The 72,089-nt window shown below is 36.7% G+C and overlaps 4 protein-coding genes, 1 non-coding gene and 1 pseudogene across 10 annotated transcripts in view; 3 read left to right on the top strand and 3 right to left on the bottom strand.

Annotated features, from left to right (window-relative positions):
• The first annotated feature begins 12,595 nt into the window (after positions 1–12,595).
• LOC148575090 (small nucleolar RNA R71) lies at positions 12,596–12,703 on the top strand. Its single transcript, XR_015906165.1, has one exon. It is a non-coding gene; the product is annotated as a small nucleolar RNA R71 (small nucleolar RNA).
• A 23,383-nt stretch (positions 12,704–36,086) lies between these two features.
• On the bottom strand, positions 36,087–38,247 carry LOC107625636 (putative glutathione S-transferase). Its single transcript, XM_016328328.3, has 2 exons — positions 37,804–38,247; positions 36,087–36,948 (listed from the first exon to the last, which is right to left on the bottom strand). Exons 1-2 carry the CDS (start codon positions 38,125–38,127, stop codon positions 36,586–36,588), a joined length of 687 nt encoding a protein of 228 aa, XP_016183814.1. The 5' UTR covers positions 38,128–38,247; the 3' UTR covers positions 36,087–36,585.
• Positions 38,248–43,199: 4,952 nt separating this feature from the next.
• LOC148575089 (uncharacterized) lies at positions 43,200–44,093 on the top strand (annotated as a pseudogene).
• Positions 44,094–60,101: 16,008 nt separating this feature from the next.
• On the bottom strand, positions 60,102–63,286 carry LOC107625637 (putative glutathione S-transferase). Its single transcript, XM_016328329.3, has 2 exons — positions 62,883–63,286; positions 60,102–60,710 (listed from the first exon to the last, which is right to left on the bottom strand). Exons 1-2 carry the CDS (start codon positions 63,204–63,206, stop codon positions 60,357–60,359), a joined length of 678 nt encoding a protein of 225 aa, XP_016183815.1. The 5' UTR covers positions 63,207–63,286; the 3' UTR covers positions 60,102–60,356.
• Positions 63,287–65,279: 1,993 nt separating this feature from the next.
• Positions 65,280–67,105, top strand: LOC107627564 (F-box/kelch-repeat protein At3g06240-like). Its single transcript, XM_016330401.3, has 2 exons — positions 65,280–65,585; positions 66,230–67,105. The coding sequence occupies exons 1-2, from the start codon at positions 65,280–65,282 to the stop codon at positions 67,103–67,105; spliced, it is 1,182 nt and encodes a 393-aa protein (XP_016185887.1).
• Positions 67,106–69,617: 2,512 nt separating this feature from the next.
• The window catches only part of LOC107625635 (putative disease resistance protein At3g14460), a 5,204-nt gene continuing 2,732 nt past the window's right edge, over positions 69,618–72,089 (bottom strand). For 2 of the 6 annotated variants that reach the window (XR_015904815.1, XR_015904817.1), the window contains 4 exons: positions 71,079–72,089; positions 70,495–70,692; positions 70,257–70,388; positions 69,618–70,010 (listed from right to left, as the gene is read on the bottom strand). The exon at positions 71,079–72,089 is cut by the window's right edge. Coding sequence is in view for 2 of the 6 variants with exons in the window: in XM_088503662.1 (XP_088359788.1) it covers positions 70,655–70,692; positions 71,079–72,089 (1,049 nt within the window). In the remaining 4 variants the exon portion in view is untranslated. Of the gene's footprint in view, positions 70,011–70,228; positions 70,693–71,078 lie in introns of those variants that run through there. The other 4 variants (XR_015904816.1, XR_015904818.1, XM_088503662.1 and 1 more) reach the window with 2 other exon arrangements.

Here is a 72,089-nt window from a genome sequence, read left to right as displayed (position 1 = left end):
CATCCTAGGAAGACCTTTCCTGGCCACAGCAAGAGCTGTGATTGATGTTGATAGAGGTGAAATATTCCTTCAATAGAATGAGAACTCCCTTGTGTTTAAAACTCAAGGATCTCCCTCTGCAACCATGGGGAGGAAGCAGAAAAAGTTTCTCTCCAAGCAGAGTCAACCAGAGCCCCCACAGTCAAACTCTAAGTTTGGTGTTGGGAGGCCACAACCAAACTCTAAGTTTGGTGTTGAACTCCCATATCCAAACTCTAAGTTTGGTGTTGGAGAGTCTCAACAAAGCTCTGCACATCTGTGAGGCTCCATGAGAGCCCACTATCAAGCTATTGACATTAAAGAAGCGCTTGTTGGGAGGCAACCCAATGTTTATCTAATTCTTATTTTTATTGTTTTTCATGTTTTCTTAGGTTCATGATCATGTGGAGTCACAAAATAAACAAAAAAATTCAAAAACGGAATCAAAAACAGCAGAAGAAAAATCACACCCTGGAGGAGCATCTGTCTGGCGTTCAAACGCCAGAACAGAGCATAGTTCTGGCGCTGAACGCCCAGAATGGGAGCATCCTGGCGCTGAACGCCCAGAACAAGCATGGTTCTGGCGTTCAACGCCAGAAATGGCAGCAAATGGGCGTTGAACGCCCAAAATGGGCACCAACCTGGCGCTGAACGCCCAGAGTTGTGTGCAAGGGCATTTTGCATGCCTAAATTGGTGCAGGGATGTAAATGCCTTGACACCTCAAGATCTGTGGACCTCATAGGATCACCTCAGGATCTGTGGACCCCATAGGATCCCCACCTACCTCCACTCACTCTCCTCTCTCTTCTCAATCATCCTCTATTCCCAATAAACACTCTTCCCTATTAACTCTTTACCACTCACATCCAAACACCCACTTTCCTTCAAAATTCAACATCTCTTTCCCACCCAATCCCACCCATATGGCCGAATACACATCTCCCTCCATCTCCTCCATATCTTCTTCTTATTCTTCTATTCTTTCTTCTTTTGCTCGAGGGCGAGCAACATTCTAAGTTTGGTGTGGTAAAAAGCATAGCTTTTTTGTTTTTTCCATAACCATTGATGGCACCTAAGGCCAGAGAAGCCTCTAGAAAGAGGAAAGGGAAGACAAAAGCTTCCATCAAGGGTCTATAGCTCAGTGGTAGAACATTTGACTGCAAATCAAGAGATCCCTGAGATACCTCAGGGGATACATTTTCTTCCACACAATTATTGGAAGCAACTAAGGGTGGAACATCAAGAGCACTCCATCATCCTTCATGAAATCAGAGAAGATCTAAAAGCAATGAAGAAGGAGCAGCAAAGACAAGGAAGAGACATAGAAGAGCTCAAGGACATCACTAAGGTGGACTCATTCCTTGTTCTTACTTTCTCTGTTTTTCGTTTTTATATGTTATGTGCTTATATATGTTTGTGTCTTCATTACATGATCATTAGTAGTTAGTAACTATGTCTTAAAGATATGAATGTCCTATGAATCCATCACCTCTCTTAAATAAAAACTGTTTTAATTTAAAAGAACAAGAAGTACATGAGTTTCGAATTTATCCTTGAACTTAGTTTAATTATATTGATGTGGTGACAGTGCTTCTTATTTTCTGAATGTATGATTGAACAGTGCATATGTCTTTTGAAGTTGTTGTTTAAGAATGTTAAATATGTTGGCTCTTGAAAGAATGATGACTAGGAGACATGTTATTTGATAATCTGAAAAATCATAAAAATGATCCTTGAAGCAAGAAAAAGCAGCAAAGAACAAAGCTTGCAGAAAAAAAATAGAAAAAAAAAATAGGCGAAAAAAAAAATAGAAAGAAAAAGAAAAAGCAAGCAGAAAAAGCCAATAACCCTTAAAACCAAAAGGCAAGGGCAATTAAAAAGGATCCCAAGGCTTTGAGCATCAGTGGATAGGAGGGCCTAAAGGAATAAAATCCTGGTCTAAGCGGCTAAACCAAGCTGTCCCTAACCATGTGCTTGTGGCGTGTAGGTGTCAAGTGAAAACTTGAGACTGAGCGGTTAAAGTCAAGGTCCAAAGCAAAAGAAGAGTGTGCTTAAGAACCCTGGACACCTCTAATTGGGGACTTTAGCAAAGCTGAGTCACAATCTGAAAAGGTTCACCCAATTATGTGTCTGTGGCATTTATGTATCCGGTGGTAATACTGGAAAACAAAGTGCTTAGGGCCACGGCCAAGACTCATAAAATAGCTGTGTTCAAGAATCATCATACTGAACTAGGAGAATCAAATAACACTATATGAACTCTGAGTTCCTATAGATGCCAATCATTCTGAACCTCAATGGATAAAGTGAGATGCCAAAACTATTCAAGAGGCAAAAAGCTATAAGTCCCGCTCATTTGATTGGAGCTATGTTTCATTGATAGTTTGGAATTTATAGTATATTCTATTCTTTTTATCCTATGTTGATTTTCAGTTGCTTGGGGACAAGCAACAATTTAAGTTTGGTGTTGTGATGAGCGGATAATTTATACGCTTTTTGACATTGTTTTTAGTATGTTTTTAGTAGAATCTAGTTACTTTTAGGGATGTTTTTAATAGATTTTGTGTTAAATTCACATTTCTGGACTTTACTATGAGTTTGTGTGTTTTTCTGTGATTTCAGGTATTTTCTGGCTGAAATTGAGGGACTTGAGCAGAAATCAGATTCAGAGGTTGAAAAAGGACTGCTGATGCTGTTGGATTCTGCCCTCCCTGCACTCAAAGTGGATTTTCTGGAGCTACAGAACTCGAAATGGCGCGCTTCCAATTGCGTTGGAAAGTAGACATCCAGGGCTTTCCAGAAATATATAATAGTCCATACTTTGGCCAAGAATTGACGACGTAAACTGGCGTTCAACGCCAGCTTTCTACCCAAATTTGGCGTCCAGCGCCAGAAAAGGATCCAAAACCAGAGTTGAACGCCCAAACTGGCACAAAAATTGGCGTTCAACTCCACAAATGGCCTCTGCACGTGCAACACTTAAGCTCAGCCCAAACACACACCAAGTGGGCCCCGGAAGTGGATTTATACATCAAATACTTACTCATGTAAACCCTAGTAGCTAGTTTATTATAAATAGGACCTCTTACTATTGTATTAGGCATCTTTGGACGCCTGGTTCTTAGATCAGAGGAGCTGGCCTCTCGGCCATGCCTGGACCTTTCACTTATGTATTTTTAACGATAGATTTTCTACACTCCATAGATTAAGGTGTGGAGCTCTGCTGTTCCTCAAAGATTAATGCAAGTACTACTGTTTTCTATTCAATTCATCTTATTTCGCTTCTAAGATATCCATTCGCACCCAACAACGTGATGAAGGTGATGATTATGTGTGACGTTCATCACCATCTCCCCTATGAACACGTGCCTGACAAACACTTCCGTTCTACATGAAATAAGCTAGAATGAATATCTCTTAGATCTCTTAACCAGAATCTTCGTGGCGTAAGCTAGAATGATGGCGGCATTCAAGAGAATCCAGAAGGTCTAAACCTTGTCTGTGGTATTCCGAGTAGGATTCAATGATTGAATGACTGTGACGAGCTTCAAACTCGCGAGTGCTGGGCGTTAGTGACAGACGCAAAAGGAGGGTGAATCCTATTCCAGCATGATCGAGAACCGACAGATGAATAGCCGTGCCGTGACAGGGTGCATGAGCATATTATTCACTGAGAGGAGGGGATGTAGCCACTGACAACGGTGATGCCCTTGCATAAAGCCAGCCATGGAAAGGAGTAAGACTGATTGGATGAAGATAGCAGGAAAGCAGAGGTTCAGAGGAACGAAAAGCATCTCCATTCGCTTATCTGAAATTCCTACCAATGATTTACATAAGTATCTCTATCCCTATTTTATTATATAATATTCGAAAACACCATTATCACTTTATATCTGCCTGACTGAGATTTACAAGGTGACCATAGCTTGCTTCATACCAACAATCTCCGTGGGATTCGACCCTTACTCACGTAAGGTATTACTTGGACGACCCAGTGCACTTGCTGGTTAGTTGTATCGAAGTTGTGACAATTATGAATTAAGATCAGAGCACCAAGCTTTGGAGCCATTACCAGGATTTGTTCGAGCCTGGAGATCACAATTTCGTGCACCAACTGCCAACAAGATGACCCTGGAGCTCGGAGTAATCAGCTCGGGCGTTCTCCAACTCCGCCTTCAGACGCATTCCCTCCCAATAGGATGTAACATAGCTGTCTTTATGTCTCAGTGCCATGTCCTCGGCCAGCCTTACAGAAGCCGCCAGAGAAAGTGAACTCGCCTTCTTGTTCTCTAGATCCTTCTCCAACTTGGCTACCTTTACTTCAAGCTCCTCCTTCAGGCCCTTCATCCGATCAAACTCCTGTTTAGCCTCCTCCATAAAGGCTTTGGTGGCGTGGAGAGGAAGATTTTGAGCAGTCCGGTATAGGGCAGCCCCCATATACGCCATTTTAACACTACTTCGAGTTATAAAGTCCTGATGGCGAAGGAGCGACACATCGTCCATAGGAAGGGCACCGTAGGGACCGATTTGTTGATCCACAAATTCAATTGCATTAAAGTCAGGAGCATCAAGGTTGAAAGGCTCAGCTGTTTTTTGTTTCTTGTTGGGAGGAGCACCAGAACTAGAAGCAGAAGTCGGTGGAGGGTCAGCCAGACGAACCCGAGGAGTAGGGATCACCTTCCTCGGTCCAGGAGAACTCGGCACAGGTGGCTTCACTTGCACTTGGAAATATCCCTCCTCGGCCGCCTTGGCCGAGATGTTCTAAGCAGCAGTCGCCTTCTTTGCCCTTTTGAAGGCCTTCATGGATTCATTGTTTTTTGACATCTCTGCAAACATAAAATCAGCCACAGTAAAGGGTCACAATCACAAGATGAGGAAGCCAAAACTAAGAAACAAGTATAGAAATAAGTCAGGCAAATACCCAAAACAGCCCAGACCAGGGATGGGTCATTCAAAAACCTTTTTGTATCAAGATGGGGTGGTGCTCCCCATAAATCCTCAAGAACAACAACAAAGGCACGCTCAACATCGTCAAGCATATCCCAGGAATAGCAAGACACTCTCACATCCTTCTGCCACTCTAGAGGGAAAGAAGGCTCATTATTTTCATCAAGAAAAAAGGGGCGGGCCCCCTCGACAGCACAAACTTTAAAGAAGTAATTTTTGAAATCCTTAAAGGACTCATCATACATAGCAAACACTTTATGGCCCTGGGCAGACCTGAACGAAACCCAGGAAGCTTTCTTTTTCGAAGAGCCACCAGGCTTGGCGGAAACAAACAGATAAAGGAAGAGAGCCTGAGAAGGTGTTACACCTAACTCTTGGCAAAGTAGCTGAAAAATTTTGATAAAACCCCAGGAGTTCGGGAGAAGATGGGATGGGGCAATATTACACGACCACAACAGGTCGGTCTCAAAAGCAGTAAAAGGAAAAGTAACGTCCAGTTGATTGAAGAAATATTCATAGGCATAGAAGAAGGGACGCTCCCCCTCGATGGAGGTCGGAAAACAAACCCTCTCATCAGAATCAGGAGCAATAAGCTCATAATCCTTCTCCCAGGCACTGTTACCACAAATCCTATGACGCTTCCTCAGTTCTATGCAAAATTCAGCATCCACAACAGAAACACACATCAAAACAAGGGAGTCCAGCCAATCGGACATCCCCTCGGGAACTCTGGAAGACATCTCTACAATGTTATGGCGAGAAGACATGAGGCCAACTAATCCTACAATAAGAAAAGAAGAGTGGATTACTAAAAACATCTCGGACAAGGGATAAAACAACCCGATCAATACGATACAGGCGAACAAACAGAAAAGGAAAACCCCAAGACTCAAACCAAAGTCCTCGGGCATCCTTTGGAGGCAGTAACAAAGCAGGGTTTTTAGGAAAAATCTACAGCTCGCACCCCAGCATCTCTCAAACAAGAAAAGAAGACTTCAAACAGCAAGCATTTTTTCATCAAAGTAAAACAAAACAAAAAAAAGTCATCAAAATCACGGCCTTACAGTCTACCAAGCAAAAAGCATTCCCAAACATCAAGCGCGCCAAGTAGAAACCATCAAAGGCACAACCTTTTTTCAGAATCAGACAAAAAGCAATCTTCAAATAAAGCAAGGAAAGATGCAGATTTTCTGGGTATCGGTATCAGACAGAAACAACAGAACATGCAAAGCCCTAAAAATATCAAGCAACAGGAAAGGCAAAAAAGGTCATGCAGAAGATGAAAAAACTCCCAGAATACACATTTCAACAACAATTAGACGCGACAAAAACAGAAAGATCCAAACTTTCTCTAAAGTAAAATCAAAACTTCATCACAAAGCCAAAGCAACGAAAGAAAAAGAAAATGCGAATGGAACTAACCTGAAGAAGAAAGAAGCTTCGAGGGAAAATGAAGACGTAAAAATGGAAACTGCCTAGAAAATTGCCAAACGACGCCGCAACGCAAGAAAAGCAAAATGTAGACAAAGGACAGAGAGCGAGAAAACGAAAGAAGTTACAAAGAGGAGCGAAGAAGGGAAACTGTTTTCTGATCGCAAATTCAAAATAAAAGGCCACAAGGAAAAACGGGGCAATTAATACCAATTAATGAAGGTATTAAACCCTCGCACGTTCCCAAAGCGCCGATATAAAAGCGCGCGCTTTTAGAGGAAAACGTTTTACATTCAAAAGCTGCTACAAAAGAATCGACAAAATGCTTGAGTTTGGCTTCACTAGAGAAGGACCGAAGTCAAGGACTCGACCTCAAAAAAGAAGGATGAGCTCAAGCAGGGGCACTTTTCATACCCTGGGTTGAGTTATCCGACCTGGGATGATTGGTGACAAAGCGACCGACCTCTTCAGGTCAGGCTACCTGGTGCGCAGAAATTGTGATTACACTTTGATTATGTAAAATTCATCGCTCTTTCTTTCCCTGGTAATGGCGCCAAACACATGATGCCAATACCATGGTTCACAACTTCGCACAACTAACCAGCAAGTGCACTGGGTTGTCCAAGTAATACCTTACGTGAGTAAGGGTCGAATCCCACGGAGATTGTTGGTATGAAGCAAGCTATGGTCACCTTGTAAATCTCAGTCAGGCGGATATCAAATGGTTATGGAGTTTTCGAAAATAATATAATAAAATAGGGATAGAAATACTTATGTAAATCATTGGTGAGAATTTCAGATAAGTGAATAGAGATGCTTTCGTTCCTCTGAACCCCTGCTTTCCTGCTATCTTCATCCAATCAGTCTTACTCCTTTCCATGGCTGGCTTTATGTGATACATCACCATTGTCAATGGCTACTTTCGGTCTTCTCTCGGGAAAATGATCCAAATGCCCTGTCACGGCACGGCTAATCGTCTGGAGGCATCACCCTTGTCAATGGTTTCATCTTATCCTCTCAGTGAAAATGGTCAATGCACCCTGTCACGGCACGGCTATTCATCTGTCGGTTCTCGATCATGCTGGAATAGGATTTACTATCCTTTTGCGTCTGTCACTACGCCCAGCAATCGCGAGTTTGGAGCTCGTCACAGTCATTCATTCATTGAATCCTACTCGGAATACCACAGACAAGGTTTAGACCTTCCGAATTCTCTTGAATGCCGCCATCATTCTAGCTTACACCACGAAGATTCTGATTAAGAGATCTAAGAGATACTCATTCAATCTAATGTAGAACGGAAGTGGTTGTCAGGCACGCGTTCATAGGGAATGATGATGATTGTCACGTTCATCACCTTCAGGTTGAAGTGCGAATGAATATCTTAGAAGTGAAATAAGATGAATTGAATAGAAAACAGTAGTACTTTGCATTAATCTTTGAGGAACAGCAGAGCTCTACACCTTAATCTATGGAGTGTAGAAACTCTACCGTTAAAATTACATAAGTGAAAGGTCCAGGCATGGCCGAGATGGCCAGCCCCCAAAATGTGATCAATAGATCAAAATATAATCCAAAGATGTCTAATACAATAGTAAGAGGTCCTATTTATAATAAACTAGCTACTAGGGTTTACAGAAGTAAGTAATTGATGCATAAATCCACTTCCGGGGCCCACTTGGTGTGTGCTTGGGCTGAGCTTTAACTTTCCACGTGCAGAGGCCATTTGTGGAGTTGAACACCAGGTTTTGATCCATTTCTGGCGTTCAACTCTGGTTTTTGATCCCTTTCTGGTGATGAACTCCAGAATTGGGCAGAGAGTTGGCGTTGAACGCCAGTTTGCATCATCTAAACTTGGGAAAAGTATGGACTATTATACATTGCTGGAAAGCCCTGGATGGCTACTTTCCAACGCAATTAAAAGCGCGCCATTTTGAGTTTTGTAGCTCCAGAAAATCCACTTTGAGTGCAGGGAGGTCAGAATCCAACAGCATCAACAGTCTTCTTCAACCTCTGAATCTGATTTTTGCTCAAGTCCCTCAATTTCAGCCAGAAAGTACCTGAAATCACAGAAAAACACACAAACTCATAGTAAAGTCCAGAAATGTGAATTTAACATAAAAACTAATGAAAACATCCCTAAAAGTAACTAGATCCTACTAAAAACATACTAAAAATAATGCCAAAAAGCGTATAAATTATCCGCTCATCACAACACCAAACTTAAATTGTTGCTTGTCCCCAAGCAATTGAAAATCAAATAGGATTAAAAGAAGAGAATATACTATAAATTCCAAACTATCAATGAAACAGAGCTTCAATCATATGAGCGGGACTTATAGCTTTTTGCCTCTTGAATAGTTTTGGCATCTCACTTTATCCATTGAAGTTCAGAATGATTTGCATCTATAGGAACTCAGAGTTTAGATAGTGTTATTGACTCTCCTAGTTCAGTATGATGATTCTTGAACACAGCTATTTTATGAGTCTTGGCCGTGGCCCTAAGCACTTTGTTTTCTAGTATTACCACCGGATACATAAATGCCACAGACACATAATTGAGTGAACCTTTTCAGATTGTGACTCAGCTTTGCTAAAGTCCCCAATTAGAGGTGTCCAGGGTTCTTAAGCACACTCTTTTTTTGCTTTGGACCTTGACTTTAACCGCTCAGTCTCAAGTTTTCACTTGACACCTACACGCCACAAGCACATGGTTAGGGACAACTTGGTTTAGCCGCTTAGACCAGGATTTTATTCCTTTAGGCCCTCCTATCCACTGATGCTCAAAGCCTTGGGATCCTTTTTATTTACCCTTGCCTTTTGGTTTTAAGGGTTATTGGCTTTTTGCTCTTGCCTCTTGGTTTTAAGAGCTTTTGGCTTTTTCTGCTTGCTTTTTCTTTTTCTTTCTATTTTTTTCGCCTATTTTTTTTTCTGCAAGCTTTGTTCTTTGCTGCTTTTTCTTGCTTTAAGAATCATTTTTATGATTTTTCAGATTATCAAATAACATGTCTCCTTGTCATCATTCTTTCAAGAGCCAACATATTTAACATTCTTAAACAACAACTTCAAAAGACATATGCACTGTTCAAGCATACATTCAGAAAACAAGAAGCATTGTCACCACATCAATATAATTAAACTAAGTTCAAGGATAAATTCGAAACTCATGTACTTCTTGTTCTTTTGAATTAAAACATTTTTTTTATTTAAGAGAGGTGATGGATTCATAGGACATTCATAACTTTAAGACATAGTTACTAACTACTAATGATCATGTAATGAAGACACAAACACAGATAAGCACTTAGCATAGAGAAAACAAAAAATAGAAGAAATAAGAACAAGAAATGAGTCCACCTTAGTGATGGTGGCGTTTCCTTCTTGAGGAACCAATGATGTCCTTGAGCTCTTCTATGTCTCTTCCTTGCCTTTGTTGCTCCTCCCTCATTGCTTTTTGATCTTCTCTTATTTCATGAAGGAATTTGGAGTGTTCTTGATGTTCCACCCTTAGTTGTCCCATATTGGAACTTAATTCTTCTAGGGAGGTGTTGGTTTGCTCCCAAAAGTTCTATGGAGGAAGGTGCATCCTTTGAGGTATCTCAGGGATCTCTTGATGGTGAGCTTCCTCATATGTTTCTTGAGCTCCATGAGTGGGCTCTCTTGTTTACTCCATCCTTTTCTTAGTGATGGGCTTTAGAGATGAATCTTTCCATCTCCCATGGCTCAGAGGTGAAAGCACTTGCCTTCCCTTTCCTCTTTGAGGTTTCTCTGGCCTTAGGTGCCATTAATGGTTATGGAAAAATAAAAAGCTTATGCTTTTACCACACCAAACTTAGAATGTTGCTCGCCCTCGAGCAAAAGAAGAAAGAATAGAAGAAGAAGAAGATGATACGGAGGAGATGGAGGGATGTGTGTATGGATGTGAGTGGTGAATGGAAAACAGAAGGGATTACCATGAATGGAGAGAGAGAGGGTGAGGTGGGTGGGGTTCCTGTGGGATTCACAGATCCTGAGATGATCCTGTGGTGTCCACAGATCTTGAGGTGATCCTGTGGTGTCCACAGATCCGGAGGTGTCAAGGATTTACATCCCTGCACCCATTAGGCATGTAAAATGCCCTTGCACACAACTCTGGGCGTTCAGCACCAGGTTGGTGCCCATTTTGGGCGTTCAACGCCCATTTGTTGGCCATTTCTAGTGTTGAACGCCAGAACCATGCTTGTTCTGGGCGTTCAGCGCCCATATATTGCCCATTTTGGGCGTTCAGCGCCAGAACCATGCTCTGTTCTGGCGTTGAACGCCAGGCAGATGCTTCCTCCAGGGTGTGATTTTTCTTCTGCTGTTTTTGATTCCGTTTTCAATTTTTATATTTATTTTGTGACTCCACATGATCATGAACCTACAAAGACATATAACTAAAAAAAAAATAGAGTTAGATAAATAAAAATTGGGTTGCCTCCCAACAAGTGCTTCTTTAATGTCAATAGCTTGACAATGGGCTCTCATGGAGCCTCACAAATATGCAGAGCTTTGTTGAGACCTCCCAACACCAAACTTAGAGTTTGGATATGGGGGTTTGACACCAAACTTAGAGTTTGGTTGTGGCCTCCCAACACCAAACTTAGAGTTTGACTGTGGGGGCTTTGTTTGACTCTGCTTTGAGAGAAGCTTTTTATGCTTCCTCTCCATGGATGCAGAGAGAGATCCTTGAGTTGTAAACACAAGGTTGTCCTCATTTACTTGAAGGATCAATTTTTCTCTGTCCACATCAATCACAGCTCTTGCTGTGGCCAGGAAAGGTCTTCCTAAGATGATGGATTCATCCTCTTCCTTTCCAGTATCCAGGACTATGAAATCAGCAGGGATGTAAAGGCCTTCAACCTTTACTAACACGTCCTCTACTTGTCCATAAGCCTGTTTTCTTGAATTGTCTGCCATCTCTAATGAGATTTTAGCAGCTTGCACCCCATAGATTCCCAGTTTCTCTATTACAGAGAGGGGCATGAGGTTTATTCCTGAACCAAGGTCACACAGAGCCTTAAAGATAATGGTGCCTATGGTACAAGGTATTATGAACTTTCTAGGATCCTGTCTCTTCTGAGGCAATGTCAGTTGATCCAGATCACTTAGTTCATTGGTGAACAAGGGAGGTTCATCTTCCCAAGTTTCAATACCAAATAATTTGGCATTCAGCTTCATGATTGCACCAAGAAACTTGGCAGTTTGCTCTTCAGTAACGTCCTCATTCTCTTCAGAAGAGGAATATTCATCAGAGCTCATGAAGAGCATAAGGAGGTTCAATGAAATCTCTATGGTCTCTAGATGAGCCTCAAATTCCTTTGGTTCTTCAGAGGGAAGCTCCTTATTGATCATTGGACGTCCCAGGAGGTCTTCCCCCTTGGGATTCACGTCCTCCTCTCCTTCTTTGGGTTCGGCCATTTTGGTTATGTCAATGGCCTTGCACTCTCCTTTTGGATTCTCTTCTGTATTGCTTGGGAGAGTACTAGGAGGGATTTCAGTGATCCTTTTACTCAGCTGTCCCACTTGTGCTTCCAAATTTCTAATGGAAGACCTTGTTTCATTCATGAAACTCACAGTGGCCTTAGATAGATCAGAGACTAAATTTGCTAAGCTAGATGGATTCTGCTCAGAATTCTCTGTTTGTTGCTGAGTGGATGATGGAAAAGGCTTGCTATTGCTAAACCTGTTTCTTCCACCATTATTAAAGCCTTGTTGAGGCCTTTGATCCTCCCATGAGAGATTTGGATGATTTCTCCATGATGGATTATAGGTGTTTCCATAAGGTTCACCTAAGTAATTTACCTCTGCTATTGCAGGGTTTTCAGGATCATAAGCTTCTTCTTCAGAAGATGCCTCTTGAGTACTGTTGGATGTAGCTTGCATTCCATTCAGACTCTGAGAAATCATATTGACTTGCTGAGTCAATATTTTGTTCTGAGCCAATATGGCATTCAGAGTATCAATTTCGAGAACTCCCTTCTTCATAGGCGTCCCATTATTTACAGGATTCCTCTCAGAAGTGTATATGAACTGGTTATTAGCAACCATGTCAATGAGTTCTTGAGCTTCTGCAGGCATTTTCTTTAGGTGAATGGATCCACCTGCAGAAGTATCCAATGACATCTTTGATAGCTGAGATAAACCATCATAGAATATATCCAGGATGGTCCATTCTGAAAGCATGTCAGAAGGACACTTTTTGGTCAGCTGTTTGTATCTTTCCCAAGCTTCATAGAGGGATTCACCTTCTTTCTGTTTGAAGGTTTGAACATCTACTCTAAGCTTGCTCAGCTTTTGAGGAGGAAAGAACTTGGCTAAGAAAGCCGTGACCAGCTTATCCCAAGAGTTCAGGCTATCTCTGGGTTGAGAGTCCAACCACACTCTAGCTCTGTCTCTTACAGAAAAAGGGAAAAGCATGAGCCTGTAGACTTCAGGATCTACTCCATTAGTCTTAACAGTATCACAGATCTGCAAAAATTCAGTTAAGAACTGAAAAGGATCTTCAGATGGAAGTCCATGAAACTTGCAGTTCTGCTGCATCAGAGAAACTAGCTGAGGTTTCAGCTCAAAATTGTTTGCTCCAATGGTAGGAATGGAGATGCTTCTTCCATGTAAATTGGAATTGGGTGCAATAAAGTCACCAAGCATTCTCCTTGCATTATTATTATTTTCAGCTGCCATCTTCTTTTCCTGTTTGATAATTTCTGACAGGTGCTTGCTGGTTTGTTGTAATTCAGCTTCTCTTAGTTTCCTCTTCAGAGTCCTTTCAGGTTCTGGATCTGCTTCAACAAGAATATTCTTTTCCTTGCTCCTGCTCATATGACAAAGAAGAGGGCACAGAAAAATAATAATAATAGAGATCCTCTTTTTTTTGTGAGTGAGGGAGAGATGTTAGTAGATGAATAAACAAATAGAAGGAGATGAGAGAGAAGAGAATTTTTGAAATTATTTTTGAAAAAAGAGTTAGTGATTTTCGAAAATAGTTTTTGAAAAATGTTAGTAATTTTCGAAAATTAAGATTTAAAAATTAAAATAAAAAGAATTTTTGAAAAAGAGAGAAGATATTTTCGAAAATTAGAGAGAGAAAGTTAGTTAGGTAGTTTTGAAAAAGATAAGAAACAAACAAAAAGTTAGTTAGTTAGTTGAAACAAATTTTGAAAATCAATTTTTGAAAAGATAAGAAGATAGGAAGTTAGAAAAGATATTTTGAAATCAAATTTTTGAAAAAGGTAAGATAAGAAGATATTTTGAAAAGATATGATAGAAATTAGTTTTTTGAAAAAGATTTGATTTTTAAAATCACAATTAATGACTTGATTCACAAGAAATCACAAGATATGATTCTAGAACTTAAAGTTTGAAACTTTCTTAACAAGTAAGTAACAAACTTGAAATTTTTGAATCAAAAAATTAATTGGTGATGTTATTTTCGAAAATAACTAAGAAAATTGAAAAAGATTTGATTTTTGAAAAAGATTTTGAAAAAGATAAGATTTTTAAGTTGAAAATTTGATTTGACTCATGAAAACAACTAGATTTTAAAAATTTTTGAGAAAGTCAAATCTAAATTTTCGAATTTATGAGAGAGAAAAAGGAAAAGATATTTTTTTTATTTTTGAATTTTTATGATGAGAGAGAAAAACAAGAAAAATGATGCAATGCATGAGAATTTTAGATCAAAACATGTGATGCATGCAAGAATGCTATGAATGTCAAGATGAACACCAAGAACACTATGAATGTCAAGATGAACACCAAGAACATATTTTTAAAAATTTTTATATGCAAAGAAAACATGCAAGACACCAAACTTAGAATTCTTTAATGCTTAGACACTAAGAATTCAAGAATGCATATGAAAAACAAGAAAAGACACAAAACATGCAAATGCAAAGATCAAACAAGAAGACTTACCAAGAACAACTTGAAGATCATGAAGAACACTATGAATGCATGAAAATTTTCGAAAAATGCAAGATGAATATGCAATTGACACCAAACTTATAACATGACTCAAGACTCAAACAAGAACACAAAAAATATTTTTGATTTTTATGATTTTCTAATTTTTTTTGTATTTTTTTTTTCGAAAATTATTTGAAAAACAAAAATAAGGATTCCAAAATTTTTAATATGAATTCCAGGAATCTTATGCTCTAAAGCTCCAATCAAAGGGTCAGGCATAGCTTAATAGCCAGCCAAGCTTTAGTATGTAATCCAGACATGACATGCCTGACATACCCTATCCAGAAGGATTGGGCATGACTCCACAGAGGTGATTAGTTGAAGGTCAATCCCAAAGCAGTTTGGGTATGGCTTTACAGCCAGATAGGCTTCAACATGCTTCATGAAACACTAGAATTCATTCTTAAAAATTTTGAAGTCATAGAATAATTTATTTTTGAAAACATTATTTTTATTATTATATTTATTTTTTTTTTTCGAAAACAAAAGAAAAATTTTTGAAAGATTTTTGAAAAATTTTTGAAAACAAAACAAAAAGAAAATTACCTAATCTGAGCAACAGGATGAACCGTCAGTTGTCCAAACTCGAACAATCCCCGGCAACGGCGCCAAAAACTTGGTGCGCAGAAATTGTGATTACACTTTGATTATGTAAAATTCATCGCTCTTTCTTTCCCTGGTAATGGCGCCAAACACATGATGCCAATACCATGGTTCACAACTTCGCACAACTAACCAGCAAGTGCACTGGGTCGTCCAAGTAATACCTTACGTGAGTAAGGGTCGAATCCCACGGAGATTGTTGGTATGAAGCAAGCTATGGTCACCTTGTAAATCTCAGTCAGGCGGATATCAAATGGTTATGGAGTTTTCGAAAATAATATGATAAATAGGGATAGAAATACTTATGTAAATCATTGGTGATAATTTCAGATAAGCGAATAGAGATGCTTTCGTTCCTCTGAACCCCTGCTTTCCTGCTATCTTCATCCAATCAGTCTTACTCCTTTCCATGGCTGGCTTTATGTGATACATCACCATTGTCAATGGCTACTTTCGGTCTTCTCTCGGGAAAATGATCCAAATGCCCTGTCATGGCACGGCTAATCGTCTGGAGGCATCACCCTTGTCAATGGTTTCATCTTATCCTCTCAGTGAAAATGGTCAACGCACCCTGTCACGGCACGGCTATTCATCTGTCGGTTCTCGATCATGCTGGAATATGATTTACTATCCTTTTGCGTCTGTCACTACGCCCAACAATCGCGAGTTTGGAGCTCGTCACAGTCATTCATTCATTGAATTCTACTCGGAATACCACAGACAAGGTTTAGACCTTCCGGATTCTCTTGAATGCCGCCATCATTCTAGCTTACACCACGAAGATTCTGATTAAGAGATCTAAGAGATACTCATTCAATCTAATGTAGAACGGAAGTGGTTGTCAGGCACGCGTTCATAGGGAATGATGATGATTGTCACGTTCATCACCTTCAGGTTGAAGTGCGAATGAATATCTTAGAAGTGAAATAAGATGAATTGAATAGAAAACAGTAGTACTTTGCATTAATCTTTGAGGAACAGCAGAGCTCTACACCTTAATCTATGGAGTGTAGAAACTCTACCGTTAAAATTACATAAGTGAAAGGTCCAGGCATGGCCGAGATGGCCAGCCCCCAAAATGTGATCAATAGATCAAAATATAATCCAAAGATGTCTAATACAATAGTAAGAGGTCCTATATATAATAAACTAGCTACTAGGGTTTACAGAAGTAAGTAATTGATGCATAAATCCACTTCCGGGGCCCACTTGGTGTGTGCTTGGGCTGAGCTTTAACTTTCCACGTGCAGAGGCCATTTGTGGAGTTGAACGCCAGGTTTTGATCCATTTCTGGCGTTCAACTCTGGTTTTTTATCCCTTTCTGGCGCTGAACTCCAGAATTGGGCAGAGAGCTGGCGTTGAACGCCAGTTTGCGTCGTCTAAACTTGGGCAAAGTATGGACTATTATATATTGATGGAAAGCCCTGGATGTCTAATTTCAAACGCGATTGGAAGCACGCCATTTTGAGTTCTGTAGCTCCAGAAAATCCACTTTGAGTGCAGAGAGGTCAGAATCCAACAGCATCAACAGTCCTTCTTCAACCTCTGAATCTGATTTTTGCTCAAGTCCCTCAATTTCAGCCAGAAAGTACCTGAAATCACAGAAAAATACACAAACTCATAGTAAAGTCCAGAAATGTGAATTTAACATAAAAACTAATGAAAACATCCCTAAAAGTAACTAGATCCTACTAAAAACATACTAAAAACAATGCCAAAAAGCGTATAAATTATCCGCTTATCACTACCCGACCTCTTCTCAAAGAGGTCGGCCAAATCGACAGAAAAGCCCAATAAAGGGCCCAAATAGAGGAACACGACCCAAATCCAAAGGCAATCCAAGCCTATAGAGATAAAGGCGGTTCCCTTGAAGATAAGCTGACTGATGAGATATTTTGGAGGAAAAATAAATCTCTTCCAAAACACCCAAATCCTACCGGCAAGTGTACCGGGTCGTATCAAGTAATAAAAACTCACGGGAGTGAGGTCGATCCCACAGGGATTGAAGGATTGAGCAATTTTAGTTTAGTGGTTGATTTAGTCAAGCGAATCAAGATTTGGTTGATGATTGTGTGACTTGCAGAATGTAAATTGCATTGAAGTAAAGAGAACAAGAAATAAATTGCTGAAACTTAAAGAACAAGAAATTAAATGGCAGAAACTTAAAGTGCAAGAAATGTAAATTGCGGAATCTTAAAGTGCAAGGAATATAAATTGCTTGAAATGTAAAGGGAATTGGGGAATGGATTTGCAGAATTTAAACAAGGAAAAACTAAATTGCATCAAACAGAAGAGGGTAAGGGAATTGGGAATTAACCGGATCTTGAAGCAATAAAGTAAATTAACAGAAAAAGCAATAAACAGGGAATTGAAATGAGAAATTCAGATCTCAGGACCCAGAGACTAGAAAACCAAGTCTAGATCTCAATGCCTTCCTAGATCCAACAAGAACAATAGCAAGGAAATTGTAAATTGCAAAGAAAAGAGATGAAGAACAATGAACCGGAAATGAAATTCAATTAACAGTAAAGAAACAGAGAAATCCAAGATTGAGATTGAAACAGAATTTCTTCAATTCTCCAATCCAAGATCCAAGACAAATGTAAAATGAAATTGAAAGCAATTAAAGCAAGAAATTAAAGTTCACTCAAGTTCAAAAGCTCTCCGAAAACTATTATGAAAATTCTCAAAGGAAAGCTCCCTTAATAACTTGAATTCTATCCTATTTATACACTTTCCAAAATGATCTTCAAGCCTTGAGTTGGGCCTTTGTTCTTGGTGGAATTGGGTTGAAAGAGGCCTTGGTTGATTGCTCTTGAAGTTTGAAGAAGAACCGAAGTGAACCAATTGAACTGGTTTTGAAGTTAGCCAAAGTTGGTCCCAACGTTAGGGCCAAAGTTAGGGGTCTAACTTTGACCCTAACTTTTCATAGCAGCAAGCATAATTCTCTGGTTTGGACGTTGGTGCCAACGTTAGGGGTCTAACTTTGACCCTAACGTTGGCCTTGCTTAGTGCTAGTGGCGCCAACGTTAGCCTCCAAGTTAGGGGGCTAACGTTGGCGCAAACGTTGGTGCCCCTCCCTTTGTGATTCATGTGCCAACGTTAGCCTCCAAGTTAGGGGGCTAACGTTGGCGCAAACGTTGGCCTTCTTCCCCTTTATAACTCATGTGCCAACGTTAGCCTCCAAGTTAGGGGGCTAACGTTGGCGCAAACGTTGGCTGGCCCAGGGATGAGTTTCAAGTTTCTCTTGCCAACGTTAGCCTCCAAGTTAGGGGGCTAACGTTGGCTCAAACGTGGGGAGTCCAGGGAGTGATCTTCATGCCCAACGTTAGCCTCCAAGTTAGGGGGCTAACGTTGGGGCTAACTTCATGCCTCCAGGATCAACTTCCATTCTTCACTTCTAGCCATTCCTCTTTGCTTCAACCTTTCTCCAAGCTTTCTTCACCTATCATTAATCAACCAAACTAATCAAAGCTATGCTCAAAATCATGAGATATTCATTCTTTCATAATATGCAACAAATATAGCACAAAACCTCATGAAATGGCATGAATTCATATATGGTTGGTTCAATCAAGGGAAACATGAAAATCTACTCAATTAGCTTGCTTGTAGCTCAAGAAAGTGCATAATTCTAATGAAAACTAAAGAAAAAGATTAGCTAAAATAGGCTAAGATGACTTGTCATCACTGACTTCACTCGAAATAAGATAAGATAAGATAACTAACTTATCTTATCGGAAAGGTCAGCCCACACTACTATAAATACACTGGAGCACCCAGGTATAACTCATACTCTGATTCTACAATAAACATTCTTAATACCCGTGCTAACTTAAGCATCGGAGTCTCTTGCAGGTACCCCCACCCTCCGGTGACCAAGGATCAGAAGTGCATCCAGTCCAACAAGGCATACACAACAGCTCCGACCGCCACCAGCCAACTGGATACATCATCTCCGACCAATACAGAAGATCTCGTCCGAGATCGACCTCTAGTTTCAGGTAACCCTCGGAACAGGTTTACTTCAGTGTTACTAGGAAGAGTGTTAGGAGGAGTCTCAGGGATTATCTTGCTCAGTTGACCAACTTGTACCTCCAAATTTCTAATGGAGGACCTTGTTTCAGTTATGAAACTATGAGTGGTCTTAGAGAGGTTGAAGACTATAGTTACCAAGTCAGAAAGGCTCTGCTTAGGGGTCTCCATATTCCCTTGAGAAGATGGGAATGGTGGCCTGTTGTTGAACCTATTCTGGGTTCTTCCACCTTGATTATTATTGAAGCATTGCTGAGGCTTCTGTTGATCCTTCCATGAAAGGTTAGGATGATTCCTCCATGAAGGGTTGTAGGTGTTTCCATAGGGTTTTCCCATGTAATTCACCTCCTCCATCATGGGTTGGTCAGGATCATAAGCTTCTATCTCAGAGGAAGCTTCTTGAGTGCTGCCAGCTGCAGCTTGCATTCCAGTCAAATGCTGAGAGATCATATTGATATGTTGGGTCAAGATCTTGTTCTGAGCCAATATAGCATTCAAAGTGTCTACTTCAAGAACTCCTTTCTTTTGAGTTGCCCCATTATTCACATGGTTTCTCTTAGAAGTTACATGAATTAGTTGTTTGCAACCATCTTAATGAGTTCTCTTGCTTCTGTAGACATTTTCTTCAAGTGAAGTGATCCACCTGCAGAGCTGTCCAATGATATTTTGGACATCTCAGACAAGCCATCATAGAAGATGCCTAAGATAGACCATTCTGAGAGCATGTCAGAAGGACAACTTCTGATCAGTTGCTTGTATCTTTCCCAAGCTTCATAGAGGGATTCACCTTCTTTTTGTCTGAAGGTTTGAACTTCCACTCTAATTTTGCTCATTTTCTGAGGAAGAAAGAACTTGGCCAATAAAGCATTGACCAACTTCTCTCAAGAGTCCAAGCTCTCTTTAGGTTGAGAATCTAACCATATTTTAGCTCTGTCTCTTACAGCAAAGGGAAAGAGCATAAGTCTATAGACCTTAGGATCCACTCCATTGGTCTTGACAGTGTCACAGATTTGCAAGAATTCCGAGAGGAATTGGTATGGATCTTCCAGTGGAAGTCCATGAAACTTGCAATTCTGTTGCAGAAGAGAGACTAACTGAGACTTAAGCTCAAAGTTGTTAGCTCTAATGGAAGGTTTGGAGATACTTCTTCCATAAAAATCAGAGGTTGGTATGGTGTATTCACCAAGAACCTTTCTTGCATCTCCTCCATTATTAGTATTATCTGTCATGTCTTCAGCTTCTTGTTTGAAATTTTCTGAGAGGTTTCTTCTGGAGTGTTGTGCTTTAACTTGTTGTAACCGCCTCCTTAGAGTCCTCTCAGGTTCAGGGTCAGGATTAAAGGGAGGTTCTTTATCTCTGTTCCTGCTCATAACCAAGAAAAAGAAAACAAGAAAGAAGAAGAATGGGAGCTCTTTGTTCAAGAACAGAGGACTCTCTATGAGATGTGAAAAAGAAAGAAAGAAGAATGAAGATAGAGAAGAGAGAAGAAGAATTTGACAGGTGTTCCGAGGGTTACCTGAAACTGGAGGTCGATCTCGGTCGAGATCTTCTGTACTGGTCGGTGCCGACGTGTCTGGCTGGTGAGTGGCGGCCGGAGCTGTTGTGTCCGACTTGTTGGCTGGCTGCGCTGCTGATCCTTAGTCACCGGAGGGTGGGGGTACCTGCAAGAGACTCCGATGCTTAAGTTAGCATGGGTATTAAACAGGTTTTATGTAGAATCAGAGTATGAGTTATACCTGGGTGCTCCAGTGTATTTATAATAGTGTGGGCTGACCTTTCTGATAAGATAAGTTAGTTATCTTATCTTATCTTATCTTATTTTAGGGTGAAGTCAGCTTATCTTCAAGGGAACTGCCTTTATCTCTATAGGCTTGGATTGCCTTTGGATTTGGGTCGTGTTCCTCTATTTGGGCCCTTTATTGGGCTTTCCTGTCGATTTGGCCGACCTCTTTGAGGAGAGGTCGGGTAGCCTGACCTGAAGAGGTCGGTTACTTCGTCGCCAATCATCCCAGGTCGGATAGCTCAACCTAGGGTATGAACAGTGCCCCTGCTTGAGCTCGGTCTTTTTTGTTGAGGTCGAGTCCTTGACTTCGATCCTTCTCTGGCGAAGCCGAACTCAAGCATTTTGTCGACTCCTTTCTTTGTAGAGCCTTTTTGAATGTGGAACGTTTTCCTTTAAAAGCGCGCGCTTTTATATCGACGCTTTGGAAATGTGCGAGGGTTTAATACCCTCATTAATTGACTTCAAATGCCCCGTTTCCCTTGGTTTTTATTTTGAATCTTGCCATCAGAAACGGTTTCTCTTCTTCGTTCCTCTTCGTAACTTCTCCCTTTACTTTTAGAGTTTCACAGTTTCTTCTTGCGACGCCTGCTCTACTGCCGCTTTCTGTGGAAAAGGAGTGATTCTGGGTTTCTCCTTCCGTCTTCTTCCGGCGAATTTTTTCCGTTCGAGGGGTGGCTCTGTCGCTTTTTGCTCAGCTTTCTTTCGGGGTTTTCTTCTATTTTTCAGGTTTGATTTTTCCTCCTCTGTCATTTTTTATGCGTGAGTTTGATTTTTGCTTGGAGAAAGTTTGAATCTTTCTGCTTTTGCTGCGCCTGATTGTTGCGTGTTCTGGAGTTTCTTCATCTTTTGTATGAATTTTTTCGCCTTTTTCTGTCGCTTGATGCTTTTAGGGTTTTTTGCATATTGTCGCCGTTTCTGCTTGTGCTTCTGATGATGGTTTTTGCTTGGTTCACAAAAAGGTTGTGTCTTTTGACGATTCTCTGTTTGGCATGTTTGGTGTTGTCTAAGCTTTTTGCTGATAGACTACAGAAAGATAGTGGCTTTGATGACTTTTTGTACTTTTTTGTGTTTTGTCTTTCTCCTATGAAAATGCTTGCTGTTTGAAATCTTCTTTTCTTGTTTGGGGGATGCCGAGACGTAAGCTGTAGATCTTTCCTGAAGCCTTGCTTTGTTACTGCCTCCAAAGGATGCCCCAGGACTTTGGTTTGAGTTTTGGGGTTTTCCTTTTCTGTTTGTTCTTCTGTATACTAGTCGAGTTATTTTGCCCCTCGTCCGAGATGTTTTTTTTTTGGTAATCCCATCTTCTTTTCTTATTGTAGGAGTAGTTGGCCTCATGTCTTCTCGCAATAACATTGTAGAGATGTCTTCTAAAGTTCCCGAGGGGATGTCTAATTGGTTGGACTCCCTTGTCTGGATGTGTGTCTCTGTGGTGGATGCTGATTTTTGTGTAGAGCTGAGAAAACGTCATAGGATTTGTGGTAGCGGCGCTCGAGAGAGGGATTATGAGCTTGTAGCGCCCGACTCTGATGAGAGGATTTGTTTTCCTACTTCGATCGAGGGGAAGCGTCCATTTTTCTATGCCTATGAATATTTCTTCAGCCAGTTGGACATTACCTTTCCCTTTACTGCTTTCAAAACCGATTTGTTGTGGTCTTGTAATATTGCCCCATCCCAGCTTCATCCGAATTCCTGGGGTTTTATCAAGATTTTTCAGCTGCTTTGCCGAGAGTTAGGCATAACACCTTCTCAGACTTTTTTTCTCTATCTTTTTGTATCTGCCAAGCCCGGAGGGTCCGCCAAAAAGAAAGCTTCCTGGTTTTCTTTCAGGTCGGCCCAAGGGCATAAAGTTTTTGCCATGTATGATGAATCTTTTAAAGATTTTAAGAATTATTTCTTCCAAGTCTGTGCTGTTGAGGGGGCCCGCCCCTTTTTTATTGATGAAAATGATGAGCCTGCCTTTCCTCTAGAATGGCAAAAGAATGTGAGAGTGTCTCGCTATACCTGGGAGATGCTTGACGAGGTTGAACGAGCTTTTGTAGTTGTTCTTGAAGATTTATGGGGGAAACCACCCCATCTTGACACAAAAAGGTTTTTGAGTGACCCGTCTTTGGTTCGAACTGTTTTAGGTATTGTCCGACTTGTTTACATTCTTGCTTCTTAGCTTTACTTCTTTTTTTGTGATTGTAACCCATTGCTGTGGTTGATTCTGTTTTTTCAGAGATGTCGAAGAACAACTACTCTATGCAGGCCTACAAAAAAGCGAAAAAGGTTGCTGCTGCTCAAAATATCTCGGCCAAGGCGGTGGGAGAGGGATCTTTGCAAGTTCGGGTGAAGCCACCCGTAGCGAGCTCTCCTGGGCCGAGGAAGGTGGTTCCCGCTCCTCGGGTTCGCCTGGCCGAGCCTCCACAGTCTTCCGTTGCTACCTCTGGTGCTCCTCCCAACAAGAAACAAAAAAACAATTGAGCCTTTCAACCTTGATGCCCCTGATTTTGACGCGGTCGAGTTTGTAGATCAGCAGATCGGTCCTTACGGTGTCCTTCCTATGGATGATGTATCACTTCTTCGTCATTTGGACTTTATAACTCGGAGTAGTGTAAAAATGGCACATATGGGAGCTGCCTTGTACCGAACAGCTCAACACCTTCCTCTCCACGCTACCAAAGCCTTCATGGAGGAGGCAAAACAGGAATTCGATCGGATGAAGGGCTTGAAAGAGGAGCTCGAGGTGAAGGTGGCCAAACTGGAGAAGGATCTAGAGAATGAGAAGGCGAGTTCCCTTGCTCTGGCGGCTTCTGTGCGGTTGGCTGAGGACATGGCGTTGAGGCATAAAGACAGCTATGTCACATCTTATCGGGAGGGGATGCGTCTGAAGGAGGAGTTGGAAAACGCCCGAGCTGATTACTCCGAGCTCCAAGGTCATCTTGTCGGCAGCGTGAATGCTGCTTATGAGAACCTAAAGGAGCAGGTTCGAATTCTGGCTCTCGAGGTCGATCTTTCTCTCTTCAGCCTGAACAATGTTGTGAGGGATGGTAAGATTGTCCCTGATGACCAGGATGATGATGATGTTGAACCTCCCCCTGTGTCTTCTGCCAAAGTGTCAACCTTTTCAGTTCCTCCAGTTGTGTCTGATCCGGATTGCCAGATTCTAAACCGGGATGATGGAACCGTTGATGCTGTGCCTATTTAGACTCGCCCTCCTTCACCCCAGACTGATGCCACCGAGAAGGCTCCCGATCTTAACTAATCTTTTTTGGATGTTTGTGTAGATAGCCCGGCTTGTGGGATTTTTAAACTCTTTATTTCTGTAATTTGAATATTTTGCTGACTGTTGATACTCCCTCTGGTTGCTTGTTCAGCAACTTTTGATTTTGAAAAAACAACAAGTAGCTTTCAAGCTTTTGGGCTTGACCTTGAAGCTTGTTATAATATTGTATTTTATATCATATTTGTTTGCGCTTGTCTTAGCACTTTTTGGAAATGTTGGAGCCTTGCTTCTTGGCCTCTTTGGATCGCTTTACACTTGTTGCTTGCGGGTTGACTCAGTCGTGAATGGGCGGGTCCAACTTGTTTCTCGGTTTTCTCGCTTTTGCTTGTATTTCTAGCAATCCATAGCCGATTTCTTTACGTTGGTCCTTGTTTCAGTCGTTTTGGCAGTCCTCTTTCTTGGACCTTTGCTAGGTCTCTTTCAGGGACTACTTTGTAGGAGGTCGACTTCTTTATGTCATCCTTTTTTAAGTTATTTTTGTAATCCTCTTTCTTGGACCTTTGTCAGGTCTCTTTCAGGGATTACTTTTATAACTCGTCAGTTGTAGGAGACCGACTTCTTCATGTCGTCCTCTTCTAAGTTATTTTTGTAATCCTCTTTCTTGGACCTTTGTCAGGTCTCTTTCAGGGATTACTTTTATAACTTGTCTTTGCAGGAGACCGACTTCGTTAGGTCGATCTCTTCTAAGTTATTTTTGTAATCCTCTTTCTTGGACCTTTGTCAGGTCTCTTTCAGGGATTACTTTTATAACTTGTCTTTGTAGGAGACCGACTTCGTTAGGTCGATCTCTTCTAAGTTATTTTTGTAATCCTCTTTCTTGGACCTTTGTCAAGTCTCTTTCAGGGATTACTTTTATAACTTGTCTTTGTAGGAGGCCGACTTCATTAGGTCGATCTCTTCTAAGTTATTTTTGTAATCCTCTTTCTTGGACCTTTGTCAGGTCTCTTTTAGGGATTACTTTTATAACTTGTCTTTGTAGGAGACCGACTACGTTAGGTCGATCTCTTCTAAGTTATAGCAATTTTTCTTTTATAGGGTTGGCCAGACCTCTTTCCAAGGATTTGCTGATAACTTGGGTTGACTTGGTCCGACTTCTCCATGTCGGCCAGTCTTTTAAGTTATTATTTAGCAATCCATAAGACCTCGTCAGATTTTTTTTCGGATCACTTTTGATAACTTCTTGCATTATTCTGTGTTCATCTTTGCCGATTTGTAGAAGGTGGTTTCTGTCTTTGTTTAGTCGACCTTTAGATGAATCGCGTTTTCATCTTTATTGGTCTTCTATCGTGATCGTGCAGTGAATCTGTTTTTCACTTTCTGCCGATCTGTTGCTTTATAATCGGACGATGAATGCTTCAGATTAATGCGTCTTGAAAATTTTGTAGAATATCTAAAATATATTTTATTCAAAAGCAAGTGCAAATATATACATGCAGGAGTTTTTCATCCCTTTAAGTCGGATAATTTCTGGATCTCAACTTGGTGCCTCATTAAAAAACCTTTTTAGGAAAAAGAGTGCATCCTAGATCTTTTACCTTCTCTAGCTATAGTACTTTCTTAGGTTGCAGGCGTGCCATGATCTGGGAAGCTCTCATCCATCGAGTTCGGACAGTCTGTAGTAGCCCTTTCCAAGTACTTCTATGACTCGGTAGGGTCCTTTCCATTTTGCTGCCAGCTTTCCTTCTCCGGGTCGAGTTGTTCCAATGTCATTTCGGATTAGGATGAGATCATTCTCAGTGAAACCTCTTGGCACTACCCTTTGATTATATCTCGAAGCCATTCGTCGCTTTAGCGCTTCTTCCCTGATCCGGGCACTTTCTTGGATTTCCGGAAGTAGGTCGAGCTCTTCTCTTTGAAGTTGAGAATTTGCTTCTTCATTGTAGTGGACTACTCTAGGCGACCCTTCCTCAACCTCTACTGGGATCATTGCCTCCACTCTGTATGCTAGTCGAAATGGTGATTCGTTTGTGGTGGAATGTGGCGTTGTTCGATAGCCCATAGGACTTGTGGAAGTTCTTCGGCCCAAGCTCCCTTTGCCGCTTGCAGTCTCCGTTTCAACCCAGCCAATATGACCTTGTTGGCAGCTTCGGCCTGTCCATTGGCTTGAGGATGTTCGACGGATGTGAACTGGTGTTTTATGTTCAAATCGGCTACTAACTTTCTGAAGCCTGCATCTGTGAATTGGGTGCCATTGTCCGTGGTGATGGAATATGAAACCCCGAACCTTGTGACAATGTTCCTATATAGGAATTTCCAGCTTCTTTGAGCAGTGGCGTTGGCTAGGGGCTCTGCCTCGATCTACTTTGTGAAATAGTCTACCCCTACTATGAGGAATTTGACTTGTCCTGATCCCTGGGGGAAAGGTCCGAGGAGATCAAGTCCCCATTTTGCAAATGGCCAAGGTGAAGTTACGCTGATGAGCTCTTCTGGCGGGGCGATGTGAAAGTTGGCATGTTTCTGGCATGGTGAGCATGTCCTTACATACTCTGTAGCTTTTTTTTGTAGAGTTGGCCAGTAAAATCCTGCCCGGAGTACTTTTTTGGTGAGAGCTTGTGCTCCGAGATGATTACCACAAATGCCACTGTGTACTTCCTCTAAAACTTCCCTTGTGTTGGAGATCAGCACACATTTTAATAGTGGTATTGAAATCCCTCTTTTATATAGGGTGTTGTTTATGATAGTGTAGTACTGAACCTCTCATTTTAACCTCTTTGCCTCCTTTTCATCTATGGGGAGTGTTTCTGTTTTGAGGTAATTAATTATGGGAGTCATCCATCCTTGATCCTGGCTTGTTATGGCTAGGACTTTTTCCTCTTCTGACATTGACGGGTTCTGTAGCATTTCCTGAATGAGGCTTCTATTGTTGCCCCTTGGTTTGGTGCTCGCTAGTTTTGAGAGTGCGTCAGCTCGGGCATTTTATTCGCGAGGTATGTGACAGATCTTGTATTCCCAGATTTGTCCGAGTTGTTCCTTGGTTTTATCCAAATACTTTTTCATGGTGGGATCTTTGGCTTGGTAACTCCCCGTTATCTGTGAGGTGATTACTTGTGAATCGCTGAAGATGTTGAGTTTTTGAGCTCCAACCTCCTTAGCCAGCTTCAAACCAGCTAATAACGCTTCATATTCCGCCTGGTTGTTTGAGGCCGGGAACCCAAATTTAAAGGAGAGCTCAACTTGTGTTCCTTGGTTGCTTTCTATTATCACACCTGCGCCGGTTCCAGTTTTATTCGAGGAACCGTCCACGTAGAGATTCCATTCTGTGGGGGTTTCCGGGGTATCTGTGAACTCTGCGATAAAGTCGGCTAAGTACTGTGATTTGATGACTGTCCGAGCTTCATATTGGAGGTCGAATTCAGATAACTCGACTGCCCATTGTAAAATTCTGCCTGCTAAATATGTTTTCTGCAATATCCCTTTTATGGGCTGGTCGGTCCGAACCTTAATGGTAAGAGCCTAGAAGTACGGGCGAAGTCTTCGAGATGTCAGTACGAGAGTATAGGAAAACTTTTCTATCTTTTGGTAGTTCAGCTCGGATCCCTGCAGCGCTTTACTAATGAAGTATATAGGTTGTTGCCCCTTGTCATCCTCTCGAACTAGTGCTGAGGCTACTGCCCGGCTTCCGACTGCGAGGTATAATATGAGTGATTCTCCTTCTCGTGGCCGAGATAGGATGGGTGGCCGTCCCAAGAATTCCTTGAAGTCGTGGAAGGCTTGCTCACATTCTGTTGTCCATTCGAACTTCTTTCCCTTCCTTAAAGTAGCATAGAAGGGGAGAGATCTTATCGTTAATCCTGCCAAGAATCTGGATAAGGCTGCCAATCTCCCGTTGAGTTGCTGCACCTCTTTGGGCTCTTCATGTTGAGTATGGCCTGACATTTGTCTGGATTTGCTTCAATTCCTCTTTGTGTGAGCATGAAACCTAAGAATTTGCCCGCTTCTACTGCAAAGGTGCATTTTGCTGGGTTGAGTCGCATGTCATGCTTTCTTATAGTGTCGAACACTTGGGCCAGGTCGAACAATAGTGTTTCTTCGCTTTGTGTCTTTACTAACATGTCGTCCATGTAGACTTCCATGATTTTTCCGACATGTTCTAAAAAGACTTTATTCATTAGCCTTTGATAAGTTGCTCCCGCGTTCTTGAGACCGAACGGCATCACGATGTAGCAGTAATTTGCTTTTGGTGTTAAAAATGAGGTCTTTTCTTGATCTGGTGGATACATGGGGATTTGGTTGTATCCGGAATATGCATCCATAAATGAGAGGTATCTATATCCGGATGAAGCATCTACCAGAGCGTCAATATTTGGGAGTGGGTAAGGGTCTTTTGGGCAGGCTTTGTTGAGATCGGTGTAGTCGGTGCACATTCGCCACTTCCCATTTGATTTTTTCACCAAGACGACGTTAGCTAGCCATAGCGGGTACTTGACTTCTCTTATGAATCCTGCCTCCAGTAGTGCTTGTACCTATTCTTCCACAGCTTGGGATCGCTCTGGCCCAAGCTTTCTTCGTCTCTGCTGTACCGGTCGAGATCCTGGATAAACCGTCAACTTGTGACACATTAGCTTAGGGTTTATACCTGGCATGTCTGCAGCTTTCCATGCGAAGAGATCGATATTATCTCGTAAGAACTGTACTAGTAATTCTTTTGCGTTTCCTTTCAGGATCATGCCAATATTAGTTGTTTTGTCCGAGGTGTCTCCGATCTGAACTTTCTCTACTTCACCCTCGGGCTCTGGGCGGAGTTCCTCTCGTCTCTGAACTCCACCAAGCTCAATTGTATGGAACTCTTCTCCTCTGCCTCTGAGGTTTAGACTTTCGTTATAGCAGCGGCGTGCCATCTTTTGATCTGCTTTTATTGTAGCTATCCCTTTTGTAGTTGGAAATTTCATGCATAAATGTGGAGTTGAGACTATTGCGCCGAGTTGATTTAGTGTTATCCGACCTATTAAGGCATTGTAGGCTGAACTCACGTCGACCACGATGTAGTCTATCTTGAGTGTTCTGGATTGGTTCCCTTTTCCGAAGGTTGTATGTAGTGACACGTATCCTAGTGGTTGTACTGGGGTATCGCCTAGTCCGAACAGGCTGTTCGAGTATGCTCTAAGCTCTTTTTCCTCTAAGCCGAGCTTGTCAAAGGCAGTTTTGAATAAGATGTCAGCGGAGCTTCCTTGGTCTATTAATGTGCGGTGGAGATTGGCATTTGCCAGTATGATGGTGATTACCATGGGATCGTCGTGTCCTGAGATGATACCGGATACGTCTTCTTTGGTGAACATGATTGCAGGAATGTCGAGTGCTTCCTCCTTCCTTTCGACATGATATACTTCTTTGAGGTGTCTTTTGCGGGATGATTTGGAGATTCCACCTCCTGCAAATCCTCCGTGTATCATATAGACATGTCTTTCTGGCGTACAAGGTAATCGCTCAACTCGTCCGACATCTTCATCTCTTCGTCTTTTTCTTTGCTCATCATCTCGGGTGGCCAGATACCGATTTAGTTTTCCTTCTCTCACTAATTTTTCTATGATGTTTTTTAATTCTAAGCATTCGTTGGTGGAATGTCCTCGGACCCGATGATATTCATAGTATTCGTTCCGATTTCCTCCTCCTCTTTTGCCTTTGAGTGGTCGAGCTGGGGGTATCTTTTCTGTGTTACAGACTTCTTTGTAAATATCCACAAGGGACACCCAAAGAGGGGTGTAATTATGATACTTTTTTATTTTTTCGCCCGTTCGATCTTCTTTCTTCTTGGATTCTTTATCTTTATCTCGGTAGGTGAAACCGAATTTCGAGGCTTCTCCAAGTCGGGAATTTTCTTCCATGTTGATGTACTTCTCTGCCCGCTCTTGTACCTCATCCAGGGATGTGGGATATTTCTTTGATATAGATTGGCTGAAAAGTCCCTCTCGTAGGCCGTTGATGAGGCCCATGACGGCAGCCTCTGTTGGCAAGCTTTGTATGTCTAGACATGTTTTGTTGAATCTTTCCATGTAGTTGCGAAGACTTTCCCGATCTCCTTGCTTGATACCTAGTAGGCTGGGGGCGTGCCTAGCCTTGTGTTTTTGGATGGAGAATCTGGCCAGGAACTTTTTGGCCAGGTCATCAAAGTTGTCGAACCATCTAATTACTGTCTTTGTGAGAGTCGTTGGAAAAGCTTTACAACAAACGGCGTCTGAAACGTCGGTGAGGTACATTCTGCTTCTGAAGTTACTGAGGTGATGGTTGGGATCTGTAGTGTCATCATACAAAGTCATATCCGGATGTTTGAAGTCTTTATGGATTTTAGTCTTCATGATTTCCCTAGTGAATGGGTCTTGATCCTTGCGAGAGTTGTCCTCAGGGGTGGTCCGGGTAGCCTTTGCTTTGAGATCGGCTTCAAGTTGTAGGAGTTTATCTTCTAATTCTCGACGTCGCCTTACCTCTCTTTGAAGATCCTTGCCGACTTCTTACTGGTACTGGCTTTCTTTTTCGAGTTGCTTTAGGCGATCTTGAAGTGCTTCTATTACTCCCGGATGTGATGAGTTTTTGTCTCCGTTAGATTCCGGAGTATCCTTTGGTGTAGCATCCGTGTTTTTGTGCGGCGTTCTATCCTCTAGATCTGAGTTGTGGTCGTTATCCTGTTCGTCCGCCATGGTGACGGGATGACTTCCAGGTTCCCCGGCAACGGCGCCAATGTTCCAAGGGTTACCTGAAACTGGAGGTCGATCTCGGTCGAGATCTTCTGTATTGGTTGGTGCCGACGTGTCTGGCTGGTGAGTGGCGGCCGAAGCTGTCGTGTCTGACTTGTTGGCTGGCTGCGCTGCTGATCCTTGGTCACCGGAGGGTGGGGGGTACCTACAAGAGACTCTGATGCTTAAGTTAGCATGGGTATTAAACAGGTTTTATGTAGAATCAGAGTATGAGTTATACATGGGTGCTCCAGTGTATTTATAATAGTGTGGGCTGACCTTTCTGATAAGATAAGTTAGTTATCTTATCTTATCTTATCTTATTTTAGGGTGAAGTCAGCTTATCTTCAAGGGAACTGCCTTTATCTCTATAGGCTTGGATTGCCTTTGGATTTGGGTCGTGTTCCTCTATTTGGGCCCTTTATTGGGCTTTCTTGTCGATTTGGCCGACCTCTTTGAAGAGAGGTCGGGTAGCCTGACCTGAAGAGGTCGGTCGCTTTGTCGCCAATCATCCCAGGTCGGATAGCTCGACCTAGGGTATGAACAAAAGGAGAGGGATAGAAATTTGAAAATTCGAAGTAAAAAGAGAAAATATTTTTATTTTTATTTTTATTTATTAATTAAATTAAAAAATAAAACTAATTAACTAAAAAGATTTAAAAATTAAATAATGAATTTTTGAAAAAGAAGAGAGAGAAAGAGAGAAGATATTTTCGAAAATTAGAAAAGAGAAGAATTAGTTAGGAAGTTTTGAAAAAGAAGAAAGAGAAAACAAGTAACTAATTGAGAAAGATTTGAAATTAAGATAAGATAGAAGATTAGAAAAAATTTGAATTTAAAATTTGAAATTAGAAAAGATAAGATAAGATTTTAAAAAGATATGAAAAAGATTTGATTTTAAAAATTGAAATTGGAAAAGATAAGATAAGAATTTGAAAAAATTTGAAAAATATAAGATTTGAAATTTGATTTTTGAAAAATATTTGATTTTGAAATTTGAAATAAGATAAGATAAGGTTTTTGAATTTTAAAGAAATATAGAAAGATAAGACAGTAATTTGAAAAAAATATGATTTTTTGAAAAGATTTGATTTTGAAAAGATTTGAAATTTGAAATTTAAAACTAAGATAAGATAAGATAATGATTTTGAAATTAAAATTTGAATTTTTTGGTTGATTTTCGAAAATTAATGCAAAGATAAAAAAATATATTTAATTTTTTTATTTTTGAATTTAATGAAGAAAGAGAAAAATAACAAAAAGACACCAAACTTAAATTTTTTAGATCTAAGGACACAAAATTTTGAAAATTGCAAAAAAAAAAAACACAAAGAGACACCAAACTAAAATTTTAAGATCAAAATAAGAAGAAAAACAAGAACACTTTGAAGATCAAGAAGAACACTAAGAACAAAACTCAAAGAATTCAAGGAAAATAAGAACATGCAAATGACACCAAACTTAAAAATTTTGAAAACCAAAGACACCAATTTAAAAAATTTTAAAAGAAAAGACACAAGAAGACACCAAACTTAAAGATTGACACAAGATTCAAACAAAAGACACTATTTTTAAAAATTTTTAGAAAAAGACTAAAAAAATTCAAAAAAGACTCAAACAAATGATTAAGATTAATAAAGAAAAGAAAAGGTTTTTGAATTTTTTTTTATTTTTTGAAAAAGAAGAAGAAAATAAAAGACTCAAACAAAATTAGAAATAATACTTAATCTAAGCAACAAGATAATCCGTTAGTTGTCCAAACTCAAACAATCCCTAGAACGGCGCCAAAAACTTGGTGCGCGGAATTACACTTCGCACAACTGAACCAGCAAGTGCACTGTCGTCCAAGTAATACCTGAGTGAGTCAGGGTCGATCCCACGAGGATTGTGATTTGAAGCAAGCTATGGTTATCTTGTAGATCTTAGTCATGTAGATAGAAAAGTTGTTTGTTTGTTTAAAGCACATAAAAGGAAAAATAAAGAAAACGTTACTCAGTTGATGATGAAAGCAATGATAAGAAAATGGTTAAGGTTTCGGAGATGCTTTGTTCTTCTGGATCAATTCGGTTTTACTATCTACTCCAACTGCGAATAATTTCTTCTATGGTAGGCTGATTGTGATCAACGCCTTTCTTGAGAGGTCGCCAATGCTCCTCCAGATCTGAACACCAGGGTTAGTGCGGATCCATTCTGATTGAGGGTGAACCTCCTGCAGTTTATTCTCCTTAGTGATCCTACTCAAAACGACACAGACAAGGTCGAATCTTCCAGATCAAAGAATGTTGTGCCTTTGGTTCTAGCCTCTACCATAAAGACTCTAATCTCCCTATAACTCGGCTGAACTGGTGTCTCAAAAAGTCCCCAACGAAGTCGTGGATTAGTCGTCTAAGAGATGTATAATCAAGCTAGTGGTTCATCATTATCCGATGAAAGACTCACTCTGAACCCATGTAGAATGAGATAACCTTGTGCCGGTTCAACGCATTCATAATGATGAAGAACGAAGATACATCTTAGAATAGAGAATCAAACAAGAATTGAGATAGAACGGTAGTACTTTATTAATCCATAAAACTCAGCAGAGCTCCTCCCCTCAACCTAGGAGGTTTAGAAACTCATACTGATAGAAAATACAATGTGAACGTGTAAAGTGTCAAAAGGTTGTGTGTCGTCCTCTAAAAGTGTACAAGTTTTCAAATAAATACAAGACTAATGACTAAGGATTACATAAGAAGGGTAAGACAGTCTTTAGTGCGAAAATCCACTTCCGGAACCCACTTGGTGAGTGTTTGGGCTGAGCTTAATTGAGATCCACGTGCTAGGTTCTTGGGTGTTGAACGCCTGCTTGGGGGTCCTTTGTGGGCGTTGGACGCTGGTCTCCTCCTTGTGGGCGTTGGACGCCAGAGTAGGACTGGAGGCTGGCATTTGAACACCAGTTTTGGGCCTTCAATTCTGAAAAAAGTATGGACTATTATATATTGTTGGAAAGCTCTGAATGTTAGATTTTCATAGCCGTTGAGAACGCTTCATTTGGACTTCTATAACTCCAGAAAAACTCTTTTGAATGCAAGGAGGTCGAATCTTGACAGCATCTACAGCACTTTCTCTGTCTCTGAATCAGACTTTTACTCCAACTCCTTAATTTCAGCCAAAAAATACATGAAATTACATAAAAATACACAAACTCAAAGTAGAATCCAAAAATGTGAATTTTGCACTAAAACCTATGAAAACTTAATAAAACTTAAACAAAACATACTAAAAATTATATGAAAATGATGCCAAAAAGCGTATAAAATATCCGCTCATCAGCCTACCATTAGTTGTACAGAGATCCAAGAAAGCCACTTTTGGTGCAGTTATAGACATGGTCTACCAAAGAGCTCAGACATGGAAGAGGCAACTATTATCAGCTGGGGGAAGACATGTCCTAATCAAGGCAGTTGGAGAAGCTATTCCTGTGTACACCCTTTCCTATTTTTGACTACCAGACTCACTCATAGAAGATAGTCACAGGATATTATCACAATTTTGGTGGGATCAGCGTGGTCCAGAGAGAAAAATGGCCTAGATCAGCTGGGACCATATGACGAGACCAAAAAAGCAAGGAGGTTTGGGATTTAAGGATTTAAAGGCTCAGAATATGGCACTGTTAGGCAAACAATTCTGGCGTATTACTACTAATCCTAACTCATTGCTGGCTCGCATACTAAAAGGAAGATACTATAGATATTCAAACACATTACAAGCTGTAAAAGGTTACCAATCGTCCTGGGGATGGAAGAGCTTATTAAAGAGGAGAAAGGTGATGAAAAAAGGTTTGTGTTGGAGCATTGGCTCAGGAGAGAATATTCGCATATGGCACGACCCTTGGCTACCCCCTTATCCCTTTCAATTAAACATTAACAACAGTCCATTCACAGGAATCAATATGCTAAAGGATTTACTTACCGAGAATCGAAGATGGAACCAGGATTTGATCACTGAGTTGTTCCCTTCAGTGGTCAGGAACCGTATTCTCTCGCCCAGCATTAATGTGGATAGCAGAGACAAAATCCAGTGTATCAGGAATAAGCGAAAGCAGTACGATTCAGCATCTGTCTATCTTGTTGCTTACAATTTTTTCCATGACCCAGTGGAGCAAATTCCAGCTGTAATGAGGAACCATGTAACCTGGAAAGCCATTTTGGGGTTAAAAATCCCATCGAAAATACAGGTATTTTTATGGAAAGCTTGCCACAGAAAATTACCTGTGTTGGGACTTATTCACCAGCGATTTCAAACAACTTTTCCACTGTGCTCAAGATGCAGAATGGAGCAGGAATCAATTGTGCACTATTTGCGATATTGTGGTCTAGTAAGGAAAGTTTGGAGCTCTTTTCCTATTGTATCGGTGATTACCCAACAGGATCCTGTCGATTTTGCAACCTGGTGGCTCATGGCGGTGAGATGCAGCCAAGGAAGTGAATGCGCCCTCACACTCTTTGCATGTATATGCTGGTCCGTATAGAAAACTCGAAACCTATAAATCTTTGAAAACAAGAGAACATCAGCGTCAAGCATAATGGAAATGTCCTTTAGATTGCAACGAGAAATTCTTCAGAAAAGATGAAGCGTTAACCTCAAAGAATACTTGTTTCAACTTCACCTTCTCTTTCTTTAAGTTTAATATTTTTGTCTTTTAGTGATGTGTATATCACTATCTGAGCTTCTTTATTTGCCCCTCTTTGGACAATGTGTCTCTTTACATTTTAAAGAAATGCATCAATTCATCTATCTTCGGAAAAAAAAATTTAGTTTTAAAATTGATGAACGTGCGTTATATATATTGACATTTTTGTTCACAGAAAAATGTTTCCAAAACAAAACATTATTGCAAGTATGAGAAAGCAAAAAATGTGAAAGCAAGCAAATAAACAATAGCTATCCCATGGACCAAGCGCTAAATTACAGGATATGACCAGGATCTAAAGCAATTATAGTTCAATAAACACAAGAACAACCTCATTTATATTCCAAATTCACTAATTTCAATCTAAATTTTAAAATGCGTAGTCAAAATAAACTAACGTCACGGTTATGATTAGGGATACCATTAATTAAAATTGACAAAAAATAATAAGAGAAAGAGGGACGAGGACAACCTACCTATAGGAAGGACCAATGACGACAACAACAACGACAGTAACGGCGACAGCAGGGCAAACAACAGCAATTACTCACACGATGCAATGAGTTCCAGTCGTGCCATGCAATCCTTGGAGAATGTTGGTAGTGGCCGGCGCTGGAGAAGGTGACTACTAGAGGTGGTTGGGAGAGGGAGAGGGAGAGAGAGAGGGAGAGAGAGAGAGATTGCAGTTCGAATTTAGGGCACGTTTACCGTTGAATTTATCGATAGTAACGAATTGCGCATGACCAAAATGCGGCGTGTCACTAAAAGAGCTTACTATTAGATTCATCTGCCGGTCAATCTGACGTTAAATGTCGCGCCACTTTTTCGTTGTTTTCCCTCCAATTTGTATCGTCAAATTTATCGTCAAAAAATAAAATCTATCGATAATATTTGGACCTGACGAATTAATTGCCAAATTTGTTGGTAAATTTGTCGGTAACTTACGACACTAAAGCTGACAATATTCAGTGCCTTTCTTGTAGTGTAACCCCATAGTGCATGTGACCGCACTGAGATTTATATAAAAAGTGTTTGGAAGATAATAAAATTTCAGTTCAAAAGTAATCAAAAGTATCTTACACAAATAACTTTTAAAGCTTAACTCATAAAATCACAAACTAAATTAGAAATTTATGCTAGTAAAATTCTTAAAAATTTACTAATTTACTGCTGCGTCTATTTTGTAGCGTTATTGCTCCTTTGGAGGTTAGCACTGAAGGCAGCAAAAACATCTTCTTTAGGAGGCAGAGTTTCTTTGACAACATTAAGGTCAAGAAGTCTTTGGCTCCAATCATAAAGCTTCGGAAAATTCTCAATGGCTACCAATTGAGGCAACCCCACAACTTGATGCAAGATAGGGAACCAAAAAGCCAAGAAGACACCAACAATGTCCACAAACCCAAGTGCATCTCCTCCAAAGAACAACTTGTCTTTGAGTTCATTCTCAAGAGTCTTCAAAATCTCGCTCACTTCTTCAGTGCCCTTCTCACGTTTTTCCTCATCAAAGGTCCACGCGGTTGTCCATATAGTATACATGCACTAATTATGCTCCCACATTAAAATAATTGTTACTAGGTAATTCAGAAAGTAACTAAACAAGTTACTTTACATTTTTTTCTATGCTTAATCCCAGGTTAGATTGATGTGCGTATATATGCAAAAATATTATTTGTATATCAAAATCAGTCATTATATATTTGTGTATAAATATATGTAAAATTTAACTTATTTTTAATGTGTATTTTATATTTCAATATGTATTTTACACTAATAATTAATTTTAGTATATATTTAACATGATTGATATATATGTGTAAAAGTAGATTTTAATAAGCATAAATAATATTTGTTATTAGTAAAATAATTTTTAAAATTAATAATAGTTAGAAAATTTTGATCATAGATGAATTAGGATAAATTTAAATATTTATTAATATATGGGTTATTGAGTTATATATTAAAATTTTTAATTATGATAATAAATACAAATTAATTTTAAAAATGTATTTTTTTAGTTATTTTTAAAAGCATTCCTAATTTTTTGAAATTATAAGTATAAATACATGATTTTTTTTATTTTTTATTTTTTAGATTTTTTATGGTATTTTCAATCCGAGGAGTTAAGAACTAATTTGTCTCAGATCTAAGTCTCATATAAGAGATTGCTACTAGTCAATGTGTTATTACATATATAAGAAAGGATTCAAACTTCTGACACTTCTTTAAATAGACAATAAATTAATTATTCGACTAACTCAAATTGATTCGTGATATTTTTTATTTACTAAACACAAATCGAAGAGATTAACTGCATGTGATTTCGAGGTACCCCTTCAAAAAAATTTAAATCCTAATAACACAAATTAAAGGAGGAGCATAGAAAAGTAAAATTACCTTTTCAGCGATAAAGATGGCCCAGAACCGAGCCAAGGCTCTTTGGTAAGGTTCTTGAGGCAAGATCTTGTACCCTTCCCAAGTCTCATCAATATATTCAATAATCACAAGAGACTCTATTATGGACTTCTCCTTGTGAAGCAATACAGGCACCTTCTTGTAAATAGGGTTGTATTTGAGAAGTAGCTGGCTCTTATTTTCAAGATTCTCTTGAAGGTATTCATGTTGGACTCCCTTCAGCTTCAGAGCTAGCTGCACTCTGTGACTAAATGGGCTTGCTCTGACTCCCAAAAGCTTCAATCCCTCTTCTTGCTCTGCTGCCATTATTGTTGTATGTAGCTTCTTCAATTTGTGGTGCGAGCTTAAGCAATTTTAGTAGTTTACTTTGTCTCGGTCTTTGATTGCTTTTATCGATAGGTTAGGCATTTTCATATTGGACTTGTTCAATTTATGTAACATCATTGCAACTACATATATAAAAAGATTAGTCAGCGAAATGTTTCTTTAACTCATCTATTGTTATATTTTGACTTATTAATAATAATAGATAATATATTGGTGTATGATAAGTAACTTTATTAAATGAAAAAGTATATGGAACTAACTCCTAATCAGTTAAGAATAGAATAACTTAATTATAATTATATTAATAATTAATTTTAAATTTTTAAAATTTAAAATTTAAAAAATTTAAAATCGATTAAATAAACCTAATTAAAACCTATAAAAACCTTTCTCTTCTCTCTCACATTAACCTATCCACCTCCAACAACCACACATACAGACTCCTCTCTCTCAACGTCAGGCCTTCTTCGCTGGAAGTGAGCATTTTTAATGAAATTGGTTTTCCGTATCGGGTAGTTTCCATCATTGGTGGTGGGAAAAGGAAAATTGATCTGTATACCTATATCTTTGGAGCTGATTTGGTTGTTTTCTTCTTAGTTGCTATTTTTTATCAGTTAATTATGAAAGCTAACAGTGAGTTTTTTGAAGTCTATCAGCTTGAAGATCAGTTCCTAGAAGATTTTGTTTTAGTTTTGATGGTATTTTTTTTCATTGAAACTCACCTTTTTCAGTCTCTCATGTTTATATAAATTCACATCTATCTATTCATTTGGGGAACGAACTTAACCTGCAGGTTGCCTTTTTCTTGATCGTACTTGATCGCATCATATACCTATGTTCATTTGCAATAGTGAAGATTATTTTATATTTATTCAACCTTATTCTCTTCACATATTTGTGGAAATTGTTTGCTTGAAACTAGCTAGATACACCATTGCAGATAGGTTGGAATATAAAAGACTTCATAATAAAGGCGTTGACTCCTTCATGGCGAGTGAAGGTTTCAAGCAGCCGAAATAATCTACCATAGTTTAAGTGAATGAAGATTTGAGATCATGAACAATTATAAAAATATAAAAAAATATTTATTTAATATGAAAAAAACATCCTAATGCTTAACAAAAGAAATATCCAGTTATATTTTGGCAAAAATAATTAGATATCTATAAAATTTAAATAAAAAATTATGAAATTTTAAAAAAAATAGACACATTCCCATTTGCAATACAAAAAATTCAAAAAATATATAAAAGAACATCCATTTAGTATGAAAAAGAAACATTCTGATACTTAGTAGAAGAACATCCATGTATATTAACTTATTTTTATTAAGATGAATTTCGAGGTCCAGCCCATTAAAAAGTTGGCAGAAATTGGCTGAACCCCCTCTTGGTTCCCTAGTAGAATTGTTATTAAATATATCAATGTGTTATAACTCAAATGACATAATTTCTCTATACTTATCTAAGAGACTGCAAGTTCGAGTCTCTATACCTTTAGTAAAAAAAAAAAGTAACTTTATTAAATAGATAATTTCATTAAAATTTTATTAACTGTCATTCTATTTAAATTTCCTGAAAATTGTCCAAAACCTCTTATTAAAAATAATAAAGATATAAATTTTATATTCAATTATGTTAGATGTACACTAAAATTAGCTATTAGAATAGAATATATATTAAAATATAAGATATACATTAAAAATAAATTAAACTAGATATGTATTTATATACAAATATACAATAGTTGATTTTAGTGTACAAGATAATATTTTTGTTTTATATTTTATTGCAAATAGTTAGAAGAAGAGAAATGCATGATTCATATCTTTATTAAGAGGTAAATACCAAATCGGTACTCGAAAGATTCTAACGTTGATAAAATGGTACTTGATTTTTTATTGACAAAATAGTCTCCAAAAGATTTTAAAATTTGACAAAATCATCCAACCGTGAAAAGGATGACATCACAGTAAACGAAAAACGTGATGTGGCAATCGGAAGAGAGCTTTAATAATGGTAGAGAGCTCCAGCGACATTTCCAGCCGTCTTCTTCGCCATGGCAGCGGGGATGCTTCTTCTTCTTCTTTTTCTTCTTTGCCATGGCGGAAGGAAACCCATGGCGAGATGCTGCCATGACAGAGAGAACGCAGAAGGGACACAATAGCATGTTGAAGAAGAAGAAGCGACGAACACGAGAACGCGGCGAGGTGCTGTCTGGCGGAAAGGAACGCGAAAGGAGACACAACAGCGTGTTAAAGAAGAAGCGGTGAACACAAAGAACGCCGCGAGGTGCAACGGCATGCCATGGCAGTCTTTTTCTTCAGCTGTCATGGCGGAAGGGGACGCAGCGGCATGTTGAAGAAGAAGAAGCAATGAACATGAAGAAGGAGGTCACCGGAAACGTCGCCGAATCTCTGCCATCATCGGAACTCTCTTTCGACGATCACATCAGCATTTTTCATTCACTGTGACGTCATTTTTTTACGATTGAGTGGTTTTGTCCGATTTTAAAATCTTTTAAGGCTATTTTTATCGATAACAAAATATATACCATTTTATCAGCGTCAAAATCTTTTGGATACCGATTTAATATTTACCTCGTTTATTAATAATTACTTTCAATTAGCGGTATAAAAAAATATCTATTTATTTTAGTTGTCTATCCGATATCTTGAACTTCATCCCGACTAATTTGGACATGACACGAGTTGTGCACATAATTATAGGATACACTCAACTACGAATTCGGAATCTATTTAAGTGAATCTAAGCCGCTTATACTCAAACCAACATTGTAAAACTGTCAGGAACTAGATCTAAGTTTTTTAAAATCTAAATTTACTAATAATTTTAGATACAAATCTACAAGTTAATTTATTTGACTTGTTTGATTTATCTGAGCCTATTAAAATATATAAATAATTTTGTCATATTTAAAAAGTGTTTATCGTAAGATTTGAATATTTTCAATTTATTATAAATAATTTACATATTTTAAATATTTAGAAATTGAAAAAGACATAAAATTTGGTAAACTACGTATTTGTAATTTTTTTATTTAAAATTACCAGATATTCTATCAACAAATTTTAAATTTAGCTTAGTATTTAAAAATAGGTACATTTTTTGGTGTCTAAATGTTAGTTATAGAATTTAAAAATAAAAGAATAGATCCTATTTTTTTTTATCGCTATTTTTAGATAATTTAGACACAAAATTTATAGGCACAAAAAAACTCCCCTTAAAAATAAGCTACTATCCAACAATAGATCAGTTAATTACATTAGTCTAACATTTAAAGAGCAAAGCCATAATGCTTATTCTATCTAGACTTGTTTCCACCTCTCCAGTTATCCAATAACTTTCTAAGAATTGAATTAGCAATATTTCTCCATAGCATAGATAGACCTTAGCCCATATTATTTTTGGCTTTGACTTCTTCTTAGTTGGATTTCCATAGTATGTCTGTGACGCATTTCAAAACCATATTATGATGATTAAATGCAGTTTATTTTCTGCTGAAGTGAATTAGAGGTTCAAATGACAGTCAATGCATCAGAATTTTTAGTGTTAAACTCTGTTTTTATGAATTTCTTATCATTTAATTTTGTTTCCAAGCGTTCTTATGCTTTTTGATATATTTAAAGAGCTACTGCAGATTAGAAAGGATGGAAAATACAAATTCATGCTATTAAAATAGGAAGAAAAAAAAAAGAGAAAAAATCATTTTATATTTTAAAAATTTATATATAAAATTTTAACATAAACAATGAGTCTAATTTTAAAGTCTTGACAATATAAAATATTTTACACAATCTATTTTTTTGAATGATTATTCACGTATTCAATAAAAATAATAGTTATTTTTTATGATGTAGTATTATATAATTAAATGTACATGTAAAGATACTTTCCAATAAAAGTGCATCAAAATTAAATTTCATGAACAATATCTTAGGATACATGAGAAATGTCTACAACTTCATAAAACCAAACGACATTTATTTTATAGCATTAAAGGTTTGAAGACGAACATTGAAAGCGATAAAAAGTAATTCTTTAGGGGGCAGAGTTTCTATGACAGCAAAAAATTTAAGAACTCGTTGGGTCCAATTAAAGAGCTTTGGGAGTTTCTCACAATTTAACAATTGCAACCCCACAGATGCAATATAGTGGCCAAAAAGCCAGAGAGTATGTCTACAAACGCAAATGAATTTTCACCAAAAAATAACTTGTCTTTGTTCTCATTCTTCAATACCCCTCTCATGTTCCCTCTCATCAAATGTCCATAAAGCCATCATGGTAGTACCATCACTCAATACTTCAGTACATGTAACAATTACAAAACCAAAAGAATAAACCAGAAAGGAGAAGTATAGTGTTACATACCCAAGCAAGAATGAAGTATTAGGAATAGAAGCTTCTAATCATAAAGGGAAGCAAATTTCTTCTCTGCCCTTACATTACACTTAAAGAAAGAGAGTGAAGGATAAAATAGAAAAGAATAGGAAAGAGAATCACGACAGTGTTAGTGAAAAAAAACGTAAAAGATTGTCAGTAAGAATGATTCTAACAGATTTTCATGATTGGAGTAAGGAAAGTATAAGTATTAGCAAAATAAGGAGAGGAAGGGGGCAAACTTATGGAAAGAATGAAGGATAGACCAGGAGAGTGAGGCTGGCTCATACCATCACAACCATTATCCTTTTTTTCTTATATTTCCTTTCTTCTATATCAGTAAATTGAGTGAAATTATCTTGCTTTACTCTTTATTGCTCTAGTTGTTTCATTTTGTCTATTAATTTCACTACCTAAGGTACCACCTGTTACAACTGGTATCATAGCAAGGTTCTGGGAGTGCGTTGTGTATGGTGTCCACGCAAGCCGCTGCAATGGAGGCAAGGATGGACAGACTAGAATGCTGAATAGATGTGATGCAGGAGGAACAAACCAGAAATATTGAGATGATCTTGAAGAGACTGCAGAAGTTGGAGCCACGAGGAAGGCAAGAAGGGAATGAGGTGGGTGAGCAACCGCATGGGAATCAGAATGACGGAGAAACGAAAAGAAAACTCAGCGGAGAGGAAGAGCGAGAATCTGGTAACCCCGCGCGTGGAGGTAAAGCGGAGGGTGGAAGTCCCAACCTTCGACGGGGAGGATGTGTGTGGGTGGCTGGCGAAGATTGAGAGGTATTTCCGCATGGCACAAATTCAATATGGGGAGAAACTCGATTACGTGACGCTGGCATTCAATGGAGAGGCCTTTGAGGTGGCTAGAATGGTGGGAGGAACAGACTCCATTCTTCACATGGAGGAGATTCAAGGAAGACTTGCTGAAGAGGTTCCAACCTGGTGCCATCGCGAATCTGATGGGTCCACTTTTGACAGTGAAACAGATGAGAACGGTGGCCCAATATTGCCGGGAGTTCGAGTCGGCGGCGAGAACACATCATGGCTTGGGGCACAAAGCTCTTATGTGCATCTTCTTGAATGGATTGAAACTAGAGGCGTGTGCAGAGATGGGAATCTCAGATTTTTTTAACCTTCAAGAGTTGATGGATCGCGCAACAGTGATAGAAACCGAAACAATGTGTGGCGGGATGCGGGGATGATTCTGGGAAGAAGAAGAGTGGATTCAGTTACTAGGGGTAATAGGTTCATTCTGCGTCGGAGCTCCAACTGGATCCGGCAAGGCCCAAGTGTCCAAGTGGGCAATAGGATCCGAAATGGGGGTGTGGCTAATACACAAAGTTTTAAGTTTAATGCTGGACCAAATTCTATTTCCACTTTGGTGAATTTAGGGAGAGTAAGAAGTAGTGGGTCAAATAGGTCTAGGCAGCAGGGAGTGAGAAGACTATCCCAAGAAGAATGGGCTGAGAGACAGAAAAAGGCCTATACTTTAAATGTGGAGGGAAGTGGGGACCAGAGCATGTGTGACAAATGAAGCATTGTGAAATTATTCTTTTGGACCAAGTAGAGAAGGAAGAAGTGGCTGAGGAGGTGGGAGACATGGGCCTTGAAGAAAAAGAAACTAAACCAGAGGCAATGGAGTTGCAGCTCTCTTCTTATAGTTTTTGGGATTTGACTACCCATAAGACTTTCAAGGTTCAAGGGAGAATGATGGGTCAAAGAGTGATTGTTCTCATCGACCGTGGGGCTTCCACAACTTCTGAAGAAGGACAATTTTGGGTGGAAAACGGAGGCACAAGAGGCTTTTGAAGTAGTTAAGAAAGCCATGGCAACATTTTTAATCTTGGCTGTTCCATCTTTCTCTAAGCCTTTTGCTCTGGAGACTGATGCCTTTGGTAGAGGAGTGGGAGCAGTCTTGCTGCAAGAGAAAAACTAATTGCATACATGAGCCAAAAGCTATTAGAGCGTGCCAAAGCTAAGTCAGTGTATGAGAGGGAACTCATGGGAATAGTGTTAGCAGTCCAACATTGGAGGCATTATCTTTCGGGACAATATTTTACTGTGTATACGGACTAGAAAAGCCTCAAATTCCTTCTAGAGCAGAGAATATGAGGGGAAAAACAGCAATGATGGATGACCAAGCTTCTTGGGTATAATTTTGACATAAAGCACAAGGAGGACAGTGAAAATACAGTGGCCAATGCCCTTTCTCGGAAGTTTCAGCTCTCTTCATTGTCAATTGTGCAGTCAGCCGAGTGGGATAAACTAGAGGAGGAGGTTCAAGCAGATGAGAGGCTTCGAACCATAATACAGAGGCTACTCAGAGGGGACAAAGTGCCGTTTTAGTTTCTTTCTGAGTCACTCTCAGTTAAAAATGAACTACTAGATTCTTATGATGTTTACGTTACTCTTGAACAACAGTATACCTGAATCCTAAACCAGTTAATTTTATTCGTTTATTTTACTTGCAAGGGTATCATCAGTAGAAGAATATTTGAGTAAAATAGATCGGAAGTGGTGGCCCAAAGTATTAATTGTAGAACTGCATCACACCAACTAGCCACAATAATGAATTGAGTTGGCATTCGGAAACGGGTGTGCTCATGGCTTTGATTGTTTGCCCTCGAATCAATGCAATTCACTCATGCAAATAGCCCCTTCCTCCTCCTCCCCTATATATAAGGGATCTCTAATACCTGTTTTCTTCCGTGGCAGGGTACACACACATACACATTATTCATTAATTAAGCAAGCTAGAGCTACACTTAGCTTCCCTTCATTTACAAATTCTAAGGTATGAATTTTGTATATTCCTATAATTTGTGAAATCTGAAACATAACAATTTCTATGATTGTGATATAGAATAAATTCGTTTATGAACTATATATCTGAATTGCTGAGATTTTTTATCTGGAATTTGCATGCATGTTCTTGTTCCTTCCTGTTCTTGTTATGACTGGTGATTTAGGTCATAAACACACTAAAGAGGGATCAAACAAACCACCATGGCTTAACCTCACCCATTCACAGGTGTGAGGGAGTGAAATACAAAAACCAGCTTCTTACTGTTCTCAACATGAACAATGTTAGTATATTAGTTATGAGTAATGAGCAGCTTAGAATAGATTAGATTAGTAGTAACTGGTGATGCAATGAATGCAGATTAATTAATTAATTGCAATGCATGTGTACAGGTGAAGGTGCACTTTTTGGCTTGCTAAGAGGCATCTTTCAGAACTCATTACTAACTGGTCTATATATGATAATAAGGTGCTTATATTGAATGTATCAAATTTGAACTAAGTTTTATGATCTTACATTCTTCAGTGCTTAGTAAACAGTTTTACAATTATTTATTTCTTACCAAAGTTTCTTTTTCGGCTATTAATAAGATATATGTCTACATGTGTTGAAGAATAGCTAAATTGATTTAGTGTTCAATAAGAACAGCTACTGTGACTATTTGAGCCTCAGAAGATCGAAGAGGACCCAATTTGATTGAGGTAATGCAAGAGAGAAACTTCTGGATTCTATTGAAGATCTGAAACCAGACTCAATTGTACTGGGAAGCAGGGGACTTAGCACAATCCAAAGGTGTGTATTTTATTTATTTATTTATTTATTTATTTATTTATTTATTTATTTATTTTTGGGTACAATTCCCTGTTTTGGGTACAATTCCCTGTTTCTGATTTATGCCATATATACAGTTATGTCATCATGACAAGCTCTCAAATCGACTTCTTCTTGTTGAGGAGAGTCGATCGGAAATTTTGCATTAACTGTAAAATTATCCCGGGAGAGAGTTTGACAACACAACATAGGGTGCTCGTCATGGATTTTCGCGTTGAGCAAAAGTTGAGGAAAAGACATCATACGAAGAACCCAAGGACGAGGTGGTGGCGGATGAAAGGTGAGGAACAAAGAAGCTTCCTAAGACGGGTAGGAGAAGAGGCAAAGTGGGATGGGAATGGAAGCGCGGAAGAGATGTGGAGGGAGATGGCAGAAGTTATTAGAAGAACAGCAAAAGAAAGTTTTGGTGAATCTAAAGGAATAGGACCAAGAGACAAGGAGTCCTGGTGGTGGAATGCGAGTATACAAGAAAAGATAAAGATAAAAAGGGAATGCTTTAAAGAGTGGTCTTTATGCCGCAATGCAGATAACTGGGAAAAATATAAGGCGGCTAAGAAAGAGACAAAAGTGGCTGTAAGTGAAGCAAGAACAAGAGCATATGAGGGTCTCTACCAGTATTTGGGCACGAAAAAAGGAGAAAAAGGTATATATAGAATCGCAAAGAGCCGGGAAAGAAGAACGAGAGATTTGGATCAGGTTAAGTGCATAAAGGATAAGGATGGAGAGGTGTTGGCTCAAGAGGAGAAGATTAATGAAAGGTGGAAGAGCTACTTCTACGAGTTATTTAATGAGGGACAGAAGACTCTTCCGAGCCTTGGTCGATTATGCACAAGGGAAGAAGATCAAAACTTTGACTACTATCGAAGGATTCGAGACTTCGAGGTAAAAGAGGCTCTAAAGCAGATGAAAAATGGCAGGGCAGTAGGACCTGATAATATCCCGATTGAGGTTTGGAAGGGTCTTGGAGAAAAAGGCATCAACTGGTTAACCAAGCTTTTTAATGAGATTTTAAGGTCAAAGAAGATGCCTGATGAGTGGAGAAAGAGCACCTTGGTACCTATCTACAAGAATAAGGGGGATATACAAAGTTGCGGAAACTATAGAGGGATTAAGCTTATGAGTCATACTATGAAGTTATGGGAAAGGGTAATAGAACGGAGGTTGAGAAAAGAGATACAAGTAACAGAGAACCAATTTGGATTTATGCCGGGCAGATCTACCACTGAAGCAATATACCTATTAAGAAGGATGATTGAGAGGTATCGTAGTAATAAAAGGGATCTACATATGGTGTTTATTGATTTGGAAAAAGCGTATGATAGGGTACCAAGGGAGGTCTTATGGAAGGTTTTAGAAAAGAGGAGAGTAAGGATCGCATATATTCGGGCAATTAAAGACATGTATGATGGGGCCACAACTAGTGTGAAGACTCAAGGTGGTGTGACAGAAGAATTCCCTATTGGTATAGGATTACACCAGGGATCATCCTTAAGTCCATACCTTTTCACATTAGTCTTGGAAGTACTCACAGAGCACATCCAAGAGCCTGTGCCATGGTGCATGCTTTTTGCCGATGATATCGTCCTTATGGGAGAGTCAAGGGAAGACCTAAATAAGAAGTTGGAGTTATGGAGAGAAGCTCTAGAAGTGTATGGTCTGCGCATAAGTCGTAGCAAGACGGAATATATGGAATGTGAGTTCAGTCTGAGAAGGGAAAACCCCAATATAGAGGTGAAGATTGGAGAAAACATCCTACGAAAAGTTAAAAGTTTTAAGTATCTTGGGTGCATCATACAGGATAATGGAGAGATTGAACAGGATGTAAATCATAGGATCCAAGCAGGTTGGTCAAAATGGCGGAGTGCATCTGGTTTTATATGCGACAAAAAAGTGCCTTTAAAACTTAAAGGTAAATTCTATCGCACCGCTATAAGACCGGCTATGCTGTATGGTACGAAGTGTTGGGCGGCTAAAGGGGAGCACGAACATAAGCTGAGTGTGGCAGAGATGAAGATGTTGAGATGGATGAGTGGTCATACGCGATTGGATAAAATAAGGAATGAAGATATAAGGGAGAGAGTTGGAGTAGCACCCATTGTGGAAAAGATGGTTGAATCGCGTCTCAGGTGGTTTGGACATGTGAGAAGAAGACCGATAGAACATCCAGTCAGGAGGGTGGATGAGATAGAAGATGGACAAAAGGCGAAAGGAAGAGGAAGACCTAAGAAGACCATCCATGAGGTGGTCAAATGAGATTTACATGTAAACGGTCTCTCTGTAGACATGATACATGACAGAGCACAATGGCGTCGTTTGATTCATGTAGCCGACCCCACTTAGTGGGACAAGGCTTTGTTGTTGTTTGTTGTTGTATACAGTTATGTCGTGGAGTAGTTATCCCACCTTACGTGGTAACATTAACCCTTTATCTTTTGGGTCTTATTACAAGTAACAGAAGAAGCTCAATCTGTAGATGCTAGCTAGTGCACTATCAGTGTCTTTGTGCCAAATACTTGGTGTGAGTTTGTTTTGACAAATGATAGTTGACTTATAGATCACAATGATTATTTTGCTGTTTAATCTTCGTTACCAATAATTTAAGAATCGCTATCAAACTTGTAATATCTACGTGAATGACTGATCTTGTAGGAAGATGTATGTATAACCTTTGATAATTATTAATATATAAAAAGAATTAAATTTTGAATACTAAAGTTCTAGACTTCCAGTACTTTGTACTGGAACAAGATTTAGTGGTTTATATGTAGAATGTAGAATTGTTCGAGCGTGGCAACGAGGCTGTGGTTGTCACCATCTACTGATCTTTATCTACCTCTCCTTGAGGATGATGCCATGGGAGTTACGTTCCACAGAGCTTTGTGTTATTAATTAGTGTGTCTGTCTCTTTTTTATAATGCAGTAGTTTATTCATGATTATTCCCCAGTTTTCATGGCTCTTTTGTACAAATACAAGTGTTTCATTTGAATCGCTTTCCTTGTAATTATCTTCCACTATTTTTATTCTATAATTCCTTAAAGATATGAATAAGGTAAATAAGTATCTAAATATTGATTTCCATGAGTAAATTTTTATCACTGAAATAATGAGAGCTTCAATATAATAGATAAGGAACTATTTTGGGCAAATGGGGATGGCTTGCCTTCTAAATTAATAGATAAGTTTTTAATTACTGTGAGATCTATCCTTCCCCTTTTCAGAACTGACACAGAGACCATTATAGAGCGGTTTAGACGAGTAACCCTGGAGACATATAAATCCTCTGCTTTTTACATTGTCTATATTTCTAAAAATAACTCGAATTTCTATATTTTGCTTTCCATTGTTTTCCTCCATTCTAAAATATTTGTCACTTTGATAATTTGGTATCTTGATTTCGGTATTCTCATTTTCATTGAATTTTACATTGTTAGGTTTAGTTTTAGGACAGGATGATATATATATATATATATATATTTTCTTTGTTGGCTTACTTTGCTAATGCATTATTAATCTGTTTGCGTAGATACATGATTTATGTATCTATTTTACTGAAGTCCATATTGTAGTAATGCTTGATGCTACATGAATATCACATTGATTCTTTTGGAATTTTATTCTGGTCAAATACATAATATAATGCCACTTTGTCAATTTAATTGTTAGTCTGAGTGTCTAGACTTATGGTATGGAACACATTGCATTGTATGTTGATGTATGTTGTAGGTTGACGTCTATACATTATCAAGAAAGTGGAAGGAGTTGGTTGATAAGGCCCGGGCCAAGCAGCTCCAACCTCATGAGTATAGCACAGGTACAAGACTCAAATATTTATAATTATTTGGGATTTTCTTCAATCCAAATTGGAGAAGATTGAAAACAGCTTGCAATTGAAAATACTATTGAACCGGTTAATCACATTTTGGATTTTAAATGTACAACCCTAGAACATAGATATTGAACCAAAGCTTATCCAAATAAGTTAGTATGCTAGATCAATCAAGGCTGTTGAACTTCAGCAAAGATTGACTTCTCTGTCCAATTAATCTCAAAATCTTAGGTCTAACTTTGCTCTGAGTGCAAGATACACATTTATAGACTCTGGGTGCTAATTCTTCATTAAAATACAAATTAGGTTGATGTAATTAAAATTGAATAATACAAACTAGGATATATAGATATCTTATTCATCACTTTTGATTTCTTGCTACAATAATAATACATTATCAGATCTCTTAATAGCCTACATAGCTGCATATATAAATCTCTATACATTTTTTTTTAATTTATATAATGGGAGGTTATTTAATTAGATCAAATCTCTTATTGAAGAATGGTCTTTTGGTGTGAGTAGTAACTTGAAAATAGTCCGTGAAAAAAAAGTTGTTTTATTCTTTTTCAATTTGAATCGGTTATGTTTTTTATATATGTAGGACTTGGTTTACTCCAAATATACAAGCCCTCAGGAATGGATAATCCTGGCACTGGCACTGGCACGCCACATCAGGAATGCACTAAAGGACTATGATGATGATGAGGATGAAGATGACACTGAAGACTATAGCTAATAGTTTTAGTATGGTTGAATAATATACTAGGAATTATAGTTGATGATCAATACATTTTGTCTATATTTTGAATTATATTGACTTGCTTGTTTATAGTACTTTTCTTTTAGTTTGATAATACGATGAATTTGTTTATTTTTGAAATTCGAATACAAATTAGATAAAAATTTGTATTAAATTTATATTTATTTTGTATGAAAACAAGTTTATTTTGTAATTAGAAAAATAAAAAAAATTCTATTTTACATTACTGACGGATTTACAGACGAATTTTCTGTTTATAATCAGAGTGTGAGATGATTTTCCAAAGTTCAAATTACAGACGGAAAATTTGTCGAAAAATCCGTCTGTAATTACAGACAGAAAATCCGTCAGAAAATCCGTCTGAAAATCTGCCTGTAATTACAGATGGAAAATCCGTCTGAAAATTCGTCTGTAATTACAGACGGAAAATCCGTCGGAAAGTTCATCGCCTTCGAGAAATGGATGGAGAATTTATAGAGGGAAAATCTGTCGGTAACTAGTAAAAATCCGTCGGTAAATAATTTCCGACGGAGCTTTTACAGAGGGACAAAATCCATCGGTAATTTCGTCGGTAACCAAAAATCCGTCTATAATAAAGACTAAATCTGTCTGTATTAATTCATTTTCTAGTTGTGATTCTTGCTTTTTAGTATTTAAATATAATCTAAAAAGACAAAAATACTAAATAAAATTAAAGTGGCTACTTAAAAATAATAAAACTTTGATAAAAGACAAAAAATAATAAATAAAGGTGATTGCTGAAATTATTTGGTTTTTTATTTTCTATGGTATTATTAAATTTTATATTAATTTACGGGGAGATGATATTGTCACTTCTTTATTTTTTACAAATTTATATAAAATAAAATATAAAAAAATAATGTAAAAAATACTATTATTAAAAATAGGACTGATATTATTATTTCTTTATTATATATTCATCTAAATTTTGCATAACACGTGAATTTAAATTTAGTATTATAATGAGAAAATATGGAAAAATAATAATATTAGTGTACAATGTATACAATAAATTAAAAAAAATTAAAAATTAAATATTAAATATTAAATTTTTAATTAATTATTTAATTTTAAAATTTAAAATTTAAAAATTTAGGATTAGCATTTAAATACACGGTTATTTTCAATTTCACTATAATCTCTCAACCTCTATTCTATCCCGAAAACTCGTCACTGTCCCTAGGTCCCGGAGACCATGCCAACGCGCTCATGACCATCAACAACGATGATGATCTCACGAAAGCTTTTGAGATATTTGTGTGGGAGAAGGAGAACACGGAGGCTTCATCGTCATCATCAGGTATCACTCCGAATTGAAGGGTTTGCAATGGATGCTGCAGCGGCTTGGTCTTGAAAGTTCATATGATGACTGCATCGCCATGATTGCTGTCTTCGATACTGATCCTAATTAATTATTTTTTTCGTCTTATATCATCACTGAATGTTTAATTCACTAGATATATAGATGGTTATTTTAATTTTTAATTGAATGGTTATTTTGTTCGATTTAATTTAAGTATATACAATTAACAAATGCTAGATGGTCATTTCACTAAGTAGTTGGATGATTATTTTAATAACTACGTGGATGGTTGTTTAATGGCCGATGAGAAAGCTTCTAACGCCGAAGAGGTGGGATGATTGATGAGGATAGGGGTAGCAGACAGTTGAGGGGAAGAGGGTGTTTGGGTAAATTTCATTGGCAAATTAGGGTTGGGATGGTTAATTTTTTGAAATAACTGTTTAGATTTTTTTTTTCTGTGTATTGGACCAAATTTAAAATCCTTTATAAGTATTGTCAAGATTTTTTATTGTCTCCCTAACAAAGTTCATATAAAAAAGAAAGCGTACTTGTTTGTGGCATGATAATTGGTAGTAATAATTTCTATTTTGTGCATGGTCTGCCTAAATTTTTTATGAGTATCAAATTAATTTGTATCTCAAAATTTTTGTACTTGTTTGTTGGGAATACTATAATTATTCGAATTCGTAGAACTTCAATTCTATTCTGCTTAAAAATCATTTTAGTTATTGTTCCGTTCGTTGGTTATACTTCGACTAAGGTAAAACTATAAATTGGAATCTAGTTAAACTAAATACACACGTACTATATCAGGAGTATGTAGAAAGTATGTGTTTTGCTCTCCTAACAGACTTATCCCATAAAATCAAATAATTACGTGCCAACTCAAATGGACACAGGAATCTCTCTGCAAATCTCTCTAAAAAAGCTCACTAAAGAGCCGTTATCACATAATTAGGCCCACTAAGTAACCGCCTGTAGCACAGCAATTCTATAAATATATCCACTCCTGACATGAAGAAGGTACGTTATTCACTCTGAATATCATCTCTATTATTCACACTCTTACTAACTTGAGCGTTGGAGTCCCTTTGCAGGTGCCCAACGCCACCGTCCTTAAAAGAAGACGATGTTCCTTCCTCTCACTCCCAAGGAAGGCAAGTTCAAGCACTAACAGATAGGGGTGTTCATGGTTTGGTTAATCCAAAAATCAAACCAGTTTTTTGGTTAACCAAAAATATAGTATTGGTTAATTAACCAAATTGGTTTTACATGATGAAATCGGTTATTAACCGGTTAGTGAATTTCAAAACCGGTTTTTAACCGGTTATTAAAATAAAAGCCGGTTTTTAAAAAAATAACCGGTTTTTATATAAAAACCGGTTTTTGTACTAAAAATTGGTTTTTACATGTAAAAATAGATTTTTACACAAAAATTAATATTTTTACATATAAAACCCAAATTTTTACACAAAAAACCGGTTTTTGTCCCAAAAACCGGTTTTTATACTAAAAAATTGGTTTTTACATGTAAAAATAGATTTTTACACAAAAATTAATATTTTTACATACAAAAACCCAAAATTTTAAACCTTTTTTTAATTGAATTTTTTAATCTAATTTTTTTCTTTCTAATGATACGAGTAACATTTGTAAATAATGAAGTCCCTTCCATTGCTTTCGTTCCTTTTTCTTTCTTATCTCTTTTCAATATTTTCTATAAATAATTTTTTCTCTTTCTCTCTCTCTCCTCTTCTCTTTCTTTTCTCTCTCTCTCCCCCATTTTTCTCTCTCCTCCTCTCTTTCTCTTCTCTCTCTCCCCCTCCTCTCTATCTATCTCTCTCTCTCCCCTTCCCCCTCTTTCTCCCCCTCCCCTTTCGTTCTCTCTAGCCTTCTCTCCCTTTCTCTCCCCATGCTCTCTCTCCCCCTCCCTCTTTCTCTCTCCCCTCCTCTCCCTCTCTCCTTCTCTCTCCCCTCTTCTCTTTTCTCTCTCTCCTTCTCTTTTTCTGTCTCTCTCTCCTTCTCTCTCCCCATCCTCTCTCTCTCCCCTCTCTCTTTCTCTCTCTTTGTCCTCTTTCTCTCTCTGCTTTTCTCTCTCTTATCCTTCTTCTCTCTTCTTATCTCTCTCCTTTTTTTCTTTCTCCTCCTCTATCTTCGCCTCCTCTCTCTCTTCTCTCTCGCTTTAGAGAGAAGAGGAGAAAAGAGATAGAAGAGGGATAGATATTAAGAGAAGGTTGAGAGAGAAAGAGAAAAGAGAGAGTAAGAAAAGAAAGAGGAGAAGGAGAGAAAATGAAGAGAGGAAGAGGAGGAGAGAGAGAAAGAAGAAAAGGAAAGAGAGATGAGCGAGAGAGAGAAAGAGAGAAAAGAAAAAAGAGAGAGAGGAAGGAGAGGGGAGAGAGAGAGAAAGAGAGAGAAGGAAAAAGAGAGGAGAAAGTAGAGAGATATGGGAGAGAGAGAGAGAGAAGGAGAGGAGAGGAGAGGAGAGAGAGAGGAGGGGAGAGAGAGGAGGAGGAGAGATAGAAAAAGGGGAGAGATGATTAGAGAGAAAAAGGGGAGGAGAGAGAGGAAGAGAGAGATCGGAGGGGGAGAAAGAGGGCAAAGAAAGAGAGAGAGAGAGAGAGAGAGAGAGAGGAAGTGAGAGAGTGGAGAGAATGAGAGAGAGATAGAGAGAGAAGGAGAGAAAGAGAGAGGGAGAGAGAGAAAGAGGGAAGGGGATAGAGAGGGAGAGAATGATAGAGAGACAAGGGAGAGAGAAAGAAAGACGAGGTGGAGAGAGAGAGAGAGAGAGAGAGAGAGAGAGAGAGAGAGGGGGAGGGAGGGGAGAGAGAGAGGAGGAAGATGGGAGAGAGAGAGAGAGAGAAAGAGAGGAAGATAGGGAAAGAGAGAGATAGGGGAGAGAGAGGAGGAGAGAAAGAGGGAAAAAGGAGAGAAAGAGAGAGAGAGAAGCGGAGAGAGAAGGAAATGAGAGAGGAGATAAAGAGAAAAATGAGTTAGAGAGAGAAGGGAGAGAGTGGGGGGAAGGAAAGGGGAGAGAGAGGGAAAAGAGAGAGAAATAGGGGAAAAAAAGAGAGAGAAGGGGATAGAGAATAGAGAGAGAGAGAGATGATAGGGAGAGAGAAAAGGAGAGGAGGAGAAAGAGAAAAATGAGAGAGAGAGAGAGAGGGAGAGTAGGAAAAAAGAGAGATAGGAGGAGAGAGAGAAGGGAGAGAAAGAGAGAGAGAGAAAGAAGGGAGGGAGAGAGAGAGAAAGAGAGAGTAAGGGGGAGAGGGAGGGAGAGAGAAAGGGAGAGGAAGGGAGAGAGAGAGAGAGAGAGAGAGAGATAGAGAGAGAAAGAGTATGTAATTTGGTTTTGAAATTAGGTTTTGATTTTAATTTGGTTTTGGTTTTGGTTAACCGGTTAAAAATCGGTTTTTTTTAATTTGGTTTTGGTTAACCAATTCTAAAAAATATGGATATGGTTTTTAAATTGTTTCATTAAACTGGTTAACCAAAATGTGGTTATGGTTTTTTAACCGGTTAACCACATTTTGGTTTTTTTATGAACACCCCTACTAACAGAATAGGCTATACCTCGAAGTCTATTTTCACACAGGAACATTTGACGCCCACCGTGGGGCCGAAGCAGTTAATCTAACCCCACCATTCCTTATATATTGCACTTTATTTTCTCTCTTTCACACAGTTTCTCCAACCTTTTAACATGGCCGACAACAGAGTTCACTCTAATTCATTACTTTCATCTCTTATAGTTCACATACTTACTTGAGCGTCGGAGTGCTTTTTGCAGGTGCTCCCACCACCGTGTTTCACCGTGCCGAGGTTATTTCCGAAGGCTACCTTCTAGACGACGTATAGCTCTCCACCAATAGATTAGCAGCCTCACTGGGAGAGATATACTTTGGCTAGACCTGAACGAAATATTTGGCGCCCACCATGGGGCCGAAATTAAATAACTCCATGACAACCTTTTGTTATTATTTTTGCAGGTCCACGGCTGATGATGTTGTTCTCCCACCTACTCATGATGAACTGGTGGCAATGACCATCACTCTCCAAGTGGAGGCAAAGAAAATGGCCAATCTTCTGAACGACGGGAGAAAAAATGAGAGAAATAAGTTCATAAAGTTGGAATTATATTCGAGTTTTTAATCAAATTTAACAATCTTTTACAATTTATTAACTTATCATTTATTCTATCTTTTTGGTGATAGTGAATCTTTTTTATATTCATTTTAAATTCATGTATTACTCGTAAATGAGTATTCGTTTTATTCCTTATTTTACATTGCTTTGCTCTGATTATAATATTTATTATTATGCCGAATTCCTTTTTTTTCTTATGTTGTTGACTATAGACTCACCATGGTAATGACACTTTTTTTATTGATTTTTAGCAAAACAGCATAATACATAACTACTTATTCCTATTGACACGCTAATAAGCTATATTTTTTTTTATTCTTTCTCAATTGTTTTCATGTATTATTGAAAACTTCTCTATTTGTTATTTATATTATCGTTATTAGTAATTACTGCTTGTTCTTTAACTAATTACTCAATGTTCATGCTGTCTTATTCATGTTTTTTCCAATTATTCGGAATGACGGAGTTTAATTTTAACTTTAGCCAATAATTTCAGAATATGTATTTAACAAAATTTATTCTTAATATATTGGCGATTGGAACAGGACATGACATGTTTAATGTGTCTTCAATTTTTCACCTTCAACTTATGAGAATGGACCTCGATCATACATGAGCAAATTTCACCTTCTTCACCAACTCAGATTGAGTTATAGCTTATGAACCTTACTATAAGTCGCCGTTGACATTTCTACTTCGGTAAAATTATGTATATGTATAATCTAATTTGCTCATATATATGTTTTATGTCAACTTTCAATACATCATAACTTCCTACGAGGTATCTACTACTCTATATATTCGAATTGCTTCACATTATGTATGTATCTTATCATTTCATATATCAAAATCAATCAATCAATCCATCGAAAAATAAAATTGGCTATTAATCAATCCGAAAAAAATGACTTTTTACCAACCAAAAAACAAACTCAATTAACAATTATCTCAATTTATTTTTCTATTTTACAATAATTTATGCATGTTTACTTTCAATCCATTTTATTTATGTTACAAATCTTTATTATTCACTCAATATTCAATAATTAATTGTTTGGGCAAGAAATTCGTCAATAAGTTGCTGTGGATTGGAAAAATTCTCAAAGACAATTGATCATTGCATCCTCGGATCATACAATCGATTCGGTCAACTAATACATATTTTCGAACTTTTCAGTTCGCATCAATCAAATACTATATGCCATCCATGAAAAATTGTTCTCAAGCAAAAAAGTATCCCCACATAATTATATTGATTGAACAACTCTTACCATTCAATTGGTTTTGAATAAATATCGATTAACTGACTAAGTTTGGGGGCTACCACTCATTGAATAGCCATAACTATCTCACATTCTAATCTTTTTTATTCATTTTTATTTATTTGTTTATCTATTTCATCTGTTCGATCGTTCATAACCTTTCAATATCACTTTTTCACTACCAATTTTTTTCATTTTTTCTCTCTATTCAATCTAACAAGTTGAGCTTGGGGTTGCCATAATCACAATTCCGATTTATAGGTCGGAAGCTCAACCTGTTTAATTGAAAAATTTTTACAGGTCAAGCTTAGGGGCTATGTTCCATCCGTTGGCTATACTTCAGCTCAGGTAAAACTATAAATTGGAATCTAGTTAAAACTAAATACACACGCTATATCAGGAGTACGTGGAGAGTACATGTTTTGCTCTCCTAACAGACTTATCCCATAAAATCAAGTAACTACGTGCCAACCCAAATAGGCACAGGAATCTCTCCGCAAATTTCTCTAAAGAAGCTCACTAAAGAGCAGTTATCACATAATTAGGCTCACTAAATAACCGCATGTAGCACAACAATTCTATAAATATATCCACTCATAACATGAAGGAGGTACGTTATTCACTCTGAATATCATCTCTATTATCCACACTCTTATTAACTTGAGCGTTGGAGTCCCTTTGCAGGTGCCCAACGCCGCCGTCCTTACAAGAAGGCGATGTTCCTTCCTCTCACTCCCAAGGAAAGCAAGTTCAAACACTAACAGAATAGGCTATACCTCGGAGTCTATTTTCACACAGGAACAGTTACATTTAAAATGCTTTAGTAATCTATATTGTAATTTATTATAATATAGATGTTGGTTTAACTTATATAGGAAATCAATTAATAATAAAATATTTTTTTACAAATTATACATATGTGTTTTGTCTCTAAAAATAATGTTGCAAAAAATTAATATTATGTGTTTGTAATTAAAAGAAAAAAATATTGCCAAAAATTCAAGTGTTACAAAAAATTTTAAAAATGAAAAATTGTCACCAATTATGTTAAAAATATTTGTCTCACAATATTACGTTTTTTTGTAATAAATCTTTTTTTGTTACAAAACCATTTTGTAACTCTAAGTACAATGAAAGTTTGGGTTAATAGTTAAATTAGTTCCTAAAAAATGACTCAATCTTTAAATTCGTCTTTAAAAAATTTTATCAATCAAATTAGTCATTCAAAGATTATAAATTAATCATTTTTGTCTTTAGTCATTCAATTAGCACGCAGTTTTCGCCAATAATTGATGATACGAAAGATTAACTCATACCATACATAACACCTAGCATATCCAATTAAAGGCTAAACAAATATATATTTATAAAAATTTATCAATTTAGTGTCGTTAGATTATATTAGGTAGGGGTGTGCATGGGCCGGGTGAAACCGGGTTTGATGTGACCCAGACCCGGCCCGAAATATATATCGGACCTATTTGTTAGACCCGAACCCGACCTTAAACCCGATGAAACCTATACACTTTCGGGCCACGATTATACCGGGTGAAAACCGGGCCGTTAACATTATATTACCTTGATACCTTCTTGTAAGTTAGCATGTAAAAATATCCAAATTTCCAAGACTCCAACCATTATTTGACATGGTAAAATTCACTTAGAAAAATATAATAACTACTAACTCTTCTCTAAAATTAAAGTATAACTATAATCAATACTAATATTGCCTAATAACACCAAATATTTAAATCAATACAAATAACACAAGATTATGCATTAGTCTAAAGTCTTATGCATTTTAAACATAAAACATTAACTTATAGTCTTATATATAATGACTAATAACACAAAATATTAAGGTTTACAATAGTTAAATTTCACATAATAATAGCCATCACCATCACTAATAACACAAAATATTAATTGTGTATGATAACCGGGCCATCGGGCCGATTTCGGGTGACCCGAGCTATGGCCCGGACCCAACCCGGAATAATGACCGGGTCTACTTTTGAGACCCATACCCGACCCTAGACCCGATGAAATCACATCAAATTAGCCCCTAAAGTGTTCGGGACCGGACCGGGTCTTTGGGTTGGGCGGGGCCATGCACACCCCTAATATTAGGATTAGTATTTGTATAATTGAAAAAATTGACTAAATTGATAGATTTTTATGAATATATTTATTCAGTGTCCAATTGAATATGCTAGGTATTATGTATGCTATCAGTTAATATTTTATATCATCAATTGTTAACAAAAACTATTAATTGAGTGATAGAAAAACAAAAATAATTAATTTATTTGTAATCTCTGAATGACTAATTTGATTGATAAAATTTTTTAAGAACGAATTTGAAAAATAATTCATTTTTTAGGGACTTATAAAAATTTTGTAACAATTTAGTTTTGTTATAAAAGCATTTAGTAACAAAACTAATATATTTTTTAATAATTATTTTTATACAAATACTTTTTTTTTTTTTGTGATGCCCAAGAGTGTAAAAAAGCTATGGTGGTTGATCATTCATATTATTATCATATAGACTATCCAATCAATCCTTTTCTAAAAGTATAGTAAAACTATTCATGGAAGTCCAGGTAAATATTCTCTATATTACATTCCCTCACTTGAGCAATATGAATAATTTTTTCTTATATATAACAATAAAATAAAAGTAGTCTTCAGTTGAGCTCACAGTGCGGCTAATTTTGCAACCTAATAATCTATAATAACGAAATAACATTTTAGCTTATACTCTTATTATATTTTTTATTATGAGTATAATTCACGTGACGCATCCACAACATGTGAAAACAGGACACCCACGACATTACTCTACTTCAACGCAGCATACCGGGCTTTGTAAAAGCCCAAAAGCCCATTTCTTGGAGGTAAGTTGTCCTTCACAACAGGGTGGTTAGTGAATTCTTGACTCCACTTATGTAGATTAGGGAATTTGTCAACGGTCAACAAAGTCAAGTCCGCAGCTTCTTCAAGAAGAGGGAGCCAATAAGCTATGAAGCTAGCAGCAATGTCCACAAGACCAATTGTGTCTCCACCAAAGAACTTGTGATTATAACGCTTGAGCTCATTCTCAATAAATTGAAGGGCCTCGGTTGCTTCTTGAATGGCCTTCTCACGTTCTTCATTTTGAATAGTCCATGCAGCCTTCACTACTGTAGGAATGCACTAGCCACAAGAAAAACAAGAATGAATGGGGCTTTACATTTTACCCTATTTATACATTTCATAATAATATTTTTAAGAGCTAGTGTTTAAAATGTTATCTAAAAGTTGGGTGGAAGAGATGAATAATTTAGACTGATAATGAGTAAAGTAGGATATAGAATTTAGATTTTATTTTAATTTTATTTATTGGTTTAAAATTTGTTTTAAATTTAGTTATATTCTATCTGTGATTTGAGAATATTAGTTCTACTCGCATCCTAAAATTTTACATCTAATTTTATCCAATTTAATTCATAAGAAGTTAATTTTTTTAAGTTAAACACAATATATATTTAATTATTTTATAATTTATAATTATATTAATAAAATAAAAAATATAAAACCAAGTTTATATTAAAATTAAGAACAACAAATCATAATAAAATTTATATTAAAATTATAAAAGAAAAAATGTGGGTTCAATCTCCATCTATTTCATCATATATGTATATAGAAGTCAGATAAGATTAGGCCTAATTAAATTTATATCCGACTTTACTCGTAATTCAACCCATTCCACTCTTAACCCTATCCAAATGCACTGGTTAGGTTGAATTTGGATATCCGTGAATAAGGTTAGTATTACCAATCCTAAATGAGTTAAGCCAAGTCAAATTTAAGCTTAGCTTACGATGTTCATCATTAATAGACTGGGTTTAATTATAAGATTAAAATTTGGTTCACCAAAAACTCACGAATTAAATCAAATTTATTAGTAACTCAAAGAGCATGAATATGCTTATTACAATTATAATTATAATTTATATATGGTTTAATTATTCCGTCAGTCTCTATAATTTTATTAAATTTTTAATTAGATCTCTATACTTTTATTATTTTTAATTAGGTCTCTATATCATATCAGATTTTGTAACTAAGTCCCTATCGTGATAAAAATGTTAGAATTAATAGAATATTCTGTTAAACTATATAAAATATTCAGTCAAATGTTAGGCATATTTCTAATATTCTGTTAATTCCAACGTTTTTGTTACGACAGGACTTAATTACGAAATATGATATGGTTATGTTCAACGATTTTTAAAACAGAATTTTGCAAAAAATTACCTAACTTCCAAACTACGTAACTTCTTCATTAAAAATGGTATTGACCTGAACCAATTGAAAAAGAAATTTGGATAAGTTAAGTTTAACCATATTAATTTTTGAAGGTAGTTGGATTTAATTTGGATTTTATATGAAATTTTAAATGTTGTACGCTAATGCTGTTTTTTGGTTTTTAAGACATTGTAGAGCAGTCACGGTTTTGCTTCTATTCCCGAAACTAGAGTAAGCAAAAAATTATGATTTTTAGTTTAATAAAAAGCTTAATCCAAAATGATTGTTTGGACATAAAGTTAGTGCAATTCTGAATTCATTTGGTATTTTAAAAATAAAATTGAAATTTGACTGCCAATGTTATTTTGGTAACTATCTTAGGTATGTGATTTAAAAATTGAATTTTATACTATTATCAAGTATTTTGAGAATATATTGTTGTGATTTATAAGAATTCAATGGAAAAGAAAAACACCTGTATATATAACACTTTTTAAAGATCACACATTTTAGTATATATATAAAGATCACACTTTTTAAATATATACACACATTTTAAAGATCACACATAAATCAATTTGATCTCTTATTTGATTTATGGTACTTATTTTAAAATAACACTTACTAGGGATAACTCAATTAAAAAGTTATCTTAAGAACTAATTTCATTGGTGCTAACATTTTAGTGGTCCAATTGAAGCGATAAAGCCTTTATAGACCAAATTAAACTCATGATTTTTCATGCACCAATTTGGACATTAACTAATCCATATTTTTAAATTTAGAGATTATTCTATAATCTCCAAATATTAGGTAATATAAAATTAAAACAAAAATAAATTAAAGGCTAATTACAAAATTAAATCAAAATGAAAATAAAACAAAAAAATCTTACTTATACAATCAAATTATAAAATATATTTTCGATACATATAGATAATTATAAGAATTTAATCTTCATAGTTAATAGAAATAAAAATTAATTTCTGTAATTATCAAATTTTCATCACTAAAAGTAATTTCGCAATTAAAAATTATAAGCAAATGAAATAACTATGTCCACAAAAGACTTACCTTTTCATCAATGAACTTGGCCCAAAATCGAGCCATGGCTTTGTCATAAGGATGTTGAGGCAAAATGGCATGGTTTTTGTTCCAAGTCTCATCAATGTATTCAAGAATCACAAGGGACTCTGCTAAGGGTTTTCCATTGTGGACAAGCACAGGCACCTTCTTGTAAATAGGGTTGTATTTGAGAAGTAGTTCACTTTTGTTTCTAAGATCTTCTTCAAAGTAAGTGTATTTTACTCCCTTCAGTTTCAATGCTATTTGCACCCTTCTTGCATATGGGCTTCCCCCAACACCAAAGAACTGAACTTCTCCACTGTCTTCAGCCATGTTAGTTAGTTAATTTAATTTCTACAAATCTGAATATTGTTCTTTTAACAAATGCCAATGTTTCTGGCTTCTGCTTTTTAAAAGGCTTTGAGATATTTATACATAATTAGTTTGGTCATCGATTAATTATGAGTTAGGTAGGTAAGATAAGAGGTGTAGAAGCTACCACGTCGTATCATATGTATTTGAGAATATGTCACATATGTGACTTATGTGTACAGTAATGGTAGGTTATAACAATGTATGGTAGATATACACTAAATTAGTTATTAAAATTAATTATTAGTATAAAATATATATTAAAATATAAAATAATATTAAAAATAAATTAAATAATATAAATAATTATATATAAATACATAATAATTAATTTTAATATATACGTCATATTTTTGCTCAAAATTGCATTGAAATCCCATCATTTTTAAAGAAAATATAATGGTAGATGTTGAATGATGTAACCTAAACACCTAAGGACTAAGGATTATCATAGTCATATGAGTTGACAATTCAAAGGTGTTCTGACTTCTGAAGCAGATAATTCATAATTATGTTTATTAAAATTTTATTTTATATAAATTCATTAGTGTCTCCAATTAAAAGATTATTATAGTACTATATATAAAATTATAGGATACCCCACAAAGTGGGTTTTTTTTAACTAAATATTTAATTATTTACTGATATATTTTCTTAAAAGTATTTACCTTTTTTCTTTTATTATTTATCAAAATACACATATTTCGTTATTATTGTCAACTAAATACGTAATAAAAAATATTACACTAAATAAGTAATAAAAAAAGATATAACATATTTTTTATTGCTTCTACAAATGAAATAGGTACAAAAAATATTTTAAATATATTTTATAATAACAATAAAATATATGTATTTTTATTTCGTTGTCACTATAAGATAAAAAAAATATATAAATAATTAAAAAAATGAATTATTGTAGGTCGGGTCTTTCCAGCCCATACCAAGACAAAAAAAAAATCTAAATTAATTATTATATTAGTATTCTTATACGTAAAAACATATTGTAACAAATTTCTAGAATTAAAGGCTAATACATCTACCATTTTAATTCATCTTATGTTGGCAAAATCGTAATGTTTTATATCTATTATTGTATATATATAAAGGAAATTAATTAAAAGCATTTGGTATATAATTTTCGTTCTAAGTACTATACTAATGTTTAAATAAAAAACTTTGTTATTTTTAAAATTTGAACCTAATGTTTTTTATTATAAAAAAATTTATATCTTAATTAATAATATATTTGTTAATATTTATGTTGTTTTAAGAAAGCACAAATTACAATAATAGTGAATCTGTTTGCTTAAGATTTTAGAAGAATAATTAACCCTAATTCTAAACGAATAAACATGCATTTTTTTTGTAAATATTAAAAATTAATTTTTACAAATTTAAGGGATCAAATTATAATTTATAATTTTTATAAATTCTTATTTTAAATGAAGAGGTTAGCAATATTCCTTAATTTATGAAGGAAAATATTGAGTAAAAAGCATATGGAGAAAGCTTTCACTTTTTAATTTAGATGTGGTTGAGGGAATGGTGTAGGATGCAATTATAGAATGTATAGGTGCTTTACACAATTGTGGTGTCAGGAACAAAAATTGGACTGTCCGATTTTTTAGAACACAAATTGAACCCTCTGATTACCTTCGCCAAAATTTAAATTTTCTCTTCCACCTAATCAGATTGTCCAATTAGTAGGCTTAATTTTTTTTACAAATAAATCAGATAGTCCAATTTCTTTGTCCTTGTTTTAGAAAAAAACTGTCCTACTTCCATGTCTAGCACCACATTCTCCACAACAACACACAACACGTGCTTCTCGTATCCAAAAAAAAATGAGCCGAAAGCTTCCAAGAGTAGGTGGGTATATAGCGTTCTCAGCAAGATTCCAAATCAAACTCCATTGACTACAATTTTCCTCAGAGAAAGAACGGGTTATTTCATCAAATATCAAATATATTATATAAAATGCTTGAAAGAACCATCAAATTAAAATCACAAGACCCATAGAAATAGAACGTAATGAAACCTGTAAAAGCAGTGAAAACTGAAATGAAGGAGCTTCCACAAGAAGTGATGGTGGAAATCTTCCTACGTTTGCCAGTAAAGTCCCTCTTGCGTTTCAAGTGTGTTTGCAAACATTGGTTGTCTCTTATCTCAGACCCCAATTTCGCCAAACACCACTTCCAACGATCTTCTTTGAATCTCACCCATAAGATCCTCTACACTCTGCATTTCGTTGCATGGTCTTGGGATTTCAATGCACCCTTTGTTGATCACTCTGCTCTGTCAAGGATTCAGTTACCTCTTGCTCTCGTACCTGCTAATGTGAGTTCTATGATACAAAAATTCGTTATTATATTAATATATACGTATCCCCTGTAACCCTGTTATAGTCCATTAGTCCTGCACGGGGAAAACTCAAGAATAGTTAATTTTAAGTGAAATTGATAGTTAAGAGTCGTTATATGATTTAACTAATTTGACTAAATTTTTATCTAACAGCTCTCAACTATCAACTTTACGTGAAATTTACCCTATATACGTACATACATTTGCAGAGCTTGAAGAAAATTATTACCCCAATATAAATAATAAAAATATTTTAAAAATAAAATTGTACACTAATCTTTTTATATTTTCGTTATATATATATATTACGATAATATTAAATTTGAAATTGTACGCTGATCTTTTTATATTTTCATTAATCATATAATATGTAAAAATTTTAAATTGGATATTTTGTGTTAAGTTAAAATATTTTATATTATTATTTTTTGAATTGACCAAATAATAAATAATTATTGGGTTAAATGGACTAAAGAGTAGGTTATTTTAATTTTGTAAGAAGAGAATGTATATTTTGCAAATAAAAAAAAAAGAAAAGAAAAAGTAAATGCCATTCTCTCTAAAATTATTGCATTTTTCTTTAGATACCTAATATTAGTATTCGTGTTGATTAATTACAGATCAATTGGATGAGGATCGTGGGTTCATGTAGAGGCTTTCTACTTGTAGCTCTCAATGACAATATTCTTTTGAATGATCTCATCATTTGGAACCCATCAACAGGTTCATGCAAAAGAGTACCACAACCTCCCACATGGGACAACAAGTTCGTATTCCTTTGTGGTTTTGGCTATGATGTTTCAACAGACGATTATGTTATTGTTCAGGTATCATACAAGAATTGGGAAGCTTATCTTGATGACGAGGTCATCATCTTTGAAACCTTTTCAGTAAAATCCAATTCATGGAAAATAGTTGATGTCCATGGCCTCAATTGCACATATATAAATCTAAGGAACGATGATGTCGATACTCCAAGAGTAGGATCGTTCTTGAATGGTTATATTCATTGGTTGGCTTGGTGCAAGGACGGTGAAAGAGCAAATCAAGGAGCAATAATCGCTTTTGATTTGAATGAAAACAAGAACGGTTTGCATTTGCATGAAGTACCTTTGCCGGATGATTTCATCCATGAATATTCTGACTTGGGGGTGTTTGGAGGATGGCTTGGCCTAATTGAGATGAACGCACCGGATCAATTAAATATTCGTGTGATGAAAGAATATGGAGTGAAATCGTCTTGGGTTAATTTGATTACTGTGTCACTTCTCAATATCCCTTCTGACTTCATTTCACCCATGTTTATGTTCCTATGCAAAGATGGTGAAGTTGTTGGAGTTTATGATGGTGTAGGATTTGTAAAATATAGTGATAGAGGAGGGGAGTTACTAGAACCTCCTAATAACCCTCATGGAAGATCCAGGTTTTATTCAACTGCTAGTGTGTACACCGAAACACTTCTTTCTCTCCCAAGTAATCATGGTGATCAGGGTTAAAGTGGGTAATTAACCTCCTCCTCCAATTGTTTTTGCTTATATAGGGGTATTTTGTACATCCGAGAGCTTGAAAATTATGTTCTACATAGTTCAGAGAATTGAATCCTGTTAAATTTCTAAGATAGAGATCACTTCAATGAACAAGTTTAAATCCTATGTTTTATATACACGTATTGATTTAATGATTTTTCCAGAAAAGAATAAAATATAATAAAAAAATTTAATTTTAATATAGTGTCAATACTAAAAAAAATGATTTATTATATTGATTTTGTGAATAATCATTTTACAGAATAGATATGATTAGACTACTGTATAAAATATTTCACACTATTAATACATCAAAATTACACTCTATAACAAATTATATATCAAGACAACTTACGCATTATTTCGTACATCAGTATTCTAATGCAAATACTAATGCCTTCTGAAAAAAAAAATAAAGAGCGCAGCATTTTTTAGATTCTAAAACATAAATTTTAAAATTTAAATTCTAAATTCTGTACTTTAAATTCTAAGTTTTAAATTTTGAATACTAAATTTTAAATTTTAAATTTTAAATCTTAAATTTTAACTTTTAAAAATTATTTCACACATAATTTTTTATATTGTATGTTTACATAAATTTATAAAAAAGAGTAACATCATTAGAATATAAATGATAATATTCATTCTTCTACTACTAGTCTACTACTAATACTTATTATTATTATTTGAAAATTTCTTTTATTTCTTAACTCAATTAGTGGAAAGATTATAAAATCACAAAGATTTACTTGTCTTAGTTCATATGCAATACATGAATCAAGATTTATATTATACAATGCAATTCTCACGGTATCAGCAATATCTATTTCTACTCGCTCACTCATGCTATTAGCATCTCTCTGCCCAATAACTATCTCTTGAACTTGCAATCTCTTCCTATGTGCTCCGCTGCCCAATCTCATTGTGATATTTGAGCTGTATCTTTAAATTTTGGAAATAAACTTTTACCCTTAAAAATTTATTTTTTATGAAATTGTCTTTCCTCGCCTTCTATTTTTTTCACATTTTTTATTTTATGATTCAACTAAAGATAGTGAGATCATTACTAAAGTTTATATAAAATCTAAATAAGAACATTTTAACCGAGATAAAGCTTGTACAGATTATAGCATAATTATTTTTTATAATTGAAGACCCATAAAGACAAAGAAAGACATAATTAATCCCAAAATATGATCCTAGCAAACTAAATAAAACAAAATAACTAAAAACTACGTAAAGTACAAACAAAAAGCAAGTGAATTGTAAAGAGGAAGAGGAGCTTCCAATAGGTAATTAGGGTTGACAAAGCCAGATAAAATAAGTGAATTGAAAAGATTTGATTTTCAAATGCAATAAGGGAGTAATATGTGGTACATTTTAGTTGTAAAATTAGTATGAAAGAGAGAAGAATTCTCCTTAATTTTAGAGGAAAAAATTTAATTTCAATTACAATGAAAAAGAGATATATGACACATTTTGATTGTAAAATTAGATATATATAATAGATAAGTAAAACTTTGTTCACAGAAAAGGACATTTCGTTCCTCAACATATCTTCTTGCTTTTCTTCACTTCTCCATGAGTAAACTAATCATGTTAAAAAAAAAGTAACATCATTAAAATATGAATGATAATATCCATTCTTCTACTACTACTAATACTTATTATTATTATTATTTGAAAATTTTCTTTATTTCTTAACTCAATTATTGGGAAGAGTATAAAATATGTTACATGATTCTTCACAAGTATTTACGTATCGTAGTTGATATGCAATACATGAATCAAGACCTACAATGCAGTTCTCACGGTATCATCGATATCTGCTGCTACTCAGTTCTCACGGTATCATCGATATCTGCTGCTACTCGCTCACTCAATGTATTAGCATCTTTCTAGCCAATAACTAACCCTTGAACTTGCAATCTCTTCTCAGTTCTCATATACTCTACTGCCCAAAGTCATTGTGATATATGTGCTGCATCTTCATGTTTTAGAAATAAACTTTTACTCTTTAAGAATTTATTTTTCATGAAATTGTCTTCCTTGCCTTTTATTTTATTTTTTCACGTTTTTTGTTTTGTTTTGTTTTTGTCTCTATATGGATATAACTGTTGGCATAATTTTTAATGTAAAAAGTGTCTTATGTTGAAGGACAAGATTGCAATTGCAGTATTTGACTATTTGTTCCTTGCATCCTAGCATATCTAAGGTGATATATATATATATATATATATATATATATATATATATATATATATATATATATATATATATGCTATAAAGTTATCTTAAAAAATTAATGTTACTGATTTTTCAATTCATCACAGGCAGAGGTGCTGGCAAATGCAGATAGGAAAATTCTCTCTTATTTCTCATTTGGAGACCTCAATGCCCTCTTCTTGACACTAGGCATTGTTGAAGGAACTGCAATATAAAGATATGGAACAAAATCTGTAGAAAGAAAAAGTTTCTAAACTTTTGAGAAAGAAATGATATGAAACTGAATAACCTCGTTCATTGATTAATGATTATACACAAGATACAAAAAGGCAATCTAGGAAACTAGCCAATAAAAAAAGCGATTCAAAATAGACTCAAAATAGAAGTAAAATAAAAATTAACACCCTAACTATATATACAGAATGGGGAGTTACAACCAACTCTTATTCTTAAGTTCCCAATTCAAAACTCACAGCCAACTCTTATTCCTAAGTTCCCAATTCAAAACTCAGGGTATTCCTTGAGTTTGGACTTAATGAACTTGTGATTGTTGATCATGAAACTTGAATGAATGGCAGTCCCAGTCATAGTTTCAACAATTCCAGTAAGAAAATCTATATTGAATTTCAGGATCTATATCAAAAGAAACCTGTATAAAACAAAAATTGACAGGTTTTACTATAATAAGCATAATAGCCATAAGTCCATAACAATGCTGACAGGTTAGAAATTAGAACATTGTTTTATGAAAGATGAAAACATAACCAACCAATAGAGCTAGAATTGTGTTTATATGCATATATTTAAATCATTTTTTTTTTCACCACAGGTTGGGAACTGAAATTTTGCTTGTTATAACTTCTACACTAGAGATGAGAAATTCTATTGCAATTACCCATCGAAAATGGATGAAGTGTGTGTTGCGCCAAGCACTGACAAGATGTTTAAGAAAAAAAAGGCATCCTTGCACTGCTTTTCATTGAATGCTCGCATTACCGTATCTATGAATTTCTTGCAACATTACACTCTACATTTCAGACAGAGACAAGGGAAAAAGTATGAAGCATTATAGAAAAATTCCAATAAATAAATAACATCAACTCAAAGAAATAATTATACTTCTGTTATGTTACCTTTGATTATCTGCTTCATTTATAGGAGAAGCAACTTCTGTAATTGAAATAGTTCGTGGTTCTAGACAGATTCATTGGTATAACAAACTGATCCATATGTTCTTATAAACATGAACAAATGCTAAAACTTACTTCAGAGTACTCCAAGTCCCACCTTGCCTCAAATCCTCATTAGTATTTCTAAATTGTTGACGGATCCTATTATAAATGGAAACCAATGAGTATACTAGTGATTGTAGATATAGAAGCATAATGGGATAGTAACATTAAGGCTTTTTATTTTTTTCATAACCCTCTCCCCACAAAAAAAAAAAGATTGCAAGAATGTTGGGTAGATCAATTTGGATTGAAGCTGACAAAAGTCAGATCAGCAATACATAATAGAATTCGATGAGGTCAAATTAGGGAGAAATGCAAGATGGGTGAAAAACATAGAACTTTATCAAACTGAATTTAAAATTGGAAGTCCTTCTAAATCTATAAATTGTTTCGTAAGTGCCCAAAATGACAGAAATAAAAAATAAATAAAGAATTGATATTTGATGACATAAGTAAAGAAAGTCGTTTCCTTCCTAATTACTTACCTATAAAATAGTCATCAGGTTTATATTGAATTCGTGGATCGTTCATCTCTTCCAGTTTGCGCCTCAAAGGAGATTCTTCCCCAATGCGGAGTTTTGCTACAGAGGCAGGAAGGTTTTCTTGTGTGAAATTCTCCAGCTTTGGACAGTATTTAATTGTTAATTGTTGGAGGGAGGTCAGATGGTGAAGTCCCTTGCAGTCTAGCGTCTCCAGATTTGAAAAGTACCACAATTGTAGAGACTCGAGGGAAGTAGGAAGGCAACCCTCTCTTGGGAATGACTTAACTTCCTTCCAAAAAGTAAGGATAAGATGGGTAAGGCCTTGACTCCGCAAACCATTGGATGTTATCCACCTCGCTAGTTTCTGGCAATTATGGATCCGAAGAGTTGTCAAGCTCCGCGGGAGGCACTCCTCTCCAAAAGAATCCATTTCTGGGCAATATGCTATATACAGCGTCTCTAGGTGGGGCGCAACAAACCTTAGCTCCGGCATGGATACTAAATGGGGGCAATATGTGATTGAGAGTGCCTTGAGATTTGGAAGAGCCAGTAACGGAAACAACGTCAATGAATCACACTTGTACACAAATATCTCCCTTAGCCACGTGTGTTGCAATGGCTCTGAGAATGTTAATTTTGAACAATTACAGATTTGGAGATATTGTAATGTAGCGGGCAAATAATCTCCTGAAATTGATATGGCTGACCAACAATCCTTGATTATCAAAGCTTGGAGATACACCGATTGGATGCGGGGCAGGCACTTCAATGCGGACTTGGTTTGCCGAGTTTCTGAAATTAATACCTCACACCGTGCCGAATTCCTATAGCACGCAGTACCCATTACAAGTAATTGGTGGAGCTGGGGAGCTCTCTGAAGTGAAAGCGCAAGCTCTTCGCATTTCCAAATGGTAAGTTGCTCCAGAGCCGGAAGGTGAGCTGGCAGATCTCCACTTAACACCGGACAATCATGTATTGAAAGCCTTTTGAGTTTAGGAAATCCATCAAACCCAT

Source organism: Arachis ipaensis, chromosome B2, assembly GCF_059453495.1.
Source record: "Arachis ipaensis isolate K30076 ecotype BB chromosome B2, ASM5945349v1, whole genome shotgun sequence".
In the NCBI taxonomy this organism is placed as follows: Eukaryota; Viridiplantae; Streptophyta; class Magnoliopsida; order Fabales; family Fabaceae; genus Arachis; species Arachis ipaensis.
Note: the sequence above shows the minus strand (reverse complement) of the source record. Positions and strands in the feature narration are given on the sequence as shown.

Bases quoted from the DNA above. Each gene is read 5' to 3' on its own strand.
- LOC107625636 (XM_016328328.3), bottom strand. From the start codon at position 38,127: ATGGCAGCAGAGCAAGAAGAGGGATTGAAGCTTTTGGGAGTCAGAGCA. The intron at 36,949-37,803 runs GTAATTTTACTT...GAGCATAATTAG, and splicing joins CCATCTTTATCGCTGAAAAG to TGCATGTATACTATATGGAC.
- LOC107627564 (XM_016330401.3), top strand. From the start codon at position 65,280: ATGAAACCTGTAAAAGCAGTGAAAACTGAAATGAAGGAGCTTCCACAA. The intron at 65,586-66,229 runs GTGAGTTCTATG...GATTAATTACAG, and splicing joins TTGCTCTCGTACCTGCTAAT to ATCAATTGGATGAGGATCGT.
- LOC107625637 (XM_016328329.3), bottom strand. From the start codon at position 63,206: ATGGCTGAAGACAGTGGAGAAGTTCAGTTCTTTGGTGTTGGGGGAAGC. The intron at 60,711-62,882 runs GTAAGTCTTTTG...TCTTGTGGCTAG, and splicing joins CCAAGTTCATTGATGAAAAG to TGCATTCCTACAGTAGTGAA.